This window comes from Poecilia formosa, unplaced genomic scaffold (genome assembly GCF_000485575.1).
Source record: "Poecilia formosa unplaced genomic scaffold, Poecilia_formosa-5.1.2 Scaffold211, whole genome shotgun sequence".
Taxonomy (NCBI): domain Eukaryota; kingdom Metazoa; phylum Chordata; class Actinopteri; order Cyprinodontiformes; family Poeciliidae; genus Poecilia; species Poecilia formosa.
In genome coordinates, this window is record NW_006800150.1 from 331702 (window position 1) to 403790 (window position 72089).

Genomic DNA, 72089 nt, shown 5'->3' on the forward strand with positions numbered 1-72089 from the left:
CTCAGCTAGGCTACATTTTGGATCAACTAAACACTTTTTCACTGAATGTTTGGGGGGAAATGATAACTTACTAGTTTTTATTCATCAATCTGGGGCACGATATTTCTTTACCAATATTGCACAACATGTACATGTTTAATGTGAGATTTAAATATAATGTCTTGGCCAAACTACGCTCTTTAGTATCACTAACGACCAAGAGTAGTGACTGACAAAGCAGGTTGTTTTTTTTATATTTTCCAGTCCAGAGATGACAACATCCAGCTGAAATTGTTACATGAATGTGAAAGTGGCTTTGCAGTAAGGAGGAATCAAAATATTGAAAGCATATATCATCATCTTTGTAACTTTTCAGGAGAAGTCTTAACCCACAAGAGGAACTTCGAGACCCATAAAATCATGATGTGGTTGGGCCCGTCTGTCTGTAATTCCCCAGAGTGATGAAAGATTGCCCGCGGCAGAATTTTGTCATCCTAAAATCTAAAATTCTGTCAGCAGTCAGATAGAAACTGTAGCATCAGCTCCAGTCTCCCTGCATTATGAACCTGATGTGCTTCTCTCTGTGCAACTTAGTAAGCCTTGCAACAGTTGTATAACATATAGCAACAGTAAAGGGAAGCAGCTGAAAGTCTCACTTTCATAAAAATGTGGCTTTTACTCTTGGTTTAGGTGTCAAAACATCATTTTGTCGTTTGACTCAAACTATAAGTCTGTCTTTGTTCATTTTCAAACAACGGCATGATGTTTCATCCTAAAACGTCACTTCAAACTTGCTATAGAGGTACTGGTAAAAAAAAATAATAATAATATAATGAGAAAGACTGACATATTTCAATTTTTTTTTTATCTTTTAATGTTGGTGATTATAACTCACAACTAATGAAAACCCCAAATTCAGCATCTAATACTTTTCCTTTTTGAATGGAATTACTGATTTAAATCAACTTTTTCATGATATTCTAATTTTTTGACCAGCACCTGTACGTTTGGTTGTAAATGACAAAAACAAAGTACTGATAGACAATCTCTTCTTCCATTGGGTCAGACACAGAGAAAACTAAGTACTTGATACCACCAATATTTGTGGGAAAACATGGGAAAGAATCACTTGGAAACATCAATTATGTTTATAATGCAGTCTTCCAATGGTATTGTGGTCTAACAGATTACATAGTCATTTTTACTTTTCATGCAATCGTAACACATTGCATAAAAAGTAAAAGTAGCAACAGTAAAATAGCTCATTTTCTTATTTAATAAACATTATCGATATTTCTCTGTCAAGGTGGCGTCAATGGACTGGTCCCTGATTCTGCTAGAACTATGTGTTGTCGTTGTGCCACATCATTATCCCTCAGGTATGGATAATTGTCTTAAAGCAAAGCTGCCCTTTGTTTGCCAATAGTGCTTCAAACAGGGAGACAGATTTGTGAGGATGGGAAGAAAAATAAACTTTTAATTTTCTCAAATTTATCAAATTTATCCTGCATAGCAGGAACTTTTGAAGGAAGTAGAACTCATCTTATTGTTTTCTGTTTCGCCAATTGGCCGCTATGGATCCACTCGACATATTCCCATCGTAATGCATTTTTTCCTCGTAAAAGCAACATTTTCCCTATTTCAAAAAATCCCTATATTGGAAAAAGAAGTCATAGTTAAAATGTGTTTATGTATATGTAGCAAAGAGGGAAAGCACTTTATGCATGACAGACCTAATAACCTCCCAGTGGCCTACAGAGATAAAAACATCTGGTCTGTGGCTGGATTCTGTCCAGATCTGCAGCTCAATCTGGACATCAACATGTCCTCCGGTTCACATGTTCCAAAGCCACTTTGCCCTGTTCAGAGTTGCAAGAGGACTGGTTCCCCTTCCAGCTGTCATCAGATGAAAAGAGGGAACAATTTAGACAAATCATTGGCCAAGAAGGACAAGACAATCACGTCAATATGTTTGGCCATATAAATAAGGAACATCGTAAAGTCAAGGCAAATTGTGAAACTACATTTTGCTTTTTTTGTTGTCACGTTTTGTGGTAATCAAGCAAATAAATTCAAATAGGCAAAAATAACCTTGAAAAAATACAAAATACAACTTTTTTTTATGCTTGAAAAGAAAAGAAATCCTGTTCCAAACCGAACCGGCCCAACGTGGAAAGTAACTGCCGAACAACTGATTGTGTCAAATTTAGTGTCATCAGCGGCCGGAAAGAGTTTACACTAAACGGCAGCAAGTCTTTTACATCACCTTTGGGACTTTTAGCCTACTCTTCTTTGCAGGATTTAAAAAAAAAACACTGAACATTTTAGCTGCATGCCAGATGGTACAGAAAGCATCCAAACAGTTGCACTGATGTCTGGTTAGTAGCCCATATAGAGTCTTTTGTTTTGTTTTCAAAAATCTTGGGGGATCATTAAGATGTTTTTGGCAAATATGCGACAAATCTATTTGTTCTTTTGGGTGGTTTCACCAAAACCTTACAGATGCCTGTGTCACTTTTTCCCCACACTGATGAATGTCCCAGGTGTTGTTTCTCATCTGTTTCAAAGTTTCAGTCAATCAGTGAATTGTGCTGCTTTATTGTACTTCATTTTGCGAGACAGGTTCTGTGTCCGTAATTTCTTGACACTACAGCTCAGGCCGTAATAAAGCCACAATTCTGCAAAAAAACCAAAGAATCTGGGTTAATCCCTGTTACTTCGTGACTTAGTAGTCCTTTGCAGGATAGCGTTTGTACTTTCTCAGGTTATCTTTCTCTTAGAATGCCTTTGATGATCTGAGACATGTGTGTAGTGCACAAAAACAAGATAAAAAAAAAACTGCACTCTTTTGCTTTTAAGTTAAATGGTTCTCATGTCTTGGTCATGCTTTACTTTGGCATTCTTCCCACTTTCATATCTGCGCACGTTGACCTGGTCAGTTGCAAAAGGTCGTGGCCCAGTAGCGCGGGGGTGTTGGGTTGTTGAAGCCGGGGCGAGTTCAGGATGTCTGAGCCCCTCTTGTTATAAGCAGCGCCCCCACCACGCCTCCCTCCTCGTCTGCCGTCTCTTTTAGCGGGGTACTGAAATGAACTCCGTAGGAGGGCGCGGCGCTCCGTTGCCGGCGTCTGCTTGCAGCACCCCACCCCAAAGCCGAGGAGGGCCAGCTAGCCATCTGCGCCCTTTGTCTGAGTAGTGGGGGATAGCGAGGCTGTTTCTTTTCCAGACACCCCTTCTGCACACAAGTATACGCAAAACGGGACGGCCCGCAAGAGAGGGGCAAACGAAAAGATTAACTACAAGGTGGAGGAGGTGGAGAAGATCCGGCCTCGTTCTGTTTATCGATTATTCACGTCCCTTTTCATTAGAAAGACCGAAAGAAAGAACAACTTTTTCCCCTCTCCCCCAAGTCTCTCACTCAATCAGAAGAATATATCAGCACTTGGCTCTTCTTTCTTCCTCTTAGTTTCTCCCATCACTGTGGCACACAATGGCAGCCTCTGTCTGGCTGGGAGTAACCAATGGACTCTCCAAAACGGTTCACATAGCTCATTGTCTTTGTCCAGACATTTTAGAGCAAGAAAGAAAAAAAAACCCTTCATCATTTCTTCCTCGCTTGCTCTCACTCTCTGAGTTGTTCAAAGAAACACCTTCTCAAAGTTGTGTTTTGAATTTGCGAAACAACGGATCAGGATTTGTGTCGATGCATTATAAAAAAAAATAATAATGATAAAAGAGAGTTAGTGCATCTTTGGTGACTTGACTTACAATCAATTTCCATGTACTGCTTTGTAAACCTCCCTGGGAATAAGGCATCCCAGAGCAACCTGAGGATTGGACAGGACACATCAAATCACCACTCAAAACCTGTGAGAACAGTTTGGTTCTGATAAAGCTTTAGACAACAGATTTAGATCCACCCCATGAAAAGAATAAAACACAACTTGATTACATGGCAAAGCCATGAGGGATTCCCTCCGTGTGTATGTGTGTTTACCATGACGGCTTGACCTCATCTGTTTTTTTTTTTTTTTTTTTTTGCATGTGCTTGTCTGGCACAAATCATCTCAACAGTAAAGTTCCCACTCCTGCACTCGCTCACCCCATCCAGCCTCATTGTGTGCAGAGAATGAAAGACCTAGTTTTTGGCTGTAGAGGTTGGAGGACCCTCTCCGCTGCTCTTTCCCTTTGGCCCTTATTGTTTGGCCGGGCCTCTGCCTTGCTAGAGGCCCATCCTGGACCTATTTACCCAGAAACAACCAACTGCTGAGGTCATCCTGTTTTCACCAGTGGTCACCAATAGGAGAAGATGGTCTTAAGATGGCAAGGTTATGACAAGAGAAGCACTGTTTTAGTTGTGTAAAATGGGGCGCCGGTCATTTCTTCCCTTCTATATTTTGTACTCTTATGGTTTTGGTTGTTTCCTATCAGACTTTTTCTGGTACCAAATGGAGTTTTTTGGCAAGCAAAGTTTTGTATCGCCCATGAATCAATTACTGCCTTGCAGAGGGATATTTCTTACCCTCTTTAACAAACGACAATGTCAAGAGTATTTCTACAATCTGTTCATAGTCTACTGTACAAAATCACTGATATATGACTAAGTTGGTCAGAATTATTTGGCTTCCTCAAGAATCAAACTCAAGATCCAAACAGACATCAGAAGATTGCTGATGAGTTCACCCAGCTCCCATTTTGCACGTTAGAGGTTTTGGTTGTTTCGTTCTTCATGTTGTTCTTTTTTCAGGTGCAAACAGTCTGATACAAGTCGCTTCATATCAACATTGCATCAGTTTTTATTTGCTTTGACCAATATATGTGTAAAATATAATAATATTCTGTTGTTATTTAGGTAGTAATGAATAACAGATTCAAACAGGAAGTGGTTTCTAGTTGTTTTGGTTTGATCAAGAGTCATAAACTGCTATATTTTGAGTTAGTTTGGTCCAGAACTTCTATCAGTGGAAACAAAGTAGATGAGAACTGTAGATTATGCAGTGTATTTAATATATAATTAAACTCTTCTTTCACTAATAAGGCCTGTTGACCTTTAATTTACCTTTTGGTAATTTTTATGTAAGATTTATGTGAACAGATTTATGTGAGCAGAAGATTTTGAAACAAAGGTTAACTAAAGAAAGTTAACCCGTGAACCTGTGTTTTGGTGACCAAATACAGGTTTCATTTTGTAAATAGGCCTTGCTGCTGACATAGCCAGAGGATTGTTGTGAAAAAGGGATTTCCAAGCAAAATCCCTCCCCCCCCCCAAAATATCAGGTTATTATATAGAAAATATGTTCACTATTTTTCTATGCAAAGTGAAGAGTCTGGTCTGGTCCAGAGCTTCTGTTTATGACACACAGAAAGAAAAGTTCAGAGTTAAACGGCAGCAATAGCTTCGGCTAAACGCTGGAGCTCTGAGCCAGGAGGTTTTACTAGAAAACAAGGAGAAAACACAAAGTGAATGGCAAAAATAGTCATGGAGAGGAAACAAAACCTTGAGTTTATTATGGGGGAAAAATGACCTCTTCATCTCAGATTAAATAAGCAGAAACAATTACCTCTTCTACTAATCTCTACATATCTTGTGCGCTGGAAAAACTAGGCCACTAGATATGAAGCCAAATAAGTTTTTTTTTTGTTTTTTTTTTTTACAGACTTTCTTCAAAAAGAGTGATATGTTGGATAAATGTTGTGTTCCTCCTTTGCAAGAGCCTTTGTGAGTTTTCTGTGTTCTTTGGGGGAATCACCCTCTAAAGGTCACCTTTCATGATACGGCTTCGCAGCTGGTTGTGGATTCATTATTAATCACAAATTAGATCAACAGGTCAGATATCAAACAGTTGAATATAAGGGCATTTCATCTCCATCCAACTGGAGCTTTAATGCTGCTGTCACAAACTGCCATTTTAAATTCAGATTCAAATGACCTTATTTAGGCAACTCACTGGTTACCTCCTAGCTCCTACATTCACTTCTACTAGGCATTTATTCATTTTTAAGCATCTATAATCCATTTTTTAGTGATCTCATTTTGTGAAGAGAGCTCTTTGCATTATTTGAGTCAATTTACATACCGTCTTTTCTGGACTATAGAGCGCACCTCACTATAAGCAGCATCTTTAAAGTTTTCTTTTTTTTTTAAACTGGAAACGTACATATACAAGCCGCACAGGGATATAAGCAGCTGTCACCTCCGCTGCTCTCGGTTTTCCACAAGGATCCAGCAGAGGGCAGCAGAGGGCAGCGTCCTTCGTAAATTTCCTGGATTTATTAAGGACGCAGCTCTCCGTCTCCAACTGAACCATGGATTCCTTCACGCCGAGTTTATGTGCAGCAGCTCCATTTCCCTCCTGTACTACCAGATCGACAGCCTTCAACTTAAAAGCTGAATCATATGAACTTCTTCATGTTGTTTCCATGATGAGAGGATATGAGCTTGAAGAAATTTCTCCGTCGTGCCTGCTGCTAGCATGCGCTTGTTCTAAAGGAAAATCAGGACTTCTTCGATTTCCAATGATTCACTTCGTGCTAAAGAGCCCCCTGGTGGTTAAAGAAAAATCCACAGAAAAGCCGCAACGGGCTACAAGCAGCATGGTTCAAAGCGTGGGGAAAAAGTAACTGTTTTTTACTTTACTTTTTATTTATTTACTTATTTTTTATTTATTTACTCATTTTATTCTTTCTTTTTTATTATTTTTACCGAAAAATACGGTAACTTCACCTCGAGAGAAAAAGAAGTGTGGATTGCCATGAGGAACAATTCATGCACTTAGTGATGATATTCGATCTTAATCGCCCTTGTTTCCATGGATCACAAACAGGCATGCTCCATTATTAAGTCTAATTCAATAACTGGGCTTTTATCTGCATAGCTGCAGTCCATCCTGCTTATAAACTGCAAAAACACAAAATCTTACCAAGTATTTTTGGTTTAGTTGCAGTAAGACAAAACTAGCTTCCGAGTAACTTTAGAGTAAGATATGGGATTTTGTTTCAAGTCAATAATTCCTTAATGCTTATGAAAAAGTCTTAGTTCCACTGGCATGTTATTTGACTTGTAACATGGGGAAAACATCTTGTGATAAGTAAAATAATCTACCAGTGGAACTAGGACTATTTCATTGATAAAAAGGAATAATCGACTTGAAACAAGCTCATATATCCTCTTGAAAAGTCACTTGTAAGTTAGTTTCAAGTAAACCATTTGTGTTATATTTGCACCAGGAACTAGAAGAAATTACTTGGTAAAATTTTTAATTTGTTTCATGGTGGAGATTAATCATGCAGTGTGTGCTCTGTTTGCTTCGCTGCTGATCTCAACTTGCACGACCCGAGTATCCCGTGATAACCGATTCAGGGTGAGAAAGTGTTTTGAAGTATTAGACTTATAAGGATTTGGCTTCTTCAGTCAAGCGTTCAGGGGTGTATTTGTCCAGGGTCTGGGCCTGTGTGTGTGAGTGCGTGTGTCTGTATATGTGTGTGTGTGTGTGTGTGTGTGTGTGTGTGTCTCCGTATAAGTCTGAGGCACTGTTGCTAGGTTTCATGATGAAATGTCTGGTGTGTGTATAAACGTATCCACCACACTTCCCTTTAGGTTTAAATGAGGCTCTTTAGCCATTAGCCTGCTCCCACTCCCACTCGCCCCCCGTCCTACGTTTTCACCCACACAAACATACACAAAAGGGTGCTAAATGGGGCATTTAAGCTGTCACGTTGACGAGGGCTTGGCGGGAGTCCGGCTCCACATGATGATGTTGTAGGGGAGGCCTCTGAGGTCCCCATCTCCTCACTTTCACCATGATTCATTTGCTATAACGTTCCGTTTCTCCCACTGATGCTCGTTGGGGGAGCCCACAGACATGTGACTGTAAATTATCAATGTTTGTCTGAAAATGGGTCATAAATGTCACACCCACGTACCTCGATATGATGCAGTTGTTTGATTAAACACAGTGCACGGTTTTTGGCTTTCTTTGTTGAACTGCTCAAGTATGTACTTTGAGAAAAAGGGTGACAAAACAATAGATAAATGAAGATTACCTAACAAGATAATAGGCTGTAGTTTAAAAATATAATCTCTGACATTCAGACTGGTCTTATCTACCTAAATATGTAGTTCTTAAGGGTATTTTTAAGGGTTTTCGAAAGACCTTTGTCTATGTGAAATATGAGCAGTGATGTCACAAGGTGAAGCAGATATTTTGCTAGCATAAGGTGATTTGTGGAGGGTTTGCCATATGTCGAATTTGTACCACAAACAGTGTGGGTTATTTGTTTGCTTTATTTTTTTCCAAAATGTCCTACACACATTTGTCGAAACTATACGTATCGACAAGTTCAGATGAGGATACGCATTTTAAAAATATTTCTGCAGCATTTTGTACTGCACATTTATCGCATGCTAAAAATTCTCACCCTTACCATATACTCATAATTATGTAACAGTGGGAAGTGCGGAAGGTTTCACTTTCTGAGAAACTACCAAAAATGTGATTTTACTGTCTTATTCTTTTCTTTTCAAAAACACACCGGTTGGTCTAATATTTTACTTTTTTTATTTTATTTTTTTTTACCTTTTTTCCTTTTTTTTTTCAACCACAAAACAAACAAAGTGGACAGAAACATTAGAAATAAATGTGAAAAAAAAACGTTTGCCCCTGCCATGTATAAGCGCTCATGTTGGTGCGGGCAGCACAAGAGGAGTTGAGAAAGATTTAATTCTTTTGTTTGTTTGTTTGTTTGTTTGCTGAAGCATCTTCAAATATTTCAGTTGTCATCTTGTTATCATCGCACTTTTTTTCCAATGGAGTAGCAACCACTTTGTACTCCGTTCATCCAAGGTGTGGGTTGGTAGATGGATGGATTTGCTACATGACAAAAATAACTTTGAAGAAGGCTGAGTGAGTGATCTTACATGTAGCAGTTTGTGTAATAGTTTAACAAAAGGCCTCTGAACTGGCAAAACTTTCACTCTGACATCACATCTTTCTATTTCCACAAGGACTTTGCATTGCATTTATTTTAAATTAATTTCTATAACCTAACCCTGACCTTTACCCTAAACCTAACCTCAGTTTACATCTTAGTCCTTAACCGAACCTCTGGTCTACAAACCACACTTCTTCTTAAGGGTCCCTGAGGTTTTGGTTGTGGGTCCTCACAATGTAGTATATGTTGGAAAAATGGGCTTTAAAAGGTGAGAAACGCTAAGACACACTTACCCCCCAACCACACATACACATACACACACACGCACACGCACACACACGCACACACACACCGACACCCATCACCTCCAGGCGGCATGCCCTCTCCTGCTGGGCCCCGTCTTATCCTAATGGGATTGCCATGGTGGAAGTCTCCCTATAATGAAAATAATGAAATCAGCAAAGACCCAAAGAAAGGTTACCACTGCTCTCGCAGGCAGTATCCCCTGCCAGGCTGCCAACCCCCCCTTCTCCATTCTCTGCACCCAACCACAATCCCTGCAGACGCACAACAGACAGAAATCCACAAGGGGAGAATAGAAGGGAGTGGGAGAGGAGGTCGTTCACAGACAGTCCCGGAGCTGGGGGGAGGGAGAGAGATGAAGAAGTGAGACATGAAGGAGAGACGCAAAAAAATCTGACTCGTCTGAGAAGAAGGAGCACAAAGGCAAAACAAGATAAAGGTGCCTGAGCTTGTCAGATCACTTGTTTCTAACAGAACAGCCTAAATGTCTGAAAGCATGTGCTCCGTAAGCTTAACAAAACCCTATTTTCTGGCCTTTTTACCACCTCGCTGCATGAAATCTGTGTTCTTAAAGGTAACATTCATTTTTGTAAAGTGTGCTCCGTATATAAACCAACCTTGGCCTATTTCTATAGCAGGGATTAAGATGTAAATACCTCAAAATAAAACTGCTTTTGTAGACTACAGTCTGTAGAAACACGGGCTGTAACGAGAATTTCTGGATGCGTAAGCCGCTGAACACGGGAGTTCCTCTGGGACAGGAAGTGGGAGCAGTGACAACAGGAAGCTAGTGTGAAAATGACAGCGGGAGCCTTCCCACAGCTTCTCTCTGCACGTCTGCTTGCTTTCTTCCTTTCCTCTGGCTCCTCTCGTTCACCTATGCTTCAGCTCCTCCGGGTGCTCATCATCATCCGTGGTCTCCAGGGCGCCTGAGCCCGTCGCAGCGACGAGAAAAATGAGGACAATATGTATGTGTAAAGCGTGCCAGCATTGCTATGTGTTGGGTAATAAGGCTTCGCTTGTGTCCCTACAGTGGGTGTCGGTTAAAGATCATATTCTGTTGATAATGATTATGACTTCCACATGAAAGCAGCAAAGCAGAACATGGTCGTGTTTAGTTTTTTTTTTTTCTTAGTACAAATTAATACTGCATCTGTGGTCATTGTTTGAAGCATTATTTCTCTTTTCCAGGCAAGCATTAACAAAGTGTACTTAAAAGAATTTACTTCAGTCAGTTTCATACTGAAATACCTGATTATTTATGCGTTGTGTGTTTAGAAGAGCTTTTGTCAAACAGTTTATACCATTTTTTTTACAGATGCTAATGTTACATCAACGTTAGCGGCTAATGCTTAGCAAGTTACTGCCACTGCTTACAAATCATTTGAAACTGTCACCGTATCAGTTTTTGTTCTTCAAAGTCTGTAAAATACTGTTACACAAAAAAAGAGTAAAAATTGAGACAGCTTGTGTAAGCAAGTGTTGTTGGCCAGCTATGTGAAAGGACTTTGCTAGCTAACTCTGTGAACTTGAGCCAAAAACTACTTCCTTTCTTACTTCAAAATAAGAGTCTCAAATGTAAATACAAGGTGCCAAGCACATACATACATATCTGTTCCCCACAGTAACAGTTTAGAAAACCTTCACCAGACAAAAGGACACGCTCACAGCAACTGGCTAGCGCACTGTTAGCACTTTGACCAGAAATGCTGCGGCTCTTGCCTTCAGATCTCCTCACACCCCAAGTCTGTTCATCTTAACTAAAACAGCCTCCTCTGACTCTTTCTACTCTCTAATTTGCAGATGGCACAAACTGCCCCAAAGCCTTTCCCGGCTAATTTGACAATGTCCCACATCAGAGAGCAGGCGGGTGACTCTAACCGAGGGCTGTTTTAATATTGCAGGGGCGTTAGGTGCCGCACCTCCAGCAGAGCAGCAGACAAACCCAGAGACACCAGTCTGAGGCTCCTGTGGACAAATGACAGCTTTAGCATCCGGAGTATTTTCTAATTGGTGTCTCATATATGGTCCCTGCGGATTTGTGTATTTCCCACATTCTTACCTCTGTGTGCCTAACTGTGTGTATTTTTGTGAAGCAGTTTAAGAAAAGCGTTATTGCATCTTAATGCGTATATTTCACATCATGGATGTGTCGGTGACAGCCTGTCTGTGTGTCATTAGGGTGTAATAATCTGTAAACATGAGCCTGTTTTCACTGTCACTCATTTTCTGCACAGATCTGGAAATTTGTGCAGATTCATGTTTAATTAGTGTTGCTTACTACATGACTTTGCACAGTTTAATCTTTTTGTCTTTACCAGATTGCTAACCTGTTTTACCCTGTCACACTATGATGTTTCAAATCATAAAACGATATTATATATCAGACAAAAAGTAAAGTAAACCCCCCAAAAATGCAGTAGATAAGTTGAAATGATAATGTATTTATTAAGGAAATAAAAGTTATACTGAGAAATCTGGTGAACTATGAATTCACTGTGACAACTAGTTTATTTCTGAATTTCCAGATTAAAAAAAAACCCCAAAAACATTCCGGTTCCTGATATGACGAGTCTCGAGGCCATCACACTGCCACTACCACGTCATGATGCTGTTTTTTTCTGAAATGAAATGTGCAGCAGGATGAACACCTTTAAAAAGGTTTGGTCTCGTCAGTCCATTGAATATTTTCCTGAAGATTTCGTGAATTAACAAGATGTTTAATGCAGGGGATGCCATTATTGGTGAGCATTTTTCTTATTGTCAAATCTTAAACACTTACCTATAACTGGGGCAAGTGAGACCTTCGGTGACTCAGGTTCCTTCTTCACCTGGATGAGTCACCAATCATCTCTTTTTTGAAACCTTTCAGCATATTTCCTGTTGCCAAACAGGCTCATTTAAGTAATTCTAGATTCCACACATGGATAAAAATGCTGAAAGTATTTTATGATTTTTTAAATTGGGTTGCTTGTGACTGCTTTTTTCCCCACTTTTATTAACAACAACACTTTTTGAAAACTTTTACTCCCATTATCTTTTGTTTAAAAGCAAGGTCAGGAAGTAAAAACAGAAAAAGAAATCTCTGTTAGGGGCTGAATACTTTCCCCCTGCTCTCTATGCATCCATTTCTCTACGTACGTGTTCCTCTATCCCAGTTTAGCCATTGTCACCAGATGTCAGTCCCTGGGAACAAGGGAAAACAATGGTCACTAAGAGCCAAAAGGCAATTACCCTGGGGAGGGGCAACAGGTTTAAGGTTTATGTCTTTTCTTCAGGATATTTGTTGGAGGGGACACTGGAGTGGAGTGATTCAAAGAATGGTGGAACTATGCTCTGGGGAGGTTGCTGAGGCAGGAAGTGAGAAATGAGACGGCGCGTCGCAGTCGTAGCTGCATCAGCATTGCTGATTTGAGAAAACAGGGTGTGGTGCAGCTGTATAATGTGTTGTTTTGATCCCGTATCACAGGGAAAGGCTGCAGAATATCCTGGAGTGGAGATAGTACCCAGAGAGCATTTCCCCCAGTTTGTGCCAAACAAAAGAAAAGCTTGGCTGTAATCTTGATGGAAGACAGATTCGTATCGCGGCCAGAAAGCCCTGACAAAGCAGGGACCCACACAGCGTGTGGCCCTTGGGAAAACGGGTGCCCTGACAGTAGCACAGCCCGCAGTGTCAACACAGGGTCAACAGAAGAAGCTCTGACTGGAAAGAAAAGAATACCTTGGCACTTTCCCACAATTATTTTCCTCCCACATTCTGACTGATTGATGTTGTTTTAAGCAGGCACCAATTAAAAACTAGCACCTGTGCTGTCTCTGTGTCTGTTTGTGGAGTCGGTTTTGTAAAGAAGAGCAAGCTGAAACACATAAATTTAGTGGGGGGGGCAGGAGGAGGGTTGGAGCAGGGCAATCAAACCAAGGATTTGTGGATTTGTACGTGTCAACGTAAACAACCACAGTGGCAGGTTCACATGTAAGCCATCAATTACAGTAATTGATCCGTTGACGGAAAACGACAGGACTTGTGTTTAGTGTTTGTGTGTGCTGTGGGCCTAGCCTCCCATGGAGAGCAAATACCTATTGTTCCTGATGAGAACAGGACACGGAGGTGAACAATCGGTGTCTTTCGGTGTCGCTGCTGACCACATGTGGGGGACACAAAGAGAAACTTTGAGGTCATTTGGGTCAGTCCTTCCCTAGAACCGCCTTCAAAATGTTGTGTTGATTCTTATAAAACCATATTGTTACGTGGTTTGTAATTGTCTTTTCAAAGACAATTACAATGTCCTTCAAAAGTTTTCATTTAGGTGCAAGTGGAAAATTATCATAATTAACAGAAAGAAAGGTTTCCAAACATCCAACTGTGTTTAATTAATCTGCATAATATTGTTTCGCTAAAGTTCCTAAAATGAAATGGGCTTTTTGAAATTCTACTTTACGGATTTGGTCTGCACCTTGAACTTTTTCCACATAGCAAAGGCAAAGTTATTATTGTTTCATTGGAAGCTATGAAATAGACCAACACAGATTAATGCATGATTGTGAAGTGGAACTAAGTGGTTTTCATTTGTATCCAACCCAGCCTATATAATTACTATGTAGAAACTTCTGAAAGGTTTCCTAACTCAGCCAGACTGGATTGAGGGTGTCTGTGGAAATCAATTTTCAAGCCTATAACATACTGGATCTAGATCTGATCTGGTCATTCCAATACATGTCTATACTTTAATCATTCGATTGCGAGTACATTAAGTCGGGAAAAGTTTCAGCGAATTTCATATTCAACTTTGCTTTTCTTTTTTCTTCTTTTCTTTTCAATATTTTTATTTTTTTTTTGTCTTTGGGTCAGTCCATCCTATCTGTTATTGTTTTGTTTCCCTTTCCACACCCACTCGCACCCTGAGTGCCGGATCTCTCTCTGTGGTTGTTGCGTAATTACCTGTGAACACGCTCCAGCTAAAGTGGTCCTGCGAGGATGATGTAAATTGGTGACATTCACGAAAATGTCAGCTAGTTTTCCGGGAAAGCAATAGTGGGTGATAGAGAACTATTATATGAAAGTGTTTTATTGTGGCAATGCATCTACTGTTTGTGTGCTACTGTCTCTGAAAGATTTGAGAGTTTCATTTTGTTGCGTACTAATGTGACCTCTGCTTGCTCAGAGGATGGAGCTGACTCAGAGATGACGCAAAATCGCCTCTGCAAAACAAGAACTGGGGCAATTTACATAATGAATGTTCTCACTTTGCAAGCAACTTTTAATTTACTCTGGAAATTAAATTAGAAAGTTTGCCCAACAAATTTAAACAAACATGTATAGACTTTTCATTCAACTCAGTTTTTCAGTTCGGCTGAACAAGTCTCCATTGGTTGCACAGATAACTAAAAACTATTTTGAAGTGGCAATTTTAACCATGACGCTGCACTCTAGGGAGCATTGGGTGGAGGAGGTGAACAGGAAATGTTAGTGCAAAGAAGGATCCTTCCTAAAATCAAGAAAACCACCGACAACCCTTAGCACACCTCGCTTTTACCAACTAAGACACTTGAGCTTTCTAATGGTGCCTTGTGACCCAAACATTCCTAAGCAGGGATGTTTGGGTCGTTGCTTTATAACAACAGAGAGTCTTTAGACTACTTCAGACTGGTTGTAATACAGACCAGATCTACTGCAAATCCTCTCTGGTCCCAGCCATCAGCATCAACAATAACTTTTTGAAGAACCTTTTCTGATACAATATTTGATTTTCCTTTGGGATATGTAAAGCCTTTTATGAATCCTTTCGACTACATCTGCTTAAAGTTTTAAGGTACACCATCGACATCTTGACAGTCCATGACAGAGACACAAAGGACAAAGCAACATGCACGTAAACACTCACACCTAATTTGGAGGGACCTATAAACTTCACAGTCATGTTTTTTGACTGTGGGAGGAAGAACAAACGCATGAAGAAGACGGACAAGTAAGTTCCAAGCACAAAGACTCCATGCCAGTATAAAACTCAGGCACCAGCTTGGACTCTGGAGTGGTATTATTGGGCATTGCTTTACTTTGTGCCTCCGGCTATTGCAAGGCACTGAGTAATAAGTGTTCTCATTGAGCGGCCATTTCATTCTTCTTTGGCTGACATTGGCATTTGTTTATCTATTTCCCTCCTTCTGAAACCAATAAGCTGATGTTCGCAGAAGTTGAAAGAACTCTTTCTTCTTATGAGTGTTTGACCTCTGCACTTGTCTTTCCTGTTGATTTTGAAGCTGTTTCACTACAGTTTGACACGAGCACTGCCTTCAAAGAAAAGGATCACGGAGTGGCCTTTAATCTGAGTGATTCTGGTGAAGAGGAAGGGTTTGACTTCACTTTGTGCCTGTAGGACATGCCTCCCTGAAGCAGTGGTCTGTCATAAATCTTTACTTTCCCACTGTTGCCAGTGTTTGCCCTCTGGGACACGTGACTCGTGTTGTGCAGAGTTCCTTAATTCTCCTGCCTCGTGGCTCTCAGACTTGATCGTAAATACTGTAATCAAATTTTCAGAGTTCGTCACACCTCGCACTTACCACTTAAGATACTTGAGCTTTCTAATGGTGCCTTGTGATCTAAGCAGGGATGTTTGGGTTGAAATCCTAGAGAGACCGCTCATCAAAATCCTCCGATTTGGACGTGAGCGGGTGCTAGCAGGTTTTGCAGTCTAAAATAGGCCAAGAACTCAAGGGGGTTTCCTTCCTCCACAGTTGCCCCTCACTGAGGCTTTGGAGGTGAAGGGGCAGGAGAAGGAGAGACCTTCAGAGATTCCCCCCGTGCGCGCGCTGGACTTGAAAGTTTCTGCTTCTGTGAACTTTACATCAAACGAATATGTGCCGCTGCCAGCCCCTTTGAAGTGGCAAAGGAGAGCAGGGGTAGGAGGGCGGGTTGAAGTGGGTGGGGAGGTGGTTAGGGTGGCTTGTCAGGACTTAACACAGGGCTGTGCCTCAACGTGTTCTGTGTCAAAACGGACCCCAATGCGGCAACCCATCAAAAGGTCTACTGGAAATGGCACGAGATCAAGGAAAACAAACGCACCTCTGAGTGACATTTTTGTCTTTTTTTTTTTCGTCGGATGCAGGTGCATCTGATGCTACAGTGACGTCTTTGTGCTCCTCTGTCAGGACCTAGTCTTTTGTCTGGACTAGTCATGTCAGGTTTGGCATTATGTGTTTCAAAAACACAAAAAGACCAAGTACCGGTACCGACACTAATGATGAGAAGAAAAGAAAATACAGGCATAACCTCTGCCCTCAGTCTACACATACACTACATGTTTGTTCCACCAGTCCTGCAGCTTGTTGTTCAAATATGATCCATAGAAATATACAATAAAATAGTCTTCCAACCCATCAAAGCAGATTTATCTCATCTCACATCCAACCGGCCACGTGTTGTTTGCATGTGCTCCAAACGACACATGTAAATATAAACGTAAGTATGTGGTTTTATGTATATGTAAGGTAAGAAAGGCTCATATGAGGAATTTTATTATAAATCAGAAAGCAATAAATGATGTTATACACAGGGCCCTTTGCATTCACTGGCGCCTCTAGTAGAAATCTTTTTTTTTTTTAATTATTATTATTATTTAAAAATACAATAATCTTTTATTGCACTGGATAATTTCACACTGAAATTTAAAACTTATCTGACATTTATTTTCTGTACAAATGTTTTGTGGAGTAAAAAAAAAATTTTCCTAAAACACGTAAAGAAGTTTTTTCTTCTTAATTACTGTTTTGCCATTTTGATAGTTCATAGAAAATAAGTGTAAATTGGGAATCTTTTAAATGTGTGCTTTAGCTTCTTTTGTTCATTAAAGTCTCAAGGAAATGAGTCGGCGAGTCTGTAAATATAATTTTTAACATGTTAAAATTCTCTTTATATTACAACACCATAATGTTGTTGTAATAGTCGACAACTTTATTAAGTAGCAATAATAGGATTGATAGCTGTAATGGTACTAATTATTTCTCAACTTGGTACGCAGTGATGACCTCAAATGATATTTTAAACTGTTTGGATGCTTAAGCCATTCCACAGCTTCCTCCCACCCACTCACATACAAAGGTTTTTCTTGTGGTTCAGAATTTTAACATTTTAAATTCACACTTTTCCCTCAAACTGTAAAGTCCTTCCTTTTGTATGGTGGTTGCAATGTAGCAAAAATGTTAAAAGCTTCAGGGGGTTGGGACAATAAAATGTGCTAATTTCTTCCATGCAACCAAAATAACCACAAAAGCTACTAAACTAAACTGACTTGTTATTAAGGTAGTTTCTTGTTGCTATAAACTAAATAGCAGGCAGGTCAATAATTCACTTTTGTCACTGTAACTGTTGACCTGACGTTAATATATCCAGACTTGTTCCATACTATTATTATTTTACAGTATTGAAAATTTGCTTTTAAAAAAAAAAAAAAAAGTCACAGACAATTCCAGAGGCCGGGCACAGGGACCATGCGGACTCCTCAGACACCGAGGGGCCGCCCTCCTCCTCTTTCCCATGCACCAGCATCCACTGACATTGGCCACATTAAACACCCTGCATTCATAAAAAACAGAAAGAAAGAAACGAGAAACCATCTAACAAGAGCAACCCCAACTGCTTCCTGCTGCCGCACCGCACTCCTTTCAGCGCTCTGCACGTCGTTAGAAAGCGCTAAAACTCCAGAGAGAGGAAAGAAAGAAAAAAAGGAGAAGAAGAAGATAAGGGGGAAAAAATGGCCAAAACTGAGAGGCAAAGACGAAGTTTGAAGAGTGACGACTTCTTCTTTGATTCGGAAGCATCCCTCTTGGATCAGCAAGATTTCGACATGTCCAGCTGCGCTTTCAATGACGTCTTCAACTCCAAAGACTCCCACATGGAGCAGATCACTTTCCTGAAAAACGTTCAGATGCTACTGGATGCTGCCAGGATTGTGGAGAGCGCCGAGCGCAAGGACGGAAGTGAGTTGAAATCTGCTGCTATTTTTTATTTTTTTTAATCCCTGCCTTTACATTGTTCATCTGAATTTCAGGAGGACAAAAAAAATCACCTCATTGTCAACAGTCTCAGACAACAAAGGGCTGAGTTCATGCAACTCGTGCACCACTGTCTGCAATAAGCACAGCCTGGGGCAGGTTTGCACGGGCAATACGTGCGATTTAATCTTTGCGTTAGGAAAAGAGGGGGGTTGAGGAGAGAGAGAAAAAAATGCGTGCTTTGATTCATGTTTAGACTGTTTCTGTGTGTTATCCGCAGCAGGCATCGTCGCTGCGTGCCTCTGCAACTCTGAAAAAACAGGGATCAGTAATTTTCCCTGCAGCACAGCTAAAGTACAACATAGACCTCGATTATGTTTAGGTGTGTATGAATGTTCTAATAAAATCTGATCACATTGCGGCGTCCTCCGGGGCTCGGTTTAGGATGATGTCATTGTGCCCCCGCAGACTCTATAGGGGGCCATATATGGCAAAAACAGAATTGTTTTTTGTTTTTTTAGTTTAATACACAGTGAACGCAAGTGAGTTTTAAGGTACGTGTAATTCTGGGTTTGACGTGTCAGATTCCCCATCTCGGAAGCGTTTATGCAACTATAAATAAGTTATGAGACTTTCTGCAGACGGAAAATCTCGGTATGCACGAAGACTCAGGCCTTTGTGATAGTAATCTGGTGGCGTTTAATTAAATAATAATACTACAGTATGAACAATGCATAAGGTAAAATATAATATGTCCTTATAATCGGGCATGATTTGTTGGACATGCCTTTGCATTTTAACGTGACTCTGCAAGAGTTGCTTTGCGTTCAGCGCAGAAATATTAATAATTCCAGGGCTGCGCGCATGAGAAGGCACTTTTTCCCCTAGTTGTAACGTGGGAATTTTCATCACCTCGCTGGAGACAGCTCTTCTCTCAATTGTTTGCTTCCTGCTATTTGGGGGCGTGTCGCAGTGCCTTCCACATGGCGCAAATCTCTGCCGCGGTTGGTCAGCTGCGGGTTAAGCCCTCCACGTCCGTCAAAGTCGTCCGCCAATCAGGCTTGTGCTCGTCTATGATGTCACGTGTTGCTGGGCCTGGCTTAAGCCGAGAAAAACACTCCCACCGCCCCGGTGAAGTCTGGGACTTAGAGTTCTTTGTCTTTTAATCCTCATTACTCAGTCATAACTCATGCTATTATGTAGGCTTTTCTGTAGATATCGTTTATTACTAATGCAACAACCCACCATGATCAGTTTTTCTCTTTGATTTGATATTTGTTGTAAATATTTTTTTTTAGATAAATAAGATAACATTAACCCTTCCAAAAGCAAACTTTCATATCCAAAGGTGTAGCATGCCAAAGAGCCAAAATCCAGTAAATAACGTTATGTAATACATGTTCCGTGATATAATTTATAACAAGTGGTGATATTAAAAATAAATAATCTATAATTTAATATGTGTATTTAAGAAAACACATAAATAAATGTCAGAATTGAAATGTAGTTTATAGCTTAGGCAAAGAATAGGGTATCCTAACATCTGATTTATTGTGTTGTCTTTAATAATCTCATCAACGCTCACACCTCCTCATTGCAAATTATTTTATGATGTGCTGTAGCACATGACTGAGAGTCATAAAAAAATTAATAATTTGGTACCATAAGAAGATTTCAATTATAACTACCATATTTTTCATTTTTCATTAATAAATTCACACATTAAATGCATTTATGATAAATCCCCTAAAATATTTTAATGCATGTATCTCCAATGTTATTTTTATGTGCAACATCCATTTGTTTATCAGAATTTGTCACTTTTGGTGCTCCATACTGTTCTTTAAAATCTTGTTCATAAATTTTATCTTAGTGAAATTGTGATTTACAACAGAACATGATGAAGCATCTAAATTCATTTTCTATTCATTTATTTCAAACGGGTTAAAAGAAATCTAGTATTTTTTTTATTGTTATGTTGTGTTTTAATGTACAGCACTTTGTATCAGCTGTGGTTGTTTTAAAGTGCTTTATAAATAAAGTTGGTATGGTATGGTAAAGTAGTAACATGTGCACTACTACTACTTTTGTGTTTGAGAAAAGAGTAGGTAGAAGTGAATGCTTATTTAATCCTACCCCTTATCTCAATTTGTACTATCAATTTATAATAAAAAAAAATAGTTCAGATATATTTTTTTATTATAAATGTGATAAAAATATATCTAAATACATTTTGTTCATTTTACTCCGAAAAAGTCCGACTTGTAACTTCAAATGATAGCTTAAAGCAAATGCACTAAAATACTCAATGTCCCAGACTACACCGCGTTTAAACCAGCCTACCTCACTCAAGCCCCTCCTTAGTTCCCGCCTCCCAGCTGAGCGGCTAGGTAAACAAACAGGAGAGGAGAAGAAACGAGCAGCAGACGCTTTGCTGGGTTCTGGCTCATTTAGGGACACTTTTCTATTCACATCTCTTTTTGTAAAAAAAAACAAAAAATGATATCCTGTTTTCTAGAAACAATATTCCTTTGATACACGGGTACTAACATTTTCTAACAAGATTTAAAAAACTGAGGGTTGTTAGTAGTAGTTTGCTAGCTCGGAAAGATTGGACTTTTTGTACCATCATTTTTATTAGAGCTCTTAAGAAAAGCTCTCTATAGGTCAGTAAGGTGTATTTTTTTCATCCAGATCCATTAGATGCAGTACTGTCTTCCGTAAATAAATACATTTTAAAAAGCGACCGAGCGTTCCTGCCGTTTGCGAAGTTCAACGTTAACGGCAGACAGCCTCAGGGAAGAATGACCGATGTCCAGCTAATAAATATCCAGCGGTTATTGGAGGCAGCGGAGTACATAGAAAGAAGAGAAAGAGGTGACATGTGTTGATATATTTTAAACTGTCTGTAAAAAAGTGTATGGAGAGCAGGTTTCTGTGTGTGTAGAGCCGCGGCTGTCAGTTATAACCGTTGGTTTTCTGTCCTCAGAGTGCGAACATGGATATGCTTCGACCTTCCCTTTAAACCAGAGCACAAACTACCAGAGGCAGAGGAAGTTCCGAAATAAAAAGTTCAGTAGCAACCACAACAGGTAAGAATATCATCTCTGTCGGCTTTTGTTTTTTTTTTTTCTTCTTTTTTTTCCCCTTCTGGTAGCGCAAAATAAGTGTAGAGTGATTCATTATTCATAGGAAGGCACGTGTGATGTAAGCAGCGTTTCATCAGCTGATTGTCAAACTGACTTCCTGATCCAGATTAGAGATCTTGCTAAAAGTGAGTTCAGAAGTAACAATATTGCAGCGTTACTTTGAATAATGTCTAAATCTTCAGTCATCATTTTAAAAGGACTTTTGTGTATTTTTCTTGTATTTATATTAGTGCTCATACATGTTTGGTAGATTACCTAACGTTCTTACTTTCTCTTTCGCCTTAAGTTTCTTTATTGTCACGAGATTTGCTTGTGAAGGACTAACAAGGAAAACGTAACCTTAGATCCAACCACTCTGTACAGCCACCACATACATTCTTAATTATATAGGCGTAATCCTTAAAGTATGATAACATTCAGTTTAAAAATAAAGCAAGAAAGCACCACTAATATGCACTGCTGCAAAAGTATAACAACATAGCAACAGTTGCAGCTATAATAATTGAATGTAATAATAATGAATGAATTTAATGCACTTATTACAAAGAATATTATACCTAGAGCCTGAGAAACTTCTGGTTTCTCCGAAACTGTCCTGCCCTTGACTTTTTATAGGTAAGATTCCCAGTAAGGTTCTTACTGAGCAGGGGTCAGTTTGTGATTGATATGGTATGAAAATCTTTTTCTTTTTTTTGTTGTTAGTTTTTCTTTGGTTTCTGGGGCACTAGTGGCCTTTATTCAACAGTAGAAAGGCAGGAAGAAGGGCAGAGAGAGAAAGGGGAAGACATGTAAAAAATCGATCTGAAACAAGCACTTTGAATTGCCTTGTTGCTGAAAATGGGCTATATAAATAAAATTACCTTACCTTACCTGGACATAGGACTGTGTAACCTCTGTATATGGTGCGCCTGCTCTAACACTGAACCATGTGGAGCCCTTGTGGTTATAGAAATCTTATCAGTCAGTCGGCCAATGATTGGAATCAGGCAGTTTTCCCCTGATCATGATTTTGAATAGTGACAAATCAGCAAAAACAGTTCTTTATTTCTTTATGGCCAATAAAAATCACATACTCATAAACTCATTTACAGTAGCAGGAATAGTCTTAACTCATTTGTTTTTAGTTGTATTAGAAACTACTGACTTTGTCTAACCTGCCAAACTGTTTTTCTTTCATATATCTTGAAAAGTGGAAGAAAAAAAAAAGAGAACTGAGTCAGACCTAAAAAAAAAAAAAACAAACAAACCCTAAATCAGTATCAGCTACATAAAACCTGATTGGTTCATCCTGTCAAAAAAATAAAAATAAAAAAATAAAACAAAAAATTATAAACTAATTAATCATAAAAGCAAATTATTATTGCAATCACTGCTAAATAATATCACATATTGCTCACTTTTAGTAAGCTCTGGTGACATTCATTTACTGTCATTCTAATTGTAATTATGCCCTGCTGTCAAGCTAATGCGAATGTTAGCTGTTAATTACCATCTACTCACCACTGACATAGTGTTGCTACTTATGGTGTTAGCTTTAGGGGAAAATTCCCAGATTTTTCTTGTTGGGAAGGGTTAATTGCTTTCTTTCAGCTAGCTAATATGCTGTGTGCAGAAACATATAGGGGAGGGGCATCGCTGAGGATGTTCGAGGCAGAAAGAGAAAACAATGCTTCATTAAAACGACCTTAAGCTGTCAGCGTAACTCATGCCTAGTTCCAACATAAGCCTCTTCTCCACTCCAAGACATGAACCTGTAGTTGGATGCAGAAATGGATCTTCCATGTCAACTCCCGCCTCCACTACCTCCTCTCCTGCTGGCATTACATCCTCTCCTCCTGCTTACATACATACATAACGCTGCCCATTAACAGTCCCACATCAAACACGAGCTCCCCCCTCCGATTGCCTTCTGAGCCTTTTAATATTGACGTGAGAACGGGGCCACAAACAGGAGCTGCACGTTACTCGTCACGAGCGCTGAATGCTGCCTCGCTCTGCATGGCAACAGTCATGATCAGAAGTCGGCGGCCCTATTTATGGCGCTCGGGATGAAAAAAACAAACAAACCCAGACATATGTAGGAATGCCTCAACACAATTTGCCCTTTAAGTTGTATTTATTTGGAGCGATTGTGATGAAGTGACAAAATCAGCTGTTGGTGGAAATAAAATATCAGTACCAAGCAAAAATGGTGTTGTGCAAAGCGAGGAATACTCTATAAAATATTCTCCGTGAAAATATTTTCATAGGTCACTCTAGATCAACAGGCTTTCTACCTAATACCATTTAGAGCTGCATATTGGGATGGAGCTCACTTTATTCCTGTCTTGAGTTCCACAAAGAGGCTGCAGATTACAATTATTTTAGTAATCAATTCTGGCGATTAATCGATTAATCGGATAAAAAAAAAAAGTGGCACATTCTGCAGGATTTTCACTTAACCCCTTAAGCTTTTTTACACAATATTAGAAATACACAAAAAATGCAAATAAGCAAACAATTCAATTACCTTTTTAGATGAGAAGATAAAAATGTTATTGCCTGAAATGCAATTTCTTTTAACGATTGCTTGATCATTTGTAGCAAAGGATGTATCTGCAGCTAAAAAATACTGCCTACCAATCTGTTGATCATCTTTTGCAATAATAAATGGATAGCAAAAAGGAGATTTTTTATTTTACACAGTTTGATCCAGGTGAAGCTCGAGGACTTCTAGCTTAAATGTTTGCATCGTAAATGAAAGACTTGCACAGTTCCGACTTAATTACTGCTCTGACTGTGTTTTTCTCTCAGCAAATGGCCTCTTTTAGAGTCTGTACTCTCCAGGTAACATTCGATTACTGAATTAGTTGATGATTATTTCAATATTCGATCAATCACAATTAGTTTGATTAATCATCTAAGCCTGACTTCAAACTGCGGAAGCGCCTCCCATTGAATTGAATTGGGATTGTCTCTGCAAGCGAACCATAATTTCATGACTGTTGACGGATAGAGGGAGTAACACTTGCTCACCTTGTTAGGACGCAATGCTGCGCCCTGAAAACTCATCCCCTGACCTTCGTGTGGACGCTCTTTTAACACTTGATAGATCATTCACAGCCTGCACGTGTCAACAGAAGGACAGTGGAAATGCCCTTTGTCCTTGACCTGACTCATCAGGGCTGTTTTGTATATAAATAGCAAAGACAATGTATGTTTATTTCACTGATGACCTGTAGCTGTGATGGACCTTCATAATATAGCTACACCTCATTCTTCAAAGTATTGTTTCTTCCTCCCCTAAAGCAGTAGTAAGGTTAGGTTGTCCTCTTGGAGAGGTTGATAGCGTACACTTTAGGGCGGAAACGGTTGCGATGAATCGATTATTGAAATAATCGTCAACTGATTTAGCAATCGATTAATCGTCAGCTGGAGCATACATACTCAAAAAAAGGCAATTTGCTGAGAAAAACAACACGATCAGAGCAGTACTTGTACAAAAATGTATAAATTTTGCATTTAAGATAAAAAAAACAACAACATTTGTCTGTATATATTTTCTACCTAAAACTCCTCGAGTGCCCTAGTTTAAGCTGCACCTGGTTCACGTTCCGTAAAATTGTCTTATTAATTCGTTAATTGAAAAAAATAGAACAGCCCTACTCTGTATTGGTGTTAAGTGATGTAGAAAGGACTTATTTAAGTATTTATTTTATATTTATTTAGCTCTAGTTGCATCCTTTGCTACAAATAATCAAGCACATGCTAAAGGCATGCTATGATGTCACATTTTAAGCATTAAAATGTTTATTTTCTCATTTAAAAAAAGGAATTGAGTGATTTACTTGTCTGAATTTCTTACATAGTTGTAAAATTCTATAAAAACTATGCTTAAGTGGTAAATGAAAAATCAGCAGAATGCGTCATTTTTCTTATTCGACGACTCGATTAAGCGTCAGAGTAACTGATTACTCAAGTGATTGTGAGCTGCAGCTCTAAATGTTCTTTCCAAAACGTACCTTAAAATTCAAACTCATCGTGCATGTTTCGTTTGCTCTCCAGTTTGCAGCTGCCTCCTCGGTAGCGGGTTGAGGCTTAAAGCCACAGGCTTATCTGACTCTGTCCTCTCTCGCCTGCCGTTTATAGCAGGGATGCTTTATCTCGCTGACCCACTCTGCGGGCGTGCGCACCCGCACACATGCACGCACACTTACAAGACCGCAGGAGGACGCCTGGTGCTGTTATGTCTGGCCTTGAGCCACTTCATAATCTCTGCTGCTTTTGTTGTCCTGCGCTGGAGATTCAGATATTGTCAGTCAGGATGCAAGGAAAATGGTTTCTGATTATAAATCCCTGTGAGAAAGTAATCTAACTTTGATTGTTTTTCTTTAAGTAAGAGGCCACACGAAGATATGCTGTGGCCGTCCGTGTTTTATGATTTTTGGGGTTTGTGTCAGGACTGGTTGGTCACACACGAGTGACTAAAGTTACGTAATTAGATTTTTGCAGTGGATACTTACGGTTGGAGTATTAGGGCCAGACTGAGAAACAATAAAACTAAATTACAAGAAAAGTTATAATATTCAGGGAAAAACGCCACAAGGAAATAAACTCATAATTTTACGAGAATACAGTCATGATAATACAAGAATAAAGTCGGAATTGTACAAAAATTAAGTCACAATACTACCAGAATAAAGTTGCAATAATGCAAGAATAAAGTGGTATGGCAAAACAAAATGATTTTATGGGAACAGAGTCGTTATAATATGACAAAAAAGTTGTAATAATAAGAGAATAAATTCATAATGTTACCAGAATACACAAAAGTCAAGCTTTTATGAAATTAAGTTGAAATAACACAATGAAAAAGTCGTATGACACTAAAGACTAAATAATATAAGAAAAAGCTTTTAGTATTACCAGAATAAAGTCGTAATGAAGTAGTAATTTTATAGTAGCTCCAACACAAAAACTAATAAGAAGTTAAAATATGGAAAGTTGAGCATCCTGTAAAGTTATATTTTTGGTATCAGTTTTACAAACTGGACATATTTAATCTTTTAACACATACGCATCAAATTATTATCAGCAGTAGGACATTGAAACAATTGTGCAAATCACTCTGTCTATTTGGAAGAAACAATGATGAACAAGATGAACTGGTCAAATCAGATCTTGATAACTATCAAGCAAAATGATGTCTTTGTCTTACCAGTTCTATGATTTTGTTCCCGTAATATTGAAAAAACAAACTCTTAGTCTGACCCCAATGCTCCGTCGTACAAGTTATTTCTAACATAATTTTCAGTTTGCATAAGCGTCCTGTTTTGATGAATGTTTTAACAGAATGGAAGCTACTCTCCTTGACATGCTGTAATTGCTCCCATAATGTGTTTATGTCCTGTGAAAACACTGCTCTTTATTCCTAAAAGAGCAATAATGAGCTGAAAACAAACACATTTCTTTTTGTGAAAAAACACGTTTTAATTGTCCTGCTAAAAGGGGATCAGGGCTACTAAGCGACCCAAATGCTGCTGACAACTATTGACGCAAATGATGAAAAAATAAATAGATAAATAAATTACACACTCATTCATTCATCTTCCGTTTGGCGGACTGACAGATACACACATCTGCAGACCTGGTCCCTTTTTAAAAGTGGAATTTTTCTGAAAACGTTTGGCAAGCTTAATTTATTTTTGATTCTGATGTGTTTGACTGAATGTTTTGTAGTTGGGAGTTTCCAAGCATGACCACTGAAATATTGTTGATGCAAATGGAAACCTTTAGTTCAGGTACTTAAGAGAGTTTCAGGTAAACAACAATTAGCAGCTTATCAGTGACTAATGTATGTTGCCGCTCCTTTTACTTGTCGTAAATGTTGACGTGTGCAGTCTGTTTCACTTGAGCACAATAGTAACTATAGAGGCCTTATTATCCTATTGTAAAGAGAAGGAAAATATTTCACTCTGACCTTTTTTTTTGTTAAATATTTGTAATATTACAGCCTCAAACATCAATGTTTGTTTCGAGGGATTGTCTGCGATAGAAGACCAACACAAAGCAGTGAATTACCGTTATATTTCAGAAAAAACAATTTGTGGTTTGTGAAATAATTTTGCAAACAAAAATCTGAGTGTCCTGCCTTAGTGTTTAAGCACTTTTGGCTGAAAGACTTTCGAGGCGTGTTTCCACCTGATTTGCACATCCAGAGACTTATCAGCGGCCTCGCCGCAAGCTGAATTTTTCTTCCCATGAACTCTGACCAGCTTCAGAAACCTTTCTTTGGTTTTCTTCTTGACGTGCTTCCATGCAGACTCGATTTGTGAAGGACAACAATTTCAAGATGTCTGCTGCTCCTGAGTTACAACAATGTCTCTTGGCTGCTTCTCTTTCCTGACCTGTACGGATGGGTGCCTGGCCCAGAATCGTGAAAGAGAAGTGGAAAAAGTTCAATTCAATTCAAATCCAAAATACTTTATTTGTCCTGTAGAGAAATTAAATGTTGTTGCACCTCATATCATCCAAGTGCCTTCAATGAGTCGTTGTGGATGGTGATGCTGAGGGAAGGAAGGATCTCCAGTAGCAGTCAGTCTTGCAGTGAATCTGAAGACGCTTCTAACTACATACTGTGGCTATATGACTGTCACGACATGCTAACAAATCAATTTCCACAGCAACGAGTCTTGGATGACACAACCAGTTGTTTGCAAGCACTACTAATCCACCTCATTTGTTTTTGCCGCTCCTCTCTAAATCTCTGACTGGCGGTATGTTTAGAAAGCCGGGCAGAGAGACGTCGGAGTCGAGGATATAATCCTTGCCCATTGGATGGTTGGATGGATGGATGGAAGACATTAGGGCTGCAACCAATGATTATTTTTTAGCAATTGATTATGCTATAGAATATTCTGATGATTAATTGATTAATTGGATAAAAATATTGGCACATTTTGCAGGCTTTTCATTTAACATAGCATTAGAGATGCATTAAAAGATACAAATAAGAAAACGATTAAACTACATTTATAAATAAGAAAAAAAAATGCGGAAACGAAGCAGTCCTTTAGTGTACGACTGAACATATTTACAGACAAAGAAGGTTTTCTTCTTAAATGCTAAAAGTATATATCTTTGTGCGGTTTTGTCTAAATTACTGCGCTGACTGTGTTGTTCTTTCTGCAAATGGCCATTTTTAGAGTCTGTATACTCCAGTTGACAATTAATCGATGAGTAAATTTGGTGGTGATTATTGCTATAATCGATTAATCACAATAGATCCAGTCCTAGAAGAGATGGTTTGAACTTCCTTCTCCTTCTTCTGCTCTTTGGTCCTTACCTGCATCCACAAAGCCTCGCTTTAAACTCTTCTGGCATTTGGGGTCATAGTTCAGGGATTATATGAGGCTGCTCTCAGTTGTAAAAACAAATCCTTGTGGCCACCGTTACGCATCATAACAAGTGTACAAAAGTAAAAAAAAAAAAGAAAAAGTATTATTTCTTCCAGCTGCGCAGCATCCAAGACCAAAGGAAATTAAGGAATATGATATTTTTTTTCTTCCTTCCTGGCAACGTATTATTTCTGTTCTTACCGTTTTGTTTATGTGTACCTAAGTAAAAAAAAAAACAAACAAAAAAAAAACATACTATCATCAGACAAAAGAAAAAAAAATGGATTTGGAGAATGAATTGCAGCATCAATCTACACGTCATGCTGCATTCATGAACCCGAGCCTCATTCAGAGGAGGCAGGGTGTAGTTTGTGTGTCCGGGGGGAAGTTGGCCATTTAGGAATCAGGCGGAGGCCTGGACTCCTTTCAGTTTGTTTCCATACAAAGACACTCGCAGGCATCAGCTGATTCGCTTCGCATTATTAACAGGGGACTGAGCCCTGGATGCTGCTGTGTGTGCGTATGTACGCGCATGCTTACAGCTGCCCACATGCACACACACTGTATTGCTCTACTCAGAGGAAACATAAGTGCCTTCAATGTCACACTCGTCCTCAAAGAGCTCTGTTGTGCGTTGTTCAGTGAGAGGCTTTATGATGCTGCAGTGAATGCCTGGATGTCATGTTAATATTTGCTCATGTAAGGTCTCCTGTATGTTGGATTTATTAGTGTCTTGGCCAGTTTTCCCGTCCCAAATCTGAGTCTGCGTTTGTCGACCTCGTACACCTATTCTCAGATTACAACTAGCTGTTCTTTTGCATACTTTCCTGATTAAAGTCTTGAGACCAGAGGGAAAAGTCACAAGTGTTTTCACTTTGCGCTGCTGGATCGTAACGAGGTTGTAAGTTGAGCCTCGGAATAGAAGAAGAAGAAATGGTAGGAAGAAACAGAACAAATAACAGACACCCCACCGGATGCTCTCACTCAGAGCCATTTACTTTTTGTGACCCTGTGTATCTTTTAGGAAATATAAAATAACTACTATTGTGTCAAACCTGTACAGCATTGGCTCAGCAGCCTCCCATGTTCTAAGACATAATGGCTTGTTTTTTTTTATCCTGTTTTTATCTTTTTTGCATTTTGAAGCTGCACTTGTAATCTTGTCATGCAAAATGTCAATACTTTATCCCTTCCTTTCTCCCTTGCCCTTAAGATTTTGTTCAGGACTGTACTGGGTTCTTTCAGAAAATGTACCGTCTGTATTTCACTCTCTGCTTGTGTAGAACTCTCCACTTATGTTTTCTTTCTTTATGTTTTTTCTGCAGGTCGACACACAATGAACTGGAAAAAAACAGGTGAGTTGGCAATTCCAGTCACATGCTGGCACACCCTTCCTTTATGGGAAAACAAGTTCAATTGGTTTCGCTTTCACTTTGGTAGAAAACAAGTTTGGTACTTTTTAAAAGTAATCTCTTCCTCTTCAGCTAACACCAACACATTCCCAAACAGTTTCCAGGAATTCACCTCCATACAGTAAAATGGTTTGGTTTCTGAAGTTCGTGTTGTTTTCTCTGTCACTCTCTGAATAAGCTCAAAGATTTGGAATAAGTAGTGATGAGCAGGACAACAACAATAATCGTTTCCATCATCCCATCAGTTTGTGTTTTGAAGCAAATATGAAGCCCCTTCGGGTAAAGAGAAGCGACTTTGCCGTCCATCGCTGTTGTTTGCAGCTGTACCAGAAACATTTATTCATTTTTTTGTATGCGAAATATGTTTGACTTTCATGTCCTTTGGGCCTGGTATAAGTATAGTTCTTGCTCTTTGTTCAAAAACTCACATTTGTCCCTGTTTTTAAATAAAATCTGTTTAATGTATGTTTTCCCCCGTTTGTATTTTGAAAGCTACCTGGAGGGTACAGCAAGCCTGTACCCTCCAGGCTGCCTGACTTCGTATTTTAGGGCTTTGACATGTGGTCAGAAACATGCAAGACAATCTAAACTGAAAGCCTGCGATAATTTTTATTTTTTTTTTATCACATGCTGAAGTTTTTATAGATTGGTAGAGAATCTTGGCGCGACAGAAAAGTCAACTCTTTATCTAAAGCAGTGGTTCCCAAACTTTTTCTCCTGCGCCCCCCCCAGTGATTTCCAAAAGATTTCTGGGGCCCTCCCCCCCTATGGATTACAAATGGCTGTCTGGTTGAACGACGCGTGTGAGGGGGAGAGAGAGGATTCTTAGAGACTCCCTGTCTCTAAGAACTGGGTGGGGGGCAAAATGAATGTACGTAGCTGAACATAAACAACATCAGTAGCCTACAGGCTACTTGTTAAGCTTAAGGTGCTGTATTGATATTAGCTAGCTAGTAATCTTTTAGCTAACATTACCTGCATCCAACAGCTTTACTCAACAGTCGGTTAGTTTGGGGAAAAAACTGTGAAAAGTTCTTTGCTGTCATGTTGGGTTCCAGTTTACGCACCCACATGCACGAACACAATCAGGAGACGCGTGTGCAAAAACAATAATGAAGTTTATTGAAAGGGGAAAGGGTTGGGGAAAAAACACGGAGCAGGAATCTGGGAGGGATAACCAGTACAGCCACTGTCAACGAGAGTAAGCGGTTAGCATCAGCGAATCCAGAGAGGTGGATGAATATTTGTACTGAGGGGGGAAGACGGCTTACTTAGGAGCAGACAGGAGTTCTCTTGGAAGCAGAGAAAGACCCAGGGGTGGCGTGGAGAGGCAACGAACCGTTGGAGGGCGGACAGGTAGGTCAGGCTGAGTGGAGGAACGAGCTGGCGGCTGGTGGCGGTCCGGGAAAACGATCCACGGAACTCTTTTCTCAGAAAAACCCCGGAGGGATCCAGGTAAACCTGACAAAGGAAAAAACACAGGAGGCGATTATCTCGGGAAGAGCTCAGAGGGCCTTACTCTGGAACGATTTGTTACCGAGGTAAACAAACACTCAGGCAAGGAAGTGTCAGCTCGCCGCTTCTTAAATATCCCCAGCCTCAGTTGGGTAATGCGCCACAGGTGTGTCCCTGGGTTCGACCACATGCTTCTCCAGGGGCTCTGCTCCTAGGCGGCATCTGGTGGAGGAAGTGGGAAGCAGCAGGCTTCCAAAAATAACAAAACAAACCACCAATCCTGACATTTGCGTTTTGCTGCCGTGATTCTAACACAAACCTACGTAGCTCCGCACAGCAGCAGCAGCAGGTCTCCTTCACAGGTGTAAACCCAGCGCGAGTGTCGTAGCGTTCATGTTGTATTTAAAGGCGGTTCAGAAAAATAGGTTACGACATGTTAACGACGGATTAAACAGTTTTAACTGCTGATAAAAGTGACACAGGACACAGATATGGGAAGTGTAGAAGCCTCCACTGTATCAAATTGACATAGGAATAACAGAGAGTTGGCCATTCTAAGGTAAAAACACAGCGCATACAGCATTCATTTTTTGTTTTTTTCATCCAGACGGCTCCCGCGCCCCCCCTGCAATGGCACGGCGCCCCCCCCTAGTGGGCACGCCCCACAGTTTGGGAACTTCTGATCTAAAGTAATGAATGTAAGGTGGTTTCCAAGCTTATACGTTGTTCTAAAAAGCTTATCTTGGGCGCTCATAATGATTTCTATCTGCAGGGTGAGGAAGTGACTTTTCAGATACTGGTTTGTGAATTTTCTTTTCTTTTTCTTTTGTTTTTTTTACCCACCTATCCTTTGAAGAAACTAAGAAAAGCCCTAATCAGATCAAGATTGCCACCCACATACGGTGTTTACGCTCTGTGACTGCAGGTTTCAAGAGTCAACCTGTAAAGGGTTCCCTTTGACTCTATAAATAGGAGCAACTAGACCTAAAGTATTTATTGCAAACAGAAACAAGCCTTACTTGTATTTCATTATGTCAGAGTGTGTGGGTTGCATTGAAGAGACGTAGGAGGATGAATCAATTCAGAGTAATTAGATATCACCTCAGCTTTTTTTTTTTTTTCTTTTCTTCTTTCTCTCACCACACTCCCTGGCAACTTCCTCTGAAAGGATGAGAACACTGGAAGGAGATTTAGTGGGTTAAATATAGATGAGAGTTGATGTGTCATTTTGTTGCTCACATGCACAAGCCAGGCTTTTCGAACTGACTGGCCTTGGCAGATTGCAGCGTCCGCGCAGGCCTGTGTTTTACAGTGTTCCTGCCTACACAAATGCATTCCGATAATAGCGTCGGCTCATTTGTGTGTTCACTGTACGGAGACGGTTTTGGAGACTCTCGATGCTTATCTGTGTTGTGCGCCGTGCTTTGATGGCCATTTATGGAATGTAACCACTTCTGCCAATCAGAACAGGCCGTGGCAAAGCCTGTAGATGGAGGAAAGCAGAATCATTGTAGGTTTTCCATCATCGCTGACAAAGCACCAAGCTACAGTCTGAAAGAGGTTATTAGCAATTATGTTACTGTCATTAAGCCCAAACTTAATAACAGTCACGCCTATGAGGAATGGATGCGACTTTTTGCTTGGCACTTCGCCAATTCCCACAACGACACCATATACTCAACACAGTGAATATTATATTACAGCTTAGTAATTCATATTTCCACGAGGAAAGAAAATACGGATAAGAAGGCTATTGTTAATCCATCTTTCAGAAGCACATTTAAAGTCAAACATTTATAATCCTCTTTCTTTGCCAGTAGCTAATCCAATTCCCCTACAGCGTGTGCCTGGCTGTAAGTTCTACGTATCAGGCGTAGTTGTTCACCCAAGTGTGTCTGGCTTATGCCATGATTCTCCACCCTCTGCTGCAGCAGCACCACCAGCAGCTTTTGATCCACCTTGAGACCTGACCACAGCATTTTCCAACATTTATCAAGCCCGTGTATCAGCAGGCAGCGAGACGATCTGCCTTGCATGACTAGCACAGGTGTTGATAACCTCTGTAGTGCGCAGACTTGCCGAGACAGTGGCGACGGCTAAAGGCCGATAAAGGGTACCAAAGGAGAGGGAAAAAAAACACAAACACATTCCAAATACTTGGAAGGAGATAACTTGCTCTGCTCACTCAATGCTTTGATCTTGTTCCCCATAGCAACCTTGTTCAACTTCCACATGTCACCAAAGTATGCAGCTTTGGTAGAGTTAATAAGAAAAGGACATGAGCCCTGTGTTTTCACTGCTTTGATCACATGGATTTTCTTTTAAACGTGACAAACTGTTGGATGGTCATTCACATCTCATCTTCATGGCTTCAGTTCGTGTTTAGGTTTTTTTTGTATTATTTTGAGGATAATACGTTTGATTCCAAATGCGGAGGCACAATTGCTAACAAGCCATAGTGTGTTCAGACTGAACGGGACTTGACTGTTAGGGGCGACTGGATTACATGCAAAGTCGACGGTGGTCACACATTTAGGGCATGTCGAGAAGTCTTGCGGTGTGTTTATCACTGCGCGTTTCAGATCTCGAGCCTTTAATGCATGTACAACCCATCCAAAGCAGCAGACGTTAGAGTTGGAAAAATCTTGGAAAATCTGGTGTCCTGGCAAGAGATGCAGGGCACCAATGCGAGTCATCAAACTGGGTTTGGGTGAGACTAAGATAACACCGAAAGCGACCCTTGTCAACGCACAGCACCTGGAGTAGGTTGTGGAACTCAACAAACGCAGAACTTCTTTGAATTATCCGGTAGATCCAGACACAGACCAGAGCTGCTTGATAACGTTGTTCTCTTGCTTTAGTAAATAAAGCCCAGTTCTCCTCAGTTTCTTCTGCCATTGTACTAAGAGACTAGCAGAGGAAAACAAATGTCAAGAGGCTCCTCCCAATCGCTCTAGATCCGCGTCTGAGCAAAGTGTGGAAAGAGTAATCCTGACGCTTGAAATGAAGCGTCCAACTTGAGGCTTTGGACACCTTTTTGACATAAAACACATTCGGTCTGAACGCAGCATTTCTCTTTTACTGAAACTTCTTTCATTTCAATGCAAAAGCTATAAATTCCAGCATTAACAACATTCCTTTTGGTAGATGTTACTATGGCATTCCCAATTACAAGGTACTATTCTATTGCCAGGTTTGCTCACTCCAAATTTGGAAAGACTTGGTAAATTGTCCACACTGAGCTGCTTTAATTGTGTCTAGGTCTTCCAGAGCTCTCTAAAATATATTGACATCAAATATTTGATGTCAATATATTTTTGCTGCATTCGCACACAACATGTGTGTTATTGTCTTGCACTGTTTTTGTCCAGCGGACATATTGGGGCATTAACTGTTTGCTTGGATATTCTTGAACTCCTCCAGAGTTGGAGGGATTGATCCAAGTCCAATTGGACAACTCTAACAATCAGTACAATGGGTTCAGTTTCTAATGACTGTACACTTGAGGTTTCTACTGGGCTGATGAAAGAATTTTTGTAATTCATGTAAAATGACTAAGAATTTCCATTGAGGTATTATGAAATATACATATCTCAGTTCCCATCTCTCAGCACATGATTTGCACTGTTAAACCTTCAATTTCTTGTTGTTTAAAGCTTCTACATCTGCTCATTAATATTTTATAGCCATAGTTTTTTGCCTGTACAAAGCAGAATGTTCCTTCAAATAGAATTGTATTTTTCAAATGCCAAATAAGAAGGACTTTATACATTAATTTTTCATAACCAGTGGACCACAAACTCACAAGTGTTCTTCCAGCCATGAGCTTTGGTGAGCATTCAAACATGACTTTCCTTAAAGAAAAGAAACATCTTTTATCAATCTCTCAGTTGTCTTCCAACTGAGCAGAACCTATTCTCAGGCTCCCCTGCAGGGCCTAAAACAGAACCTGTTTGTTCTGACCAACGTGACAACTTGTAAGCTTTTCTTGCCTTAGAAAAGCAGCTTAAGGGACCTGATCTTTGGTCTACTGAGTCCAGCTTGAGAGAACACACGTGCCGGGGTGTTTTTTTTAACCGCCTTCTCTCCGAGGCCATCCGTTTCGTGTTGTCAATGGCCTCTCTTGGCTCTGGCTTACCTAACGATGGTCCCAGAGGACAAGGAAGTAATTGACAGGGTAATGAGATGAGCCGGGTAATCGGTCAAACAAACCTGACTAAGGGACACCTTGAGTAGCACGCAAGCCTAATCCGTACTCCAGATTTGTGTACAGCAAGCCTTTTTGTGCTATTATTACCGAAGTGGGATGTTCTCACCTGCCACTACAGTTGGAGGATGGAAATAGCTCGAAGTCTTAGATCCCTAATGAGGAAGTTACATTGTGCTGTCGTAAAGCTTATGTTTCTTGTTTGCACAACGCCCACGCTTGGACTTACTTGAAGACGTGCCATGAACATTCAATTTTACATGCATCATAATTTTGAGGTCTATCATACACTGTATGTTCTGCTGAGTTTTTGTTTTGCTCCCATACAGCCTTTTTACGATGTAGCTTTTGTTTCTGTTTTCTGGTTATCAAGGGTGTAGCTATCGCAGTAAAAGAAGTAAATTGCAATCAAGCAAAACTGGGGAGGAAGTCCCTAAAATTTACACATCTAACACATATGAAATAACTTAAATTTATATGAAAGAGCTACTCAAAGTGGCACACAACAGTAAAATGTCAGCAAAATTATACTGCTGCTGCATCATGCAGAAGGAAAGCTTCTTTTAAGCTGGGACAGAAAGCCGGGCAAAGTTGATGGGAAGTTGGTTGGAGCTAAATTGAGAGTAGTCCTGGAAGAAAAATTGTGGGAGGCTGCAAAAGGCTTGAGACTAAGGGTGGGTAATACTTGTCACAATATTCTGTTACTGTAAAGCTGTGACTGCATGACGTAGCATTCATAACACCACAAACACAAATACTGCTCTGGAAACCCTACCCATTTGTAATGCGCTTATTTAGGATACCAGTCACATAAAGAAGTGTGTGACTTGTGTCACTAAACTGCACATATTAACTGCTTTTAATCACATTTTCAAATATATTTGTCTCATTAAAAACACTGTTGAGTAAACAATAAAAATAGAAATCCCGACAATATGAACAGTTTAAAAAAAAAAAATTGGAATTTATCATCAAATCAAAAATCCTGTCATGACAAGAAACTGAGCACAATAAATGATAAACTGTGATAAATGCCCAGCCCTATGAGACCAGGGTACAGATTCATGTTCTTCTAGCCGGACATCCCTAAACATGCAACAAGAGATCAAAGAATGTTCATGTGGTAGAATGGTCCAGTCAAAGTCCAGACCTGTGCAACTGAGAACATGAGGAAAGACTTGAAAATAGATGTTCACAGACGTCTTTTTCAAACCATTCAATTTGAAAGAGCTTCATCAAACTTAGTCTGTAGATGTGAAACATCGATACAGACCTGCCCCAAAAAACTGCAGATGCAATTGCAAGGGAAAGCTGTGCCTCAGAGTGACCTAAATGCAAATCACGTTTTTTTAGACTTTTAATTCTAGAAACATTTAAAAGGATGCAAAACGTATCTTTACAATTATGCACTGGTTTGTGTCGGATCTTTCAAATAAAGTCCCAATGAGCAACATTAAAGTTTGTCGTTTTAACATGTCAAAATGTGAACTAGTGCGAATGGTGTGCATACTTTTGCAAGGTTCTGAAAAGCTCAGCCTCCTAGTTAAGCCATTATTTTTTCCAAACACTACACCACATTACACTGAAGGTGGTGTAACTGTTTGATTTGCTAAAGGTGGATTGGCATATGGGCTCAGTCTGCTGTTAAATAAAATGCACACTGTGTGAAAAGGCGTGATTTATTCTCTTATTTATTGCTCGCAGCAGGTGTTCTAATTAACCACATTTATTAGCGACCGAATGTTCACGCTGATCTGTAATGTTCCGCACATTGTCTTCTTTCTCCCACATTGACGAGGTTCGTAGTCTGTCCAGCCTGTGCTCTTAAAACGTTAACACAATACAGAGTCTTCCAGGAAGGAATGTTTCTGTTTGCGCGGCCAAATCTTACAGCGCGCTGTCACATTGACCTTCGTGCCGTTTAGTCACGGCTAAGAAAGGAAAAGGGTGAAAAATTAAGAGAAAGAAATGTGGTTGCAGAAGACACAAGACTGTGTGCTAAATATGAACGTGGCTTCTATTTTTAGCCCCACAGCTGGGGAGAAAGGAGAAACACCACTGCCTGTGGACCAATCATAGAGGTTAGCTTTTGACCAATGAGAGCAATGAGCTTAAACATGAGGGGGAGAAGTCTCCGCCTCCTCTGATACTTTCATAAACGCTGCTTCACGTACTTTCTCATCAACAAAACCTTGAGAGAACGTCTTCATTGTCATGTAAGAGTGAATAAAGTTAAAACACATAGTGAATCTAACTGCCACCCTCAGTAACGGAGGGACTCACTATGACAAGCTTGTGCGGCTTAATTTATGTAGAAAATGTGAGGCTACACCAAAGATATTTCCTCTCTGTTGGAATAAGAAGATTCTGTACCTGTTACACGTCACAACATCAGGCTGGATCTCACAGGGTACATTTTTAGGTCCTGGCCACATTCGAGTCTCCTTTTTCAGTGACGGATATTTTGAGGAGAAAACGAGGCCTGTTGTTGGGAGAGTTCTGTTCTGCAGACTTTGAATCAAAAAGGAGATTAATTGAAGTAAATGTTCAACTTTTCAGGGGCGTGATCATCGTGCAGCGTAAAGCATTTCCCCGTCTTCCTTCTCGATGTTCCTCTGCCCACCTCTCTTCCGCCCACCCCCACCACCACCTGGCTCGATTTCCATGCTCATCCCTTTCATTTGCTCCATGTCTCTGTCTCTCGCCTACTTTTCTTTGTGCTGCCTTCAAACCTTTGTCAGTGGAGGAGATAAAAAGGCAGTGTGCACATGTGAACTAATCCGTGCGTTAGTGATGGGTTTCAGCCCCGCAGTCTCTTTGCCCAGCTGCACAGAGAGCACATCTCCCACCCTGTCTTTTACTCAGGCAAACTCTGCACATGCATGCTTATGTGTGTGATCACGTGCCGATGTCTGTGGTGGCTGTTTGCGGAGAGCAAATTGCTACATTGTTTCATCCGTTTTCTCTCAGTCACCTTGTTTGCCTTTTCCGGTCGTCTGTGTCTTCCCTTCACTCTGTTTTATCACAGGCACGGCCTCTGTTGGCAGGACTCCTTCGGCACATCAGGAGTTGATTCAAACGTGATTCAGAAGGATAGATTGATTATTGAGATTGCATTTGTAGCAGCTTCCATTAGGAACCTTGCACATTTTTAACACAGAATTGACCTTATCAAAAGTAAATCTCCAAGTTCCTTAACCTCATCAATGACTGACACCCATTCACTTTATGGTGACATTAGATTGAGTTTGTTTTGATTCTTTCACTGAGCAGTACAGCACAGGTAAATGCGGTTCATTACACTTTTTTTTGGCAAAAAGTGGCCAGCACAACCGACCCGTCCCGCACCATTTCTTGGCTCCCTTGAGTTGTAGGTTCATAGGACAATAGTACAGTATGGTTAGTGCAGAACTACTGGTGTCCCACAACACAGTTCATTGATTGTGGGACAGAAAAACATCACTTCTTACAACAAAACCTTAGTTGTTTTGGTTTTGGCTCAGGGGGCGATGGTGGTAGGAGTTTATCCTGTAACTGGTGGGTTTCTAGTTTGAATCCCCTCTCCGTCTGCCTCAGTTGTTGTGTCTTTGCTTGCATGCTCATGATGGTCAGAGGGCCTGGTGGTGATGATGCACAGCAACCTTGCTTCTGTCAGATTGTCCCATTGCAGTTTGGGTTTTCTGGACTTGATAAAGTGCTAGAGACTCTTAACTGGCAGTGGAAACGCTCTCTAGACCATATAATATAATACCAAAACCGCATAGTCCATTTTGTACCACTTAGAGGAAATGAGATGTTAGATGTACAAATTTTAGGATTTTGCTCTCATGAGTGCTTCATGTTGCAAAAACCTTGGTGCTTTACGCCTGTTGACTATGATAGTAAATCCTTTTCATGCATATTTGTGGTGTGGCTCTTGTAGTCATTTTTTCTTATAATGCAGAGAGCGTGCAAGATGAATTGCTTTTTCTGCCAACCACTTGTTATGTGTTTGCCTTACACAGTCTTGTTGCCACACCTACAAACTTGAGAGTTCCACCTTTTGTTTTTGTCAAAATTTGGTTATATGTAAACATTAGGAGAATACAGTATTGCAATTTAATTCAGAATCGTAAATCGCTGCTTGTCCATGCATCAAGCAATAGATTTTACCCCCCAGCTCTAATGGCCTCAGTGGGTTTTGTGAGTGAGGCTTAATTTTTCCTCACTTTATTTACTACATGGCTGATTGGTGTTTTGTTCATTCATTTAGCCGTAGTTATGGCTTTACAAGTTTTAACTGTGAAACCCCTTTTTGGGACTGAGGTCTCATTCCCATCCCCCCACGAGCAGTGATGCCATTACGGCCCTGTTTCATCCTGCTACCACCTCCAGTTTCTGTAGTAGAAAGAAGAGGTCTAAGCATTTACCTCATTTTCATTTCCCTCATTAAGTTTAACATTTGGCGGTTGGTTAACGCTGTGCAGTAAAACTGTTAAGTGCACAATAAAACTTGTTAGATTCGAAGTTCAGGCAGTTCATTTATGAACCCTTTGTTCTGGAGTGTAGAAGATCTGCTTGTTCTAAAAAGTTATTTTAAATAGAAAGAGGTTTTGCTGTAGCTGTTTAATGGTTTTCTATTTGGAGCTAGCTGACACACAGACTTGTTGAGATTTTACTTCTACTAAGGTTTCAAGTTGCCATGTGAGCACCTCACCAGAAATTCACAGAGAAATCGACTGGAAACCGGTATTGTACACATTTCAGCTTGCTAACCCTAACTGGTGACTGACAAAGAGGGAAACGTAATATCCCGAACTTTTTCTGGTCAGTGAATGCACCGTGCGAAAGAATTACCAGGTCATGCTGAAAAGAGTCTTCAGCGTGGAAGTTTAAGCCCAGGAGAGTTACTGGTTGAACTCACATTGGTGCCCACTTCCAGTTTCTGGGCAGATTACACAGTCAGAAACTGCCCTTCCTCCCCCGTTCTCTATTTCTTAGCCTCTAGATTTCTCTCTGACTCTCTCTGCATCCAGTCCATCTGTCAGTGTTTCATGGAGATGATGAAAAGGACACCAACAAAAAGAAAAAATATACATATACAGTTGTAAAAGAATTGCTTTAATCTCATATGTGGACGTACTATGCTGAAGCCTACGGTTCCAGGAGTGACCAAATAAAACTTTTACTCTATTTATCAAAATGTATAGCTTCTAAAATAACCTTTTTGTTTATTCCACGAGAACTATTGTGCTTTTTATCTTTACATTCAAAATGGTAGACATCGCTGAACCTATTGCCTGTTGGTAAGTGGTCTTCACTTTACGTAAAGACTTTTAACCCTGTTTTAGCTTTCACTAAGCGATGTGGCAATGCTTTCCCTATTTTCACATTTAACACAAGCACTTAAACAGTACTTCTGATTGAGTATGACACTACACATTATTTCGGGATGTTTTAAGATTTATTTTTGTCTGCAATACCAGTTTGAGTCATTTAAGATTTGGCATTCACCCATACTGAGTCTTAATCATATTCTAATTTAAAATGACAATAAAATAAAAAAAAAATCAAAGCCATGATGACGCTTAAGAAAGCTTTAAAGTGCATTCAAATAACACACTACGTTTGATGCATTAGTTTTGTGGCCGTGCTCATGTCAAAACAGACACCTTGATCTTAGCTCTTGCTGGATGGGATTTTCTTGAAATTAGTATGTAGTGGGTTTTAATGACATCTTGGCAAGTTGCTAACGATGTAATCACATGTCATAAACACAAAGTTAAAGCCAGTAAAATTACTTTGAGATAGAGCTTGTCTGCTTCCATTTGTTATCTTTTCAACTTGGTGTTTATAGCTCAGATTATAAAGCTGTAATTGACAAGGTTCCACTTTTGCAGCCAAGTTGGTGCCACCTTGATGACAGCAGTAAACTTAGGTAGTAGTTGCTTCTCCTTTGGTAAAAAAAAAAAAAAAAAAATATATATATATATATATATATATATATATACATGTGTGTGTGTGCGTGTGTGTATGAACTCCAAGCACATTACTTAAGCTGTTGCCTAACATCAGTCATGTGAGATATCCAGAGGAGAAATAAAATCTAAGGTTACCTTTAAGAAATATGACCCAAACACATAAAACATCAGCTTAAGCTTCCCTGTTTTGTTAATGCCGACTTATTTGTTGATGCAAGATGTTAAATGTGCAATGATCGTTCTATTGATCTCTAAATGTCGGACTGCAATCGTCTGCCATCAACACAATCAATCCACCGTCTAAAGTAAGCGCAAGACCATCGCCGAGCACATACACACAGACTGGCGCCTGACTGGGGACCTTCAGACCTGCCCCTAGACATTGTATATTACATGTTATCATCTGCAGAGCGTGGATCCAGTGTGACATATGCCGTTTTACGATGTACGGCCCAGGAGACTGAGCCGCCTCTAACACAGACGTAATGGATTTAGAAAATATCGAAAGGGGGTGGGAGGGAAATCTTTCTGATAGATTTGCACGTCTCCCTCCTTAGAGCGAGGTAATTAGACGTCGGTTTGATGTTGTTCTCAGTTGACAGACTGTGACCACTCCAATAATCTTTAACCACGTTGTGAATTATGATTTAAAGCTGCTTTAAACGAACCTCGATGCTGCAAGATCAAGTAAGGCACAGAAGGAACAGTGGATTTCCCTCATGAAAGTCAAAGTCTTTTTTTCCCCACCAGTCCAGCGATGTCTTAATTTCCTCTCTTGTGTCAATTTAAAAGATTAACCACAGAAGCAATCATTGCTCATGTGTAATTAGTGTAATAAGTGGGTGAAGGGTCGCCTTTGCTTTCTCTCTGCTTGTTTTAGAAATGGGTCAAATTATGTATGTGTCAGTGTGTGTGTGTGTATGTGTGTGTTAAATGAGTTTTAGAGAGTGGAGGGATTTGTCAAAGAGGAGACCGGTATTGACCGGTATCTGGGCTGAAAATGTGACCCTCTCTTTTAAAAGCCTGTCCAGTAATTATGTCAGACATCTTGGATGGCCTGAGAACTTATCCATTATTTAAGTATTCACAATCTAGGTCAGCTGTATTTCTTCTTCTTCTTTTCTGTGTGGGTAACCCTTCATCTCCTGGTTAAGAGGACTTTCAGTCAGCAGAGTATATTTAAAAAACGCTGCTTTGTCATAGTAGTTTTCAAACATGTTTTTTGGTAACTGCATAGGAACTTATCCATACCACTTTTAAATTTTCATGCTTTTTTTTTCTCTCCCAATAACCATCTCCTTGTCTTTAGGCTGCATTTACATTAAAATGCAGGAATTGTGGAATCTCTATGTCATACACAGAAAAGACGTAATGGTCAGAAGATTATATTTTCCTTTTTGATAATCAGTGACTTTTACAAACAGAATTATCTCCGCAATTAACTTGGACTAGGTTGTATCGGATTTTTTTTCTCAAAACACCAGGCTTATTGCTGTTCATAGGTGAATTGACGCTTGTGCCAGAATTTAAGCTGTATCATCTATTTTTTTTTTTGCCATTATGTGATGACCTTTACAAAAGACAGAATTTGTTTGTTTTCAGATAAAAAGGACTGTAAAAACCATAGATTATAATACCTTGCAGGGGCACTGTTTTATCTTTCATTTAATTGTTGAAACTAGAATACCTGAACTTATTTATACAAAGTTCCCCAAGCTACTATCCTCTGACTTCCTTCTGCACTCCTTCTCCAACAAAGTTATTTATTGCAGTCCTTTGTGATATATTGTATTTTTACTTTCATACTCTTCCCCTTGTTTAAAGCTGATAGCACCAGCTACTTCCTGATTAATTAGGTTCATAAAAATCTGACCTTGTGAAGGCAGTGATAGAGCATTGAAATATAATTCCCAGGCAATCCGTTCAATCTTTAATATAAAAAACTAATTAAATTAGCATTCGACCTCAAATAAAAGCAACATAGTAAAACACTGAATTTCACGTCACGGATCCCACCGCACACGCGCTATTCAAAATGGCAGCACTTTCACAACGACACTTGGTATTTGAGAAATTCCTCTTCATTTCCTGGTGTTCAGACCCAAATAACATTTGTTTTTGAAAATGTAGGCATACCTTGGCGAGACAGGAACCACTATGACATCAGCTGAAGTATTTGTAGTACATACAGGCTGGTTACCGGTGTCTGGGTATGTTGACTCTTTGGAAAAGTATGATTTTGAAAAAGTTCTGACATGCACCTTCTTACAGTTACAAGTCCATTTGATCAAGATATTGTAGCAAGTACAGGAGTCTTCTCTAGCTATTTGCCCACTGCTCCACCTGTTTATGTTCAGTTAGAAAGAAGGCTATTAAACTTTTTCTTCACTTTCAAGACAGTGAAGTTACGCTTTTTGAAAATCTTTATGGACACCAACAACACAAACTGTCATGGTATGGAACGCAACATAAAGTGTCACTTTGTTAGTCTCAAACTACAGCTTGTAGTTTGAGACAAGCTGGCTGGCTAACCAAGCACTTAGAGGGACAGAGTGACACAAAAGGGTAATATTCTGTCCAATAACAGAACGACTACTAGCTTTAACAAAGGTTTCTGCTTAGTGTTTGCTTTATTCTATGTATCAAAATCACAATATTTAAAAATGAAGATGTGGTAGTTCACTCAAAAATATCATCAGAATTTCAGTGTCATAGCTTACAGCATTCTTAGATTATTACACCACTGTCACTGAGATCAAGAAGCTACAGCTAATTGCTCCTAATGACTCGAGTCTTCTTGATCTGATGGGATTTTTTATATTTTTGCCTTGAAGCGATTGTTATTCTTGTTTCAAATCAGAGTAATGAACACCATCAAGGCAATTTTATCTGTCTGTAATTGCATATTAAATCCGATTTAGAATGCATAGTGCGTTGTGAGTGCCTTGCAGTGGCCCCACCAACAGCAGAGGTGTGAAGTGAGTGCTGAGCAGTCGTACATAGGATGTTCGTAGGCTTGGGTTGGAGTTGAGGTGGGCAGCTTCTCTAGGTAAACTTTAAAAAATAAAAAAATAAAAAAAAACAACAACTGTGCTTTAGTCACATTGGAAGCAGATTCGCACATTTAAACAAGTGGAATGGTATCAGTTGTGCCAATAAATGTTCTCAGAAGAGGCACGACGTGATTGTTTTTTTCCCTGGAACTAAAATTAAAGCAAGAAGAAAGGAAAGTAATGGAGGCAATATTCACTAAGGGGCAGAAGGGTCTGGATAAAAATAAAGTAGAGTCTGCACAGATTCACAGGGAGGCTGGTTTGGAGAGCAGGAAGGAGGCAGAGGAAAGGTGCGGCGCAGTGACCCGGGGCTGGCTGGCTGCTCGCTCACATGTCAAAGCCAAAAGGCAGAGCTGCCTGCCTGCACACCCATCTGGGGCCTGTCAGGAGCACAAGTCACGGAAGCACAAACACACACATACACCCGCGCGCACACACACACACACAAACGGATACAATCGCCAGCCTGACAGAGACCCACATGTCTACATACTTGAGTGGAGTGAGTAGTTTGGAAGCAGCCCATTGTCTCAGGAGGACAGGAAGAGCTGTCTGCTCGCCAGCTTTTCCTTGAGGATTCAGCGGTGGAGTGCACATTGCCATAATTCACTGTGTTCTTTTGGTTTTGGTTTATTTATCTGTAGAAAAAGAAATAGTTGGGTAGTTCAAACGGTACCAAGTGTACCATTTTTACACTTTTTGATGGTTTCTAACAATCCGAATTTGTAGATGTGTCGTGGAAAGACCTGGGCATGAGACGGCTGACTGCATCAAGGCAGGTTATAAAATGTTCCACTTTAAAAAAAAAAAAAAACTCCACCGTTGCTGTGGTTTATAGTTGTTTTAGCGAGATGCCGGAGGAGGTGCTGGTGTGACCTGAGTTTCCACTGGAATATAGGGTAGAGCAGCCACGCCCCTCCCCTACCTGTTGCTGCCAGTGGATGTTTAACTAGGTAAAAGAAGGCTCCAACACTGACAAGACAAAATCAGCTCCTTTCCACTCAACACTTGTATAAAGGTGATATTTTTACACTTTGATCTTTGCTGTTTTAAATAAAAGAAATTAGATGGTGTTGTAGAGTTTTGTTTAAAAATTTTTGAAGTTTACAAGTTTGTCCTAATTGTCCAGCAATTTCTAGTTGCTGGACAGTTTCATTAATAACAAATGTGGGAGATTTTTATATTTTCATATTTTGTTTGAGTAAAAAAAAAAAAAAAAAAAAAGTCTTCACTGCTGATAATTTTGCTGGTAAAACCAGAGTTGAAAGCGCCTGAGCGGTTCTTTTACTACTGCGGTGAATATTTTCTGAGCAGGTAACTCTCATGCAATGGGTGAGAGAGCTGCAGCTGCTTTAGATGTGGTTTTTCTTTAAATAACCACTCGCATCGCAGATCGATCTGTCCATAAACGTACTGTCAAAGACACCGTGGGACGTTGGGGGCGGCGGTTTGCCTGCATGTAACTGCTAGGTGCCTAAAAAAAACAAAAAAAAACAACCCTTTCATTTATTCTTCCACCCCAGCATCTCTGTTTGCTAAACACTAGGGGGGAAAAAAGGGTTATTTTGCCTTTGTTGGCTCATTGGCAGTGAGGGTTTGACATCCCTGCTGCGTGTGACAGTTCAGAGCAAAGGTCTTGGTAGCAACAGGCCACGTGTTATATAATCCGTCACAGATGGAGAGTTCCTCGTTCAGACAACCTGCAGCTCACCGCGCCACTCATTAGACACTGGACTCTACACGCTATTAATGGCTGCCAATATGTAATGTATTATTATGCTGCAGGCGATCGAAAAGGTGTTTTTGCTCATTTGGATTTGCTGATGTTTCTCGTGCAATCCATGTATCATAAAGTGCATTTCATTGTAGAAAGTAGTTTAAGCCCTTTTGTGAAAGATGTTCTGTTGTAACAGGCACAAAATTATCCACATGTACTCAACAGAACCTTAACGTTAGCAGCAGAGGACACAGAGTTATGGCTCTTCTAGGTAAATCCATAGCTGTTTATGTAACTAGCACCAACCAGGCTTTTCTAGGAACTCTGGAAACAGAAGGCTCTGTTGCTGGTTAGTGTGACTGTAAGAGGGTTAAGGGTGGGGGAAAACAAAATAAAAAAAAGATTGCACCTGCATATTCTTATTAGAAACGCACCGAATACAGCGCATGCCCCCAGCCTCTGCCGGATTTCCATTGCACCCCCAAAAAGTGCATCAAAGTACATTCTGTTGGTTAATGCATTTCTAAAATGAAAATGGCAGGTGGCATTAGTTTTGAATAGCTTTAGGAATAGGTCAAAACATTTCAAATTTTTCAATATTTCAGAGGAAAATGATCTTATTTCAATTTCTAATTGATTGATTGATTGATGGATTGATTGATGCAAATCTCTTATTTATAGTCACATGATTTCACTCGTACTCCAACCGATCCTATTTGTAGCTTTTTCGGCAGCAAGTCTCCTTGACGAACAGGTGCTTTTAAGAGGTATTGATCCTATGATGGGGGGGGGTCATCACCAGGAGTCGAGCTTTATGACCCTGCGACCTCTAAGGGGAACACTTAGAGCTCATTTAGATTAAACCCATTGACGCCGGCGTCTATCTTTGCCTGTAAAAATCCAGCTGACACTCAGTCTCCACCAAAAAGACATTGCCGTCATTTGGGGTTGTCAGAACACAAAGGCTGGAAACATTTTACAGCTTTTCAAGTCAAAATGGACTCTTCCAACGTAGCGTGCATCCACTGTCTGGTTTGCGAAGGTGGCAGTTGCACTAACCGACATGAACCAGCCCCCTTGCAGCTCTTCACATGCCTTTGGCCGTCCTAATGCAATCAGCAGGTTTCTACAAACAGAGTACTTTCTAAATTCTTTTCCTGCTGAGACTTACGCCAATGTCCAGTTACCAGACTGTTCTGTGCAACTGCCTTAAGCTGCAATTAGATGCCCCTCCCTGTTTTGTCCTTTTGCGGTTACTCCTTCTTTGTCCCTCCTTTTTTTTTTTTTTCGGCTCATGTAGCTTCTTTGGGCATCTGTAATTATCTAAGTGCCACACACTTGGGTTGCGTCATAACCACAGAGATTAAAATAAAAAAAATGTTACAGCATATATCTTGCATATAAGTCAAACTATAAGAGTGAGGGTGTCTGGATCCTGATAACAAGTTGCGTCTTTTCACTAGAAGAGATGCAGTAGCGCCTAAAGTAGTTGTGAATAAATGCCAAAGTGGTGAAAGAGGTGAGCACGCTCAGTCGTGTCAACATCCAGTGGGTGTGGAAGGTTGTTTGCGGTGAATCAGCAGTGGGGATCAGCTGCCCAATAAGTGACGCCTCATACCCACTCGCACACTATTTGCGGTCTATGTGCTAAGAACCATAATGAGATATTTGGGCTGGGAAAAGTGTCGACGTGCCACGTAGCCCGGCTTCCCCCGACCGTTTGTCATGTCGGTGGGTGAGGGTGAAAGCAGGACGAAGACAGGGAGTGCATGTGAATGGGGGGTTATCAGGGGTCGTCTGGCGTTGGATGTAATCTCTACTGAGCGTCTCCGGTGTCTGCATTTAGTACATTTTTATGCCTGACGGGACAGAGTCTCAGACAAACAGGCCCACACATGACTGCAGTGCCCTGCTCGTCCCTCACAGCTCTCTTTATCAGGCCGTACGTGGCCATCTGTGAAGAAAATCCTAGTCATTGTGACTTATAGTAAAGTGGCATATGACAATATCATGTACATACACAATGTCTTGTAAAAAGCTTTTATATCCCTTGAGCTTTTTCACATTTTGGGGACCCAAACTTTAATCCATTTCATTGGGATTTATTTGATACCCCTTTCGCCCCCCATACCCAAAAAACAGAGTGCACAATTTCAAAGTTAACTCACTTTGCTCTAATGCCCCTAGAAATATCCGTAGAAACCAGTGGCCTTCAAAAGTCACCTACTGAAGTAGTCTCGTTATAAATCCAGCTGTTTTACGAGGTCTTAAATGGTTTGGAGAAAATATTAGTGAACAAACAACATCTTGAAGACCAAAGAACACAAAAGATAGGTCAGTCAAAGTTGAGGAGTACTTAAAAGCAGGACTAGGTCATTTGGGTTTAAAACCAGCCAATTGCCACAATAAGTGCAAGTTTCAGTTTGCCAGAAGTATTGTGTCAGTAAAACATGGGGAACGGTTCTCTAGGCTGATGAGATTAAAATTGCACTTTTAGTATCTCATGCAAAAGACTACAAGCTTATAACCACAACATCACCCTGCAGACACCCACCCCGCAATGAAACGTCTGATGGCAAAACTCAACACAGAAAACTCTTTTGCCTTGATTCCTGAATTATCCGTTGCAGTACCTCACTACACCGATGGATAGAGCGTGCAGAAACTCAACCACGTTCAGTTGCGTTGTGCCATATTTAGTCTGTGAGCTCTCCCAGATGGAGCTCTGTTGTTAGTTGTTAAAAGGTGGGAGTTGATACCTGTGTATGAACAGATGAAAGGTACAGATAGACATATCCATCATGGGGAAGAAAAGGTGGACTGAATAGAGCTGATTAAACAGCCGGTTGACCTGAGCCAGACTGATAGTCATCATTTAGACCTCATTTGTGTGTGCGTGTGCCTGTGTGTGTGTGTGTGTGTGTGTGTATGCTCATGTGCATTGTGACTTTCAAAGCTGTGGCCACACGGGCTGTACCAGACAGCTGTAGACTTGTTTAGTCTCCACACATGCAATGTTTATTCTCATACAATAACCATATACAGTACTGGTGTAATGGCTGTAATAGTTTGCCATTATGCTCTTATCAGCACCATCCATGCATAACTGAACCATGGCGCATACACACACACTCACGCAATCTCATGCAGCCACCAGTCCTAAGGCAGCGGGGCATAGCAGAGAGCCACGTAGCCCAAACGTCTGCGGTGAATTCCCGCTCCAGTCCTTTGGGTCCGTCTCCTTTAGGTTCCCCCAGAGATCACTTCTGAGTCTATGGATGCTTAATGTCTCTCCGGTCTCACCCCCCCCAAGGCTGAGCTGAAAGGGCAGCCCCCTCCTAATGGAGCTCTGATTTTGTTAAAGATACAATTATCTCACTTTACCTCTCAACCAGGGGGGTCCATTAGCGGGATAGATAGAACCTGCTGTCCATCTCCAGTCACAGAAGACGGAACTGTCAAGAATGATGTAGTGCTGGAGTTGAGCAGGCTCCAGGAAATGCCATTACATCACCTTCCCCATTGCTGTACCTTTGGCTGTAATGTAGATGGGTGGCGTAGCTTAAACTCAAATAACTGCAGAGGATAAGGTATAACCTTGAGAAGGGAGTAAGACATGAATTATATGTAAGCTGTTGTGAGGAAGCTAAACATTAATCTAAATCACCCAGTTGAGGAAAGGATTAAAAGTTTGATATCCTCTACAAAGGACAGTTCACCCTTAAGCACCAATTTTGAATGGCTTCAAATTAGAAAGTTGTTTAGCCTTTTAGAGGTTGAAGGGTAGTTTTTCAAAAATGTTCATCCGACAACTAGAAGGCATTTTTAATTGACAATGTTTGGACAATCCAAGGCAGCAGCCCACTGTGTTTTGCACAATTGGTGCGCACCCCTTCACACCCAGTTCAATGTGTAAACTATAAACCTAGCTTAGTCTGTCTTTACTGTCACCGTTACTGGTGTGTGTGTATATGTATATATATATATATATATATATATATATATATATATATATAAAAGCAACAATTTGAAATGAACAACGCTTAGCCTGGTGGTGGGATGGGAGGCAAGCACACCAGGTTTTCAATACATTGGTGGAAACACAGGCAATCCAATCATTGTGCTCCTTTCTGTTTCTCTTTCCTCTATAGACGAGCCCACCTGCGGCTGTGTTTGGAGAGGTTGAAGGCCCTCATACCTCTGGGACCCGACTGCAGCCGCCACACCACCCTGGGCCTACTCAATAAAGCCAAAGCACACATAAAGGTACGGATGTAACAGGTTGTCCTAGTTACACAATTTGACAGGCATTGCCATAAGACTATCGCAGTGACGCACAGTGAAAAGAAAAAAAACAAAACCCAGACAGATGATGTATTATCTGATCACTCAGACCAGTTTCCCTAGTAACTGCTAAAAAAAAAAAAAAACAGCCGCCCAAAGAATGATGGTGCCACCACCATGTTTCAGCATGTTGAGCAACGTTAGTTTTCTGACACGCGCAACATTTTGCAAGTCAACTAAACGTTAAAGTTCGCTCCATGCACAAACTGTGGATGTAGTGTGGCAAAAATGAGGGAAAGTTTCATGTATATTTTTGCACCGCATTGTATGACTGCACTTAATTATCATAGGGCACAAACATTTGCATACACAGTTTGTCTCTTTGTATTCATGCGACCAGGTAGGGGACTTCTGTGACTTTTGTGTTGTCACTGACACGTCTACGTTATGAGGTCTGGCATTGTCTGATTGTCATCACATAGTGTCATGAAAAAAATGGGGGGGGGGGGGGGTTTAACACGTCACGTCGTCCTCATTTTCCATCTGTTCACTCGAAGGCTGTCTGGATATAATAATAATAATAATAATAATAATAATATTTGTTATAAAAAACACTGAAACCAGTTGGACGCCACTACGAAAATACACAATCGCCTCAGACGGAGCAATCTGAATGTGGGAATGTTGGCCCGGCATGCCGCTCGCACGTGACGCAGGGGGGGGAGTTGGGGGCGAGGGGCGCCAGCATAAAGCCAATATTGTTGTTCTCCACCGTCACCACTCTGCACCTCTGCTGCTGTCAACTGCAGTCTCTACACGGCTTATTGACGGCCTTTTGTTTTGCTCCGTCACTAGGAGAGCCACGCATGTCAGTGCACAGAGCACAGAGCTGCTGTATCAGGCACGGCCACCGCCCCCCCCAACCCCCACCCCACTGCAGCTCCTACTCTGTTTGTATCGTAATGGGCATAGGGCTGCATGTGAAATGTGATAAGTGAATGCGGTAACTGGTAGTTTGAGGGGAGAGGGGGGGGAATCTTGTTTGGTGTTACTGAGTTTGCAGTTTCACACATTTCCTTTGGTTGGAAAATAGTTTCCCTACATAGCAACACCTAATCTCAGTATCTCGGCTTTTTGTGTTTCCTCTTTCGCTGTTATTTTTCAACTCCGTCTGTGGTTTCTCTTTGTAGTTACATTTTGAGCTCAGCTGGGGAGGTCTGGCAAAATCAGAATGATTCTGACTTGGCCCGTCGCATTAAGCTGTAGCTCAATTAATCGCATGATAAATTAAAACAAGCTTAATCATTTCTCATTTCTCTCTTTTTCTAACCAAAAAACTGCGTGATAAATGTCCTCAGTCTCAACTAGCCCTTTTTTTTGAAGAGCAATTTTGTTTACAGAGACTCCATAATTGTCATTTCTGTTGAAAAAAGGAAAGTAAGAGATTTGAACTGAATTAGTAGAGTTAATCTAATCTGAAGATGATTTCACATTGCTTCCCATCTTGCAATGTGTGCTGTCACATTGAGAAATGTCTAAAACTTAGGAAATACGGAGGACTTTATAGGACATGAAGTCTTTGAAGTACGTGTTCCCCTTTTAATTGGCTCCCCTTTGCAAAAGTACATGTTTAATAGGAACCAGGGTTTGAAATTTAATGTTCCTTTTTTTAAGAATTTTCTTTCATGCGTAAGGATCAACCAACCATCTGGGAATGTCATTTTTCCTGCTCTACAAGTGCCACCCGGTGGTCAGATCCTTCCATGCAGAACTTAATCAGAAAAGTGGTTCTGCTGACTGTGAGTTTCACTTTCAGTTTCAAGCGTCCTGCATGCAGAAGTGAGTGAACTTTCGTCGACGCAGACACTTCGTCTGCGTGGCATAGCAGGAGATTAAATAAAGAAGTTATTATTGGGTCACTGCTGTGATATTTGAGGCGAAGGTGCGATTTAAAAAAAAAAAAACATCAACATGCACAAGTAAGGAACAGATGCCACCAGTGAAGGAACCCCGGTACTGTAAGTGTATGATGAGATGACTCCCAGCTGGAGGCGCAGAATTATTGGCTCATTTTCATTTGCCAAGCTATACCTGGAAGACCCCGGCCTCTCCAGGTGTGACAGCAGAACTTGACGCACCCTGGAGAAGCTGCAGCGGGAGAGAAATGGAGGGGGCGGAGAGATGAAGCCCCTCCGCAGCCCCCTGAGAGAGGCTGATGACATTTTGACAGAATCTGAGCTAAACATGTACAGAGCTTGAGGTGGTGTGAGTTTAGACCTGCAGGAAGAGGTTTGATGCCGCCACGATGTAGGGCAAAATGCTGCAACACTCAGTGTATATGGGTGCATAATATGGGTAAGTAAGTCATGTTGGTGGGGCAGTGGTTGCGTTTCAGGAGTTCAAATGAATTCAGTCAGAAGTAGCATTTCGAAATAAGTTTAGAAAATCAAAACCTATGTTGGAAGCAAACCTGCACTTACTTTTCAGAATTATATATTAAAAAAAGTCACATTAATATTGTTGTTTCTAAATGAATATCAACTTGTTTTCTTTGCATTATTTGAAGTTTGAAAGCACTGCATCTTTTTCATTATTTTGACCATTTCTTATTTTCTGCAAATAAAACCTACATTTTTGCTTGGATTTTCGGAGACACGTTGTCAGTAGCTGATAGAATAAAAGAGCAATGTTCATTTTACTCAAACATAAACCTATAATGAGTGAAATCAGAGAAACAGATCATTTTAAGGAGTCCCTTAATTTATTTTTTCCAGAGCTGTATTTCAAATAAATGAACATGTTGTCCATCCTGGTCATGAAATAAGCAGACATGTGGATGCCAACTCACAAACTTTTCCTGTATTTTCTTTTTTTTTTTTTTGTCATCTCCAGAAACTTGAAGAAGCCGACAGGAAGAGCCAGTACCAGCTGGAGTCTCTGGAGCGCGAGCAGAGACACCTACAGCGTCAGCTGGAGCTGCTGAGAGGAGGAAGCGCCGCTGCCGTCCAGAGCAGCCCGGGGGAAGGGGAGAGGATACGCATGGACAGCGTGGGCTCCACCCTCTGCTCCGACCGCTCGGACTCCGACCAAGGTGAGGGCGCTTCCAGCTCCCCGCGGTTCTTTGGCTCATTTTGCAACATTGAGAGTGGAGGAGGGTCGGCTGCTGTTGGAGGCCATCGACAGAGACTCGCTAATGTAGGTTAAAAATGACACTGGACACTGGAAGAAAATGTGTTGGAGTCTGAGGTCAAGGTTCCCCCTAAACCAACATGAACTCAACATCCATTTTGTTTTCAGGCCAGCCAGAAACAAACCCGTTTAGACTCACAAATGTCACATGACTTTTTGAAAAAAAAAGGCATCTGATAAATATAAATATGTACTTTATCAAATTTGTATATATTTTTTAAGTATGACAATTGTATCTATATTTCTAAGATTTTCTAAGATTCTTTAGATTCGATTTATTTTTGAAAGCATTCAATAACGTGTTTCTACATGTGGCTTCACTTCACAACAACCAGAGACCGACTCTGCCTGCCTGTCACTTATTATCCACTCAGATTTGTGGCTGTACATTAGATTTTAGTGTTTTCCATTCGTGTTTTGGTATGAAAACAATAAATAAATCTACATTTCATCTCTCCTCTCTTCCCCCACCCCCGCTTTTTTTTTTTTTTTTTTTTTTTTAAAACTCCGAAAATTTTTTTATACCCAAAAAACCCCAAAGGGAAAACTCCCCCCCCCCCCCCTTTTTTTTTTTTTTTTGAAGAAGAAGAAGAGATTGAGGTGGACGTAGAGAGCACCGAGTTCTCCCATGGAGAGCTCGACAGTGTGAGCATGGCCAGCACCAGCGACCTGGACGACCACAGCAGCCTGCAGAGCATGGCCAGCGACGAGGGCTACTCCTCCTGCAGCGTCAAACTTGCCTTCTCCTCCTAAAAGCCGCCGCCAGCACCGACCAGCCCTGCCAAACCCGCCTGTCCTTCTCCTTCACCCCTCTGCCGTCTTCACAGCCCATCCAGCCGTGGCGTCGCCAACGACGACAGCATCCCCTCTCCGAGCCTTTTTTCTTTTTTTTTCTTTTTTCTTTTCTTTTTTTTACATCCGCTCCATCCTGCCGTCACCTGTAACCCCTCCCCCCCTTCCTCCTCCCGAACAACTGGGTTTAAGTTTGGTTTAAAGGGAGACTAGAGGCTTTACACACACAAGTCTTCTGGATTTTTTAAAACCCACTACAAAAAAAAAAAAAAAAAAAAATCTGTAATTGAATTTAAGTGTGATATTTCCTTTTGATTTTTTAAAAAAATGCACAAGCCCTGATTTTACTCCAAATGCACTTAAATTTTTTTTATAACGGTGAACTTGCTCAAGAGTTTTCGGTTCTCCAATGCGGGCGTCTGAACCGAAACCTAACGACGGGGGTGGGGGGGGGGGGGGATCTCCGCCTCGACTAAACGGCCCTGTGGGCGCCACAAACGTCTTCCCCGCCGTCTCATTGCTTATCCACAGCACAGAGGCTCACATCCTCGAAATCGGTGCTACCGGGGAGGCAGGTCAGACTCGTCGCCACACGGAGAGAGCGTCTTCTGCGTGTCGACGCGATCGCAGGAGAAAACGGGCGGAATTCGCCGAAGGCGGTTTCGAAAGTCGTAACTTTGTGCGAATGTTTCGTTTTCGCTCCTTTCCCCTCGAACAAGCAGCTACGACAAGCCATCCAGCACTCGCCTACTTCGTAGCTGTCCATGTAAAACAAGGCACAATCCGAGACGAGATTAAAACACACACACACACACACACACACACACACACACAAAAGAAAACAACAAAAAAAAAGCAGCAGCAACAAGGAAAAAAAAAATCATAACAGCTCCGAAGTTTGGAACAGAGGCACGACCTTTTTTCCAGCAGTAAGAAGCAATAACTCCCGCAGTAATTTCTTTTTTTTTTGTCTGTTTTAATCCCTTTCCAATGTCCTTTCTCAGTTCTGTGTGACCGTCCCAATTAAACAAATTAGAGCAATTATTATTATTATTATTATTATTATTATTATTATTATTATTATTTTTGTACATACAAATAGCTTAATAAATCAAACTTTAAAATAATAAAAAAAAGAGTTTAAAAAGCTCACGGATAGAGCTGTTGCTGTTTGACTTCTGTTTATGGTGCATTATAAATGAAATTTTATCTTTTCAACATTTCTTTGCTGTTTGAAATTAACTATTTACTCGGCGCCCCGACAGGGGAGCGACGTTTTATTGGTGTGATGGAGAAAACCCAAACAGAGCAGCTCTCTCTCTCTCTCTCTCTCTCTGTCTTCCTCTGTGTGTCCTGTCGGGACTCTCAGTTGGAGGATGCGGCTGTAGTTTGGCGCAGTTATTGTTATTATTTTACTTTTATTTTTTTTTTATTTATTGGAGTTTTTTTTTGTTGTTGTCGTTATTTCTTGTTTGATATTCCTCGTGCATGTGGCATTCCTCCGGTGGGCCGGGTGTTTCTGAAGGAGAAAAACGGGTCGTATGATGTCAATACTCTCCCTCCCTAACCTCTCACTGGCATTACGAATTGCACTCCAACCACAGTTTTCCTTTTTTTTTTTTTTTTTCTGCTCCACCTGCCATCCGTTCATTTTTACCATCCGAATCGAGAACGGGAAGAACTTCTGCTCGCTTTTGAATATTTATTTCTCAGTCCCTTAAAAGAGCACAAGCAGTGGGGGATGAATGGGAGGCGAAAAAGTTAACTTATTTTGGTTCTGTCTTATTTTACTCACTATTATTCCTCATTCCTTATTTTAAGAAATGTATATTTTATGTTATTGTTAAACTTATTTTTTCTTTTCTTTTTGGGGTGGGAGGATTTTAAGGAATAATAATAATAATAATAAAAAAAAATAAAATAAAAAAGCGTAGCCATTTTGTTTGATTATTATTATTTTTCAGATGTTTGACTCTATGGACACTTGAAATGTACTCGGGATCCCTAAGCTGCTCCTAGTGCTGAGCCTCGCCTGTTCTGAGTGGCCGGCCTCGTCCAGAACCGTCTCCGTCCTCGAGCAGCCGCTTCAGGCTGGATTTTTGAATTCTAGTGAAGAGTTTTCACTTTTTTATTTTTATTTTTTCTGCTCCGAGGGTCAAGCTGCTTCTGCACGAGACTCGCTCACAGCCAAGACTTTTACTGGCAAATACTGAGCCAGCTACTACACAATAAACATAAAAAGGGGGTCTAAAAATCAAAAAACGACGAGAAAAAAAACAAAAAAAAAAACAAACGCCACTTTCCTCTATCGCGAGGATTGTAGTCTCTATTAGACTTGTGTTTTAGTTGACTAAATATGTCTTACACTTACCTCCATTTGAGGATTTAATGGGGAAAAAGAAAAAAAAAAGAAAAAAAAAAAAGACCGTAATAAGAACAAACCTTTGGTTGCCGAAGGGCGTCACTAAGGTGTGGGCTCCTCCCCTCAGAGCTCTGTGGAGGCTGGTGGACTTGGCACTGATTCAGAAAGTCACCACTTTTTTGGTGCTTTATTGTAAAAACAAAAATGCCAAAAGAGAAAAAAAAAGAAACACACCTCAGAACACCTCAGTGTCCTCTCTCTATCTCTCTCTCTCTCTATCTCTCTTTCTCTCTTTGAGGGACAGTTTACATTTGCTCCCCCCTTTAATTTAATAACTTCCATCTTAGTGTTGCTTTATTGTTTGTTTTTTTCCTTCATATGTTTGCTTTCTGAAACTGCACTGCTGACAGAAGAAGAGCTCCATGGTTGACCACAGACTCGTCTCTCCCTGTGCAACATGCTGTGCTTTACCACATTTGATTAAATGGCAGAACAGAACTAGACGTGATGAAATTGGTGGCCAAAATCAGACAATATTTCATCTTGACTGGAATCAGCTGTTCCGATTTATTGGCATTTTAAACTTATGCAAGTGTGTGTGTTCGTGTGTGTGTGTGTTCTTGAAGGACCAAAGCTTTAGCAAAAAAGGACCTGATCTTGAACTTGCCTGCATGCATCTTTTTAGGCTCTCTCTCTTTTTTTTTTTTTTTTTTTTGATGATCTTTAGCCTTCCAGGGTGTGTTTTTATCTTAGAATGACTGGTCGACACGGTGTGTGTTGCACATTAAATGCAAAAGCGGAGCTTGATTGTGGGTTTGGTGCAGACTGGGTCCAAATCAGTTAATGGGCAGGTCTGGAGAAAAAATGATTTTTGGCTAGCATATCTTCTCAAAACTATATTTTTCTCTCAAGTGTTTAAGCTCAAGTTTTAGTTTGTTTGTTTTTTTCTCATTTTTTTCCCCTGGTCTGTGTCTCTAAACTATTGGGCGCCTTCTTCCAGGAGCAGTGCAGTTTAGAGCCTACTGTTGTTATGAACCTGTGGCCATTTTTTTGTTTTTTGTTTTTTTGTTTTGTAAAACATGCACTCTGGTGATGACGACGGTGATGATGATGAGGAGGAGGAATAATCTAGTTGTGTATGTTGAACATGCAATACCGACAATAAAGCCACCAAGATTTTCAAACCTTAAAAGGACTGAAATGAGCTGTTAATACCACAACATGTCTCTCCTGAATGTACTGTAAAGAGATGGCTCACACTGAGATGAATAAAGTTTGTGACTTTAAAACATCTTGTATATCCATGTGAGAAGGCTGATCATCTCCTTTCCATCCATCGGGTGTGTTCGGTTATGAACTCTTATTCACTTTATTATGCAGAAGAAGCGGCAGCGCTGCACAAACTGTCCACAGAAAATCATATAAACATTGATTTCCTTGTTTTATTCTCTTATTCCTAAAGCATGCAGCAGCACTTAGTTTGTTTATTGTACCAGAAAATGTTAGGTTTTGTTACAAAAAAATGTTTTGTCTCTCTTGGAGTGATGGCTTCTTCCGTCCTGAGCGGCTCTTCAGCCCATGTCAGTACAGGACTCATTTTTCTTTGGATAATGACACTGCTGTGTCAGATTTAAACCCCAACACTCCTGGAAATATTTTACACGACGGATGAAAATTCCCACGGACTTAAATAAATCCCACAAATGAATAACTACGCCAAGTAGCTGTACTTAGACTAAAGGTTGGATCTTTTTTTTTTTTATTATTATTATTATAACATTTTTGCAACAGTAATGGAAAAAGAAGTCATCACAGATACGATACGCTGTGCAGTCTGAGCCATCAGATCAACCAAACAGTTGAGAGCTGCTAACTCTTTTAACCTTTCCTGAACCTTTAAAGTCTGGTGTTCAGAAGCTGCTCATTTAGCTCACTGAGTGGAAGGTGAACGTTGCGTTTTTCAACCCATCATTACAAAAATCCCTGTTCTCTGGCAACCGCCAGATTATCGTAATCAAAGGTGGGAAATGTCCAGAATTACTGAAAGAAACTGATATAGTGAGAAGGTGCTTTTAATAATTACAAACGAACTGAAGTTCAGAGTGATAAATGAGCTTATATGAACAACCAAAAGCGTTCATGTTAGTGACAAACCTCAGAGAAGCCTGACCCTAAGCCTGATAGATGGTATGGATTTTTCTGAAGATATTTGGCTGAAGTGTCTGTATATTTAATTTAAACAGATAAAAATGTTGCTGTGACAAACCGCTTTTCCAACTTAAAAGAAAAACATTATTTAAAAGAATAACCTAATTTGAGTTTAGGTTTCTTCACAATTATGCTAATATTAAAAAATGAATATTAGCATTTTGTCCTAATTCGTTCACGTACAATAATGAACAGGAAGAGGCCCGATATTGAACCCTGTGGCACCCCCTGGTGGACATTTATAAAGACAGAACACAGACCTAGAAAACGAGAGAAAGAACAGATTCGAGAATCTGTGAGAAAACACGCTAATGTTACTTGAAACTGCTGGGTCACTTCCCTTTAATAAGAAAGTAACAAAAGATGACTCCAGACTAACGGGATTTCTTTATTTTGGATTACAAAGAATTTTAAGATGCTATGCTGCAAAATCAGCTCAAATGTCTGTGACTGTGCTCCTATTTAAACAGAAATGAGATGTATTGAACGTCTGCAATGATTTAAAGGAGAAGACTTAAAACACGGTTTGGAAAATCTAAAAAATTATATTTCTGTTCATTTTTCTGTACAACGTTGCTCACAGTTTGGTCAGATTAGGTAGGAAGTGCACAATGTCTTTAAGTCGAGATTCTGATTTGACTTTAACTGGGGGAGAACTTACTTTGAAAAATGTAATTACAAAATGTATAATTGTGACGTTTTAATAAAACAAGCAAAGCAGTGTGGTTTTTGCAGAAGGCGGTTCTGTAAATCGTTGCAGATCCGAGAAAATGCCTCGTCGAAAGACAGGCAAAGGAACAACCACAAGGTGGCGCCAGGTGCTTTGAAATAATCAAGGAAACGCTGATTCTTTGCTCTCTACTGATGACACACTAAACTTAAAAACACCGCTGTAATACATCTCTGCTGTCAAACCGTACTGATTGTTGTCTCAGGATTCTTAAAATGTATTTATGCTGATCTCAGTTCCAGCGGAGATGACTTGAAGAAAAACAAGTGAGTCTAAAATTAAAATCTTATTGATCAACAGAACAGAGGAGACATTTGGCATAAACCACATACACAATTCTAGAAAAAGCCTCATGCAGACAGCAGATCCAGCAGGACCTGGCTACAACTCCAGAGCAAAATCTGCTTTGAATTAAACATGTATGAGAGATACTTGGAGAAAATATGAGAACTTCTGTAAAACGGGGAAAATACTTAATAAAATGGCAAACTTCCCTCAGGTCAACGTCTAAGACTGCAAAAAACATTTCACTCAAGTGATTTCAGCCAAGACAGGACAAGACTGGCCACTAGAGGACAGGCTGTCCTAAACATTTCCTCCTGCATTATTCATTATTCATACAACAGTGGTGCCTTCGTTTATTATTATTAGTAGTTTTTCAGCTTTTCCAACTTTTCAGAGACAGACGTTTTGAGTTCTGCTGCTGCTTTCCCACAAATAGAAGAACCTCCCACTTATTTTATGCAAATGCATTAAATGCTGAATTCAGCTAACGCTGAAGGACATGCTGTCCGTGTTTTCCATTTACCGATCCAATGCTGACAGCAAATAAAAGCTGTTAACACCTTCTCATCATGTCCTTAAATATAATTAGTATTAGCAGAAATGTCATAAATAACAGCCGGTGCATTTAAATGTGCTGATGCTTGCTTTCTGACAAACCTGTTCACAGATACATTTCTTTATTTTGACTCAGATCTTTGAACAGACTGAGTTAAATTTGGATACGGAGTTGAATATCAGTCTGTTTTTTTTCTGTTTTGTTTTTTTAGCTTCATCATTTGGTGGAAACCAGAAATCAATCAGGGACTGACGACATCAGAGTCAATGAGGGAAATCAATGACTTGCAGAGGAGTTTACACCCAGCCACAAGTTTCATTCAGGTTTCATGGACATATGAATATAATAAAGGGTTATTATATTCTCTTGATCTGCTCTTAGTTATCTTTGTTAGATTACGTTATTTACACCTTGTGTTAGTCTTGGTTACAGTTAGGTTCATTTCCCAGTGCCCCTGTTCTCCCTCGCCCCCGCCACTCTCTCTCTCTCTCCCTCCTCAGTCTTCCTGTCTGGTCTCATCCCACAGCTGCAGGTCGTTACTAATCAGCCACCTGTTACCTGTCCAGTAATCAAACTCTCCAGTATTTAAGCTCCTCATGGCCAGTGAGTCACTGCTTGTCTACCTTGTGGTCTGTCCTTTGTATTCTCGCCTCACTAAACCTGCTACCATTTAATCTCGTATTGCACCAATCACGACAAACTGCATACCATAATAATCTTACTTTTCCGTAAGTCAACCATGCACACACAGGTAAACTCAGGTAAAGGCATTTATTGGACCGGATTTTATTTAGAGATTTCAGAGTAGAAGGAACACAAATGCACAAAAATGTTGAAAAACGTGTATCGCAGTTGCTTGCACTTGATAAGAGATTGTCTCTTTTACCACCAGAGTGCTATACATATATATTTAAAAATAAATATCTAGGCTGCATCTCCATATTACAGTCGCAGTTCAGCTCCCCTCCGGTTCGCCTGCGAGGGAGCAAACCCAACCAGCCAATTACCGCTGTGAGGAAAGAGCCGATGGGAGTCCACAGGGGTCGAAAGTTGAGGCAAAATTAAGCAGGGCAGTAGGGCTGAGTGATGAGTGGGGATATTTCTGGAGAGGAGAAGAGAAGAAGAGGAGGCGGGTTGGTGGGGACAGGTTTCCTCCGGTGGCGCGCATGAGTCACCATCCCCACGGCGCCTGACATCACGGTGGCCTTATTAGAAGAGGAAACGCAGCAAAACGTCCTTCACCGCCAATGTATCGGAGGTGGACGCAAAACAAATTATGCATCAGCTCTCCCGAGCCGGCTGGTAGCACGTAGACAAAGCAGGGCAATGTTTCTGCTGATACAAGAAGCCAGGTGTGTAGGTGTGTGCGTGTAATGGCAGAGTGACAGACAGTCAGAGTAATTGCAGTTGCAGTGACAAGGATGGAGGCTGGTCGCGTCATACCCTGACCATGCTTCAAGCCATCCAATCAAAAGCAGTCTGTCTTTTTCTGTCTGTGTGTGTCTAAGTGTGTGTGTGTATGTGTGTGTGTTCTCAATGGGTTCAGTCATGCTGTCACTAAGTGGAGACCCATCAGGCACGTAGGTCTCTCCCGAAGCTCACGTAGTCCAAAACTTTTTTTAAAAATCACAAAAACCAACCTAAGTCACAAACAGAAACTGCAAATAAAAAGGAAGATTTGCATTCTGTGACCTGAGAGTAAGACAGAGCAGACATCTTAGAGGGTTTTCTAAAGACGCTGCAGCACAGGAAGCAGAGAGCATTTCTGAATGAAGGCTTGGATATAAAATGTGAAGCAGTAGGGTTTTTAGGCGGCTATCTGACCAGTAGTTTGTGTGGCTTTTTTACGTATGGAGAAGCTCGACAGCTGCTGCACGCCACACATTTGAACTCCCAGAAATACGTTCAACAGGTGGATTATTTCTGAGACAAGCTTTGAATATTTGAGGCAAATATATTCAAACACACAGATGATAAACACATAGATGAAGTGTATTTATATTTCTTGAGTATTTGGAACATTTGCCTTTTTAACCTGTGGGATTTGGATCAAGTACACACACGTACACATGCACACACTGTCGTGTTTTCATGACTTGTGGGGACTTTACATTGACTTCTATTAATTTTCTACAGCCTAAGCCTTAACCTAACATCTAACACCTAACCCTAAACCTACCCATCACATACCTAGCCTCTTGCCCAAAAGTAGCATCTCCCCTCATGGGGTCCAACAAAATGTCCCCACAAAGACCAGTGGTCCCCACAACCCCAAATTGTAGACAGAAACAGGTCCCCACAAGGATATAAAAACCAAGTTCACACACACACACACACACGTGTTTACAGATACACACTATCTTTGGCTGTTGTTTCCACTGAGTACATCTTGTATTAATTAGTACCATGTACTTTTCAGTGACATTGTTGATGTTTGTCACTGTGGTTTCTCTGTTCTTTTTTTCTCTCTCTCTTTCAGCAGGTGTATAAACAGACTTCCAGGATATTTTCTTGAATTCTTTTCTACACTTCATCCCATCCTGTATTTTTACCTCCTTTTTTCATTAAAAGCAATAAAACACTGCACAGGAACATTGAATAAGCAAATAAATAAAATGATCTAAATATTTTTTTTTCATCTGTTATGAAACATTTCCTGCTCCTGCGTTCTTTTCCGGCTGCCGGCAGGACGGCGTCGGGCCTTGTTTTGGTTTTACACAGACTTGTGGATGTGCCAGATTTAATCTGGTGTTTATTAACAAATCCCGCCTGCCTTTTACCTGGAAAGCTCATCACCTGACAGACCTCCGAGTTCCTGTGCTGTTCAGCATTACTGGTGGTTTCACAGATTGAAAGTTACTCATTCGACTAGTACACTAACCTGCTGTTAATGTTTCATTGTGGACAAAATGTAGTTTATTGAGATTTCACGTTGACAGGCCAACACAACACACTTCATTAATATGAAGTGGAACAACAATTATACTGTGCATGATTTTCTTTTTCAGATAATATTTTCTGAAAATTGCAGCATTTCTGTTCAGCCATTACAGCGTGCAAACTGACAACCTCCCACCAAACTACATTACTGCTGTTATTTCTGTAAGCTTCTTGTTGTTGCTAATATACTTGGGATTTAATTGCTGGAAAAACAATAAACTTGATTTAAGTTTTCAAGAAATAAAATAGTAAATGGGCATCACATAATCACATAGAAAAAAAATAAAACAACTCCTCTCCCTCACTACAGCCATGTACATTTGGTTGCAAGAGGAAGAAATCAGAACAAAAATTGAGTGGGATTAACAGAAAAAAAATGCAACTTTTGAATATAAAAAACCCAACAAAAACAGGATGAACTGCTTTCAATGACTAATAACAAGCGTTTCATAGTTTCTGTTTACCAAAGTGACACACATGTATCATGATGAATCTCCCCCCTGTGCGGATGAACCGCCCCAACTCGTACCCTATTCTTAACCCACTTAATCTAAACTCCCCTCTGTGTTTTTTCACTGATAAATGTTGCAAATGTAGCCCTTTGCTGATATGTGACGTCATTTTCGTCATCCTGCTCCCACCGACACATTCTGCTGACAAACGCTCACGCACACTTTGGCTGACTTGGTCTCTGTGTCACAGACGGGCTGCCCTAACCGGACACTCTAGGTTAGTTTGGAGCGTTTATGTAATGGGAGTTGGGGGGACTTTCTGCTTTATTTTGAATCATCATCTCTTCCCTCCCTCCTATCCCGTTTTCATCCTCCCCTCTGTTGTGACATGCCCGCATCTGTAGCCTCTGGAGGGGTTACAGCTCCGGGAGGATGGCGGCAGGGATCTGTCAACCTTGCCTCCCTTCGCTCTCCTTGGCTGGGTCCAACTTCCCACCAATCTAGAGATTCCTCACTGAAGAAAATAGCCCACTATAATGTGCATGAAACAGGAAGTGCTTCAGTATCCAGGAAGTGTTTGACAAATTTGTCAGAACATCTCATACTCCGCAGAAGGGCTGAAATGGTTAATGGAATTAATTGTGATTAATCGATCATAGAAAGTATAATTGAAATAATTATAGAATTGAAATAATTGATTTTAGAAATAATTGATTAATAATAATTGATTAATCACTGCCTGGAATATATAGACTGTAAAAAGGGCCATTTGAACGATCAACCCAGTCAGAGCAGTAATTAAGTCAAAACTGTACAAAATAAACCATACACATAGAGCACCACAAAGGACATCAGTAGGTTTTGCAGAGCAATGCATTGTGGGTGCAGAATAAATGTCATTAGCTGGATCACATCACAGATGGAGGATGTGAGGAGCATCTGATCTGGTATTGCTGTGGAACAAGAATATTCTAGAAGAATATTGTGGAGAAATTGTTTGGAAAAAAATAAAATAAAGAACAAAAAGTCTTAAATATATTCAAACAGTGTATTTGTAAGATAGCATTCAGATATTTTAAGCACCGATCCACTCAGCCCTTTCAGTGAATCCTGTGTTCATGTGTTTGGGTTTGGTGAAGAACAAGAGGCATCCTGTGACGGGCGCAGCATGCAGAGAGGACTGAACGCGTTGGAGCAGCTGTCCTGAAGATGTCTCACAGTGGAATCATCCGCTCCAGTGTTTTGTTTGAGTCAGACTTTAAGGGATTGGTAGGTGAAATGTGCAACCACCAGCCTGTTTGGACGGTGAGCCAGTGCCGTGTCACAGAAGTTATCTCATCCAACGAACCAGCCAGGGGTGGTTGTTTTAATTTTAAACTTCCTGTGAAGCAATGAAAGAAGATTTCCTGCTTTTGTGGTTTAAGTAAATTATTTAGAAATCAATTTTGGGGATAAAGATTTTGACCAAAGGCACTGCTTCTAAAACAAGAGAGCAAAAAGTGTTGACTGCGAATCATATTTCTCAAAGTTTCCTCAAATTTCTATTCTATAAATCATGGCTGGTGTATAAAAAGATCGTTTGTCTGATCCAAGTAGGTGACGGGACTGATAATCCACAAGCTGATTCACTGTTAGTTCACCTGCTTTTGTTTCTTTTTTTTGTTTTTTATGAGAGCAGGTTTAGAAAAGGCAGCTTTGTGTTTGTCAAACACTGAGTAATTGATGGGTGGTCTGATTACAGCAGAGAAGTGTCGAGGCGGGACCGCATCATGGAAAGTGTCTTCAGCACAGCGTCCGCAGGCGCCCTGCGCCGCCATGGAAGGTATTTAGGTTACACCTGGTGTGCAGACGTAAATCTGCTACAAATTTATGGTCAGGAAACGCGTCACTGCAAAAGGTTTGAATCGACCCGTTAAAAGCTGCAGCAGACATTTGTTACGTCACCGTTACAGTGTTGTGGAAAAGTATTAGCCCCCTTAGAGATTTTGTCTGTTTGCTTTTTGTAATGCAACATTAATGTGAGACAAAGATAAAATTGAGAAAATATGGGAAATTAAATTCGAACCAACCTGACCTTGTGTGAAAATATTTTTTTTTGCCTTGTTAAATCATGAATTGCAAGAAATTAACCAGATTTTTTTTTTTTTCACTGTCTATGTGAAGCCCCCTTGGAAAACGTCCCACTTCAACATATCTATATCTAGGGGTGTGAGAATCCTTGTTAAATGACGTTTAACTAAAGTCCTACGGGGTTTAGAGTCCCAGTTGACGGCGTTTCAACTAAAAACCTAGAGGTTGGAGTCCTTGTCAAACGGTGTTTTTGACTAAAGTCCCAGAGGGTTAGAGCCCCAGTTAAACAACGTTTAACTGAAGTCCTAAAAGGGGTGCGGGTTTTAAAGTTTTTATCTTTTTTAATCGTTTTTAAAATGTCTTTCTCTTTCTCACTGTTTATTCAATGTCACATGCTGTTTTTATTTTAATTATGTAAAGCACTTTGAAATGCCTTGCTGCTGAAATGTAAATAAAATTTGATTGATTGATTGATTGTGCTGGACTGTCTCAGGGGCCTCCTTGCAAAACCTACACCTTGGGTCTTGTCTGGTGGGGTAGATCTGAGCCTCTATTGCTCTGGTGTTTAGGGCCTGTTCCTGTGCAGCCAGGATGAGGGCCTTTGTGCTGTCCTTGAGTCCAGCTTTCTCCAGCCATTGGTAGGATTTCCTGATATCAGCCACTTCAGTTATTTGTCGGTGGTACATCCCATGTACCTAAATATTTAGCTTGCTAGCAAATATTGAATTTGGAGCCATTTACATAGAAGCTTAATATATTTAGCTTACTAAATAAGTAATTAGCTCCAAGCTAAATATTTAGCCTGCTAAAAAAATATTTACTTTCATCCTCAATTTAAACATTTTGCCCCAAATTAAACATTTAGTTAGTGAGTTAAATATTTAACTATATTTTTCCTCAAAGCTAATTATTTAGTTTGAAACTGTTACATTTATCTATCAATGAATATTGTGGTGAAAACATGACTATGACGTTAGGAAGAAAAAATGAGTTCATTGTTCTCGTGGGTTAAATTACTGCAGTAAACAGTTTCACTGTGAGTTTATGTAACATATGAGCTAAGCTATGTAACTTATATTCGATATTCTATTTTTTTTAGCAGAGACAAAGTCTTTATTGTCTAATGTTGAGAAAATAAATTTAAAATAAGCTAGTTTTAAAACTTAACATGTCTTGATTCAAATGGCCTAAATTGTGGTTTTAAATCAGTGACTTATTCTGGCCTATTGACCTTTATTTTACTTGTAGTTACAGCAGATGGTTTGCTAGGATCGTTTGAACTGCCTTTTGTCTGTGAGAAAACAATACAGTGGAAGTTGTAGCTTTTCACACTCATCTGTGAAGGGCTGTAAACACGGCAGGGGTTTAGGCTTCAGATAGAGGGTCAGAGATAGCTCCTGGTTGGAGGAGCAAAGGTACGCCTTATTTGAATAAATTAAATACAAGAGGATAAAACTTTCTACACAGAAGTAACACATTAGATTTGCTCTTGCAATTCTCCAAAGATGTCTTTGGACGTCTTTCTTTCCATTTATGTTAGGTAAATGAATGTATGTCTCCGTTGTTCTGCAGTTTCTGGTGTAAGTTTGTGCATTGTCTTACTTTTAAGTTTATGCATTGTCTTATATTGGATTAAACTCTGTAATTCTGTGATGTCAACACGCATTGTTGTTTTCCTTGTGGCTACACGTGGCCTGCAGAGAGGACCTGGGATCTAAGGAAGAGAGAGAGCAAACTTTTTTCCAAAGTTAAACTATTTTAGAAATTCTTCCTTAACACTAACTATTGTAAGATATATTATAATATCAATTTCATCCAGACCCAAAATGTTTGATTTCTGGAAATGAAACATTTAGGGTTTTCATGTCTTGGAAGGTTTCCAAAATTCAAGTTATTACTTAGAAATATTTTTGCTCAAAACCCATCATGATTTACCAGGTGGTTTACAAATTATAACATTGTTTTCTAAACTGCTTGGATGATTTAATGACGATTTTAACAGCCTTTAAAACTAAATATGTGTTCAATAATTTAAAATCTGTTATTTTCTTACCTGATAACCAGAAATAAGCAAAGGAGAGACAATCTGATCAGATAAGACATTTATTTTCTAGTCATGTGATGGTGGTTATTATTTCTGATTATTAAAAACAGTAGCTTTACTTATTGAGAAATAATATAGTATCGCAGATTAGCTTGTGCATAATAATTTTAATTCCAAAGTAATTCAGCTGTAAATCAGAAAATGAATCAAGTGAAAACTGAAATTTAGGGATTGACTTGAACTTTATAATTTTGTGATGCTGGGAATATATGCATTTATCCACAATTCACACAAAGAGAAACCCAGGATTTCTTTGGTTATATAATTGGATTAATTGTGTTATCTATCCACTTCTTGTAGGCACAGACGTCCATGAAACCAGCTGGTGCAACGTGTGCATAAATTCTGTTTCCAGTGAAGACCTGGACACCATGCAGCCTGTTCCTGAACACTCATCCACTGCCAGAGTCGCCCTGTCACAAACACAAAGCTTTCAGTTGTTATGCTGCTCTGATTTATCCAGTAAAATAAACATCACGTTTTTGTGCAGAAAATGGTTTAAAGACCGACATACAACAGATGTGTCCTTCTTGGAGGTTTTCACACTGTACCACTTCTGGTAAGTGAATTCAAAGAAGTTGGCTCTTGTCATAAACTCTTCCATCTTTTCATTTTTATCAATCTTTAACTCTGCACACTGAAGATCCTCTGGAACGATTTTGACTGTGAAAAAGCAGCATAAACATGTAGGTCTGGTGAAGTGCTGACACATTTTGCTCAGGATATCACCTTGTTGTCTGTGGTTATTAAACTGCAGTATGCTACTTGTATAATTATTTTTTACATTTTTATCAAAACTGTTACTATGTCCTCACGGTAAATATGAAACGGATAATCTATGAAAAGATTGATCTCCTCCACCTCCTCCCTGTTGTCCTACTTGTCTGCAGAAATGCACCACTCCAGGCCAAAATCAACTAATCAGACCCAATAGGAGGATCTTAATGCTGTCAATCGATGCTCATGTACACCAGAATTTGTGCTAGTCTTAGATCAAATTCTTAACATAAAAAGTGTCAGTAAATTCGCTCAAATTTGCGAACTGTAACAATTTAAATGTAGTTTTCGACTGCAGTCTTTGGAAAAACATGTAACAAGTTTCTCAGCGGGAGAGTTGTGTTTTGAGAACTTGTTCTTTGTTGGATAGTTTGTTTCCATCCAATTCCAGAACAATTTTCTGCAAAACTTCAAAAGTATACTTGAGCTCCTGAGGGTAGCTCAAGTTTAGTGCATAGGTAAGACCCAGCAATATCACCACCGCAAAAGATATATTGCCCAAGTTGTTCATCACTTCAACCTCCTCCAGAACAATCCCAGCATCCACTACATCTTTTTTGAATATCTGCTGCAAAAACTTCAGTATAGGCACATACTGAAAACATTCGTTTTTCTTGGCATCAAGAACATATTCAATGGGTTCTACAACGTTTAAGCCAGTGGTTCTTAACCTTTTTTGAGGTACCGAACCCACCAGTTTCATATGCCCATTGACTGAACCCTTCTGTAGTGATAGATAAAATATGAATTTTTTTCCCCAAATTCAAGACATTGGATCACCCCAAGATCACCAAGTCTTCTTAAAAGGTAGAGTCTCTCAGAACAGTTCTTCAAAATATAATCAGTTTTCAGCAAAGTTGAGCTGACTGTCCAGGAACGACCCAAATTTGCCACAGTTTCAACAGGTTGGCCATCGAGAGAAACTGGAACCACTTTAAGGTTTTGTTTAGATCATTTATTTAGCTCTACATTCTTAATAGAATGGAAAATGTATAATAAATAATAAAGACTTTGGGGTATTCTGATTTAGTAATGTAATTATATTAGTTGTGTTACCACCCCCACACCACTAGAGGCAGTAGCAACCCCGAAAAGATGCGACTAAGGAGCAGATTTAGAAGTACACCAAATTTGGTAAAAACGGCGAGTTTTGCTGAAGTAATTAAATCCACGCTGAGAGTGGAGCTCCTTCAATCAGTGCTCCTCCGCAGCTCTGATTGGCCAAGCAATGTAACGTGATCCTCTGCAGCAAGTGATGGGGAAGCGGGACGTCAAACCGATTTTACACAGTGTGTCTTTACCTCCGTGGCAGAGGCTCCGCCGAACACCTGAGACCGACTCACCGAACCCAGGTTAAGAACCACTGGTTTAAGGTAATGAGATAAATGTTGATATCTTTATTTATTTATTTGTCTTAAAGATTAGATTCTGAATATAATTGTATTTATTTTTAGCATACAATAACTGAAAAAGTCTACTTAACTAGCAGACTAGTAATTTACTGGTCCTGTTTATTTAAATATTTATTTGTCCTGTGAAGAGGTAAATAAAAGACGTTATTTACGTTACGAGAAAAAGCTAGCTAGCTTTAGAGGCTATGAGTTACTGATAGGTGCAGCCGCCTCGAGTCACAAAAGGCAATGAAGATGTATGCAAACCTCTCAAAGAAAACAGAAATCCACATAAAATATACAAAGGTAAATAACTAAATTTAAGACCTGTGATTAACGTATTTATATCTTTTTGATGAATTTAAGATATTTTTAGGTCTTATTGTTAGATACATGAATTTTAAGGGGGCAAGGACACCGGTGTCCTCATAGCAGGTAAGGGGTTTTAAACAATGTCTGAATGGTTGACACAGATCTAGGCCAAATATTTTACATATCTATCTCAAAATGTGAACTTTTTCTGACATCTGGGATAATTATTAGATGTCTAAATGTGGACCTGTTTTTAGCTGACGTTGACTGGTGAAAAAATAAAATAAACAAAATTGAATCCGCCGTCAGTCTTGAACTCAGGACCCTCCAAATATTAGTGCAGTACTTTCCTAACAGACACATCTGACAGGAAGTCCACCCATTAACTTATCCATCGAAGCATTCACCAGGTGAAAGGCAGCGTACACCCAGGAAAAGTCAAGAAACACACACACACACACACACACACTTAAGGGAAATATAGAGTTACCACTAAACTACCATGCATGTTTTTGGACTTTGTAAACAAGCTTCTTCTTTTTTTTAACAATCAAGTAAGACAAATATGTGCTAATCAGGAAATGAATACGAGAAATGTGTCAATTTTTACAGTCAGAGCATGAAGTTAGAAGCAGTAATAAGCCAGTCAGTGGTCCTTTCAATATCAAAACACAGAAACAGAAAAGTGTGTACCCTCTGAGAAAAAAACTGTAATAATTACTAAGAACAATAAAGGGTTTTGTTATTATTATTGTGGCAACACTAAATGGAACTCAGAAATATTATGCAACTTCAATTTTGGACCCAAAAAATAAGCAGCTCAGCAATGCCACCCTAGGAATTTCTTCCAGGGAACACGACCTTCTTCTTAAGGCACACAGGTTCAAATATGCAGGTATGTATGGCATCTGAGACAAAGCAATTTATTAAATTCTATTTAAAAATATTCTTTTAAAACAGTGTCCTATAAAAGAAAAGCAAAAACCACAGTAGCTGAGGTAGAAGGGACCAATAGCAAGGGCACACAGAAGAGGATGACACCATAGACATGATATAAGGATAGACGCCTCATCGACTGCTCTCGCCTATTGTCGTTGACAAGATTTAGGG

At 40.1% G+C, this 72089-nt stretch overlaps 1 protein-coding gene across 5 annotated transcripts; it reads left to right on the top strand.

The window, feature by feature from the left end:
• Positions 1–17742: 17742 nt before the first annotated feature.
• On the top strand, positions 17743–58302 carry mxi1 (max interactor 1, dimerization protein). Of its 5 annotated transcripts, XM_007567621.2 has the most exons (7): positions 20547–20740; positions 20893–21075; positions 21188–21290; positions 30049–30078; positions 50679–50793; positions 53704–53902; positions 54584–58302. In XM_007567621.2, the coding sequence occupies exons 2-7, from the start codon at positions 21003–21005 to the stop codon at positions 54751–54753; spliced, it is 690 nt and encodes a 229-aa protein (XP_007567683.1). In that variant the 5' UTR covers positions 20547–20740; positions 20893–21002; the 3' UTR covers positions 54754–58302. The 5 variants fall into 5 exon arrangements, with proteins under 5 accessions (XP_007567678.1, XP_007567679.1, XP_007567680.1 ...); XM_007567616.2 differs by lacking the exons at positions 20547–20740; positions 20893–21075 and adding an exon at positions 17743–18183; XM_007567617.2 differs by lacking the exons at positions 20547–20740; positions 20893–21075 and adding an exon at positions 17743–18183 and having other exon boundaries at positions 54587–58302.
• Positions 58303–72089: the final 13787 nt, after the last annotated feature.

What these genes read in the sequence shown, in the direction of transcription:
- mxi1 (XM_007567616.2), top strand. Translation starts at nt 17,958, where the DNA reads ATGGCCAAAACTGAGAGGCAAAGACGAAGTTTGAAGAGTGACGACTTC. An exon ending in AATGAACTGGAAAAAAACAG is followed by an intron (nt 30,079 to 50,678) that starts GTGAGTTGGCAA and finishes TTTCCTCTATAG; the next exon opens with ACGAGCCCACCTGCGGCTGT. An exon ending in AAGCCAAAGCACACATAAAG is followed by an intron (nt 50,794 to 53,703) that starts GTACGGATGTAA and finishes TGTCATCTCCAG; the next exon opens with AAACTTGAAGAAGCCGACAG.